This window comes from Oxyura jamaicensis, chromosome 7 (assembly GCF_011077185.1).
Source record: "Oxyura jamaicensis isolate SHBP4307 breed ruddy duck chromosome 7, BPBGC_Ojam_1.0, whole genome shotgun sequence".
Classification (NCBI taxonomy): Eukaryota; Metazoa; Chordata; class Aves; order Anseriformes; family Anatidae; genus Oxyura; species Oxyura jamaicensis.
This window is the reverse complement of record NC_048899.1, coordinates 10996851-11068939: the sequence shown is the minus strand read 5'-3', so window position 1 is coordinate 11068939 and position 72089 is coordinate 10996851. Positions and strand designations below refer to the sequence as shown.

At 39.9% G+C, this 72089-nt stretch overlaps 2 long non-coding RNA genes across 2 annotated transcripts; both read left to right on the top strand.

The window, feature by feature from the left end:
- The first annotated feature begins 29160 nt into the window (after nt 1-29160).
- LOC118169511 lies at nt 29161-38441 on the top strand. The gene is made up of 4 exons (XR_004752172.1): nt 29161-32380; nt 34715-34878; nt 35364-36129; nt 37182-38441. It is a non-coding gene; the product is annotated as an uncharacterized LOC118169511 (long non-coding RNA).
- A 17966-nt stretch (nt 38442-56407) lies between these two features.
- LOC118170175 lies at nt 56408-69660 on the top strand. Its single transcript, XR_004752553.1, has 3 exons — nt 56408-56568; nt 57138-57249; nt 69527-69660. It is a non-coding gene; the product is annotated as an uncharacterized LOC118170175 (long non-coding RNA).
- The last annotated feature ends 2429 nt before the right edge of the window (nt 69661-72089 follow it).

Here is a 72089-nt window from a genome sequence, read left to right as displayed (position 1 = left end):
TATCTATGCATGAAATAGCTCCGTTCTCTGAATCCTTCTTTGATCCCAGTTGTATAACATTTGTATTTCTCATTTTCTGAATGTCTCACCACTGTGACCAAAATATCACTAAGAATTTTATCAGAGCCTTTCCATAATTTTGAAAACTTCTTTTAGGTCATATCTTTGCCTGTTATTTTCCAGGGAGAATAACTCAACTCCCTTAACTTTTTCTTACAACTTAGATTTTGGAGACCTGATATTATCTTTGTTGCCCTATGGTACATCCTTTTGCAAGGCAGTGCTGTGCTTTCTGCATTGCAGTGCCCAGCCCTGCAGAGAGGTCTAGGTAGGGTCCAAACAGGTTATAGCTATTAACGATCTTCTCACACAGAAGTGTATCACTGCTTGTTTACTGCTCTGTCCCCTTGCTAATACCACTCCATGTCTTGCCTCCCTCCCTCTCTGTTTCTGTGCACTAGGTAAATGGTTTCAATGATTTTTCTACAATAATTCCCTAAAGCCATCGACTATGGTAGGGTGCCTCACCTAGGAAAGGGCTTGGCCATTTCAGCACCAGGGAATTTATGCTGGGTGGTCCTGGGGAATAAGGAAACCATATTAGTCAAAATGTTTTGAGACTATGTTGCTGTTCATGAAAACAATCACTGCAGAGTGTGTAATGATTCTGGACTGCAGAATGATATCTGGGGCCAAGGAATAAAAATACCTCAAGTTAGTGATTCATTTTGACAAAAACAAAACAAAACAAACAAACAAAAAAAACACACAGATTTTCCATTATTGTTGGTTGTCTTTGTAGAGCTGTTAACAAGCAGCAAGATCATCAGCAGAGAGCACAGCTTCTTTATTAGAGGTGCAGTTCAGAGGGATGTGATTTTGAGGTTCGCATAAGGTGAGCAGCCAAGACAGCAGAGAGCGGTCTTTGGTCTGTTAAATTGCAGAGATTTCAGATAACTAGACAGTCAGCAAATTCTGGGCCTGTGATTAATTTACTGAGAGTTTGGACAGGATTATTCTTTCTTAAATTACCGTTGAAGGCCAGAAATAAGCTGGGGGTTTATAAGCATGTTACGTGTTTGTTTGGGGGGCATGGGGGTTCCTCCTTGATTTCATGATGTGTATTGGAAAACAAAAAACAATCATTTTTTAGCCTGGTTAAGTATATTTATCTAATTATTGGAGTTCAAAGGGTTCACTGCCATCATACACAGATTGCACCACAGCACCTGCAGTCCAGGTCCAAGTCTGGATGACTCCGTCATCTGGGAGCTGACCCAATTCCCCTCTCCACCTTTGATTGTAAAACAAACATGAAAAAGAGGGCAAAACAGTTTTTAGCACAGTAACAGAAAACGTGATTGAGATGGAGTAAAGTTTAGGGAGGTGAAGAAGAAATGATCAAGGTCCAGTCAAGGCCAGGCTGGATGGGGCCTTGGCCAACCTGATCTGGTGGGAGGCATCCATGCCTATGGCAGGGGTGCTGGAGTTAGATGATCTTTAAAATTCCTTCTAATCCCAAACCATTCTATGATTCTATATGTTTCTATGAGAGCCCAGGTAATTTTAGTGTTAGAATTGATGCTCTGAGGCTACTCCCTTTCTCCTCATACTGCAGAAGTTACCTGTGTAGCACTGAGCAATACTGTTGACCTTGATTCCTTAAGTCGTCAGAGGAAGGAAAGCATATCTGTTTCCTAGGCTATTGGGCGACTTTGGTGGTACAGAGAGCTAAACACTTTGAATGACTTTTAAAATCTTGGCAAAATCAAGAAGTTTTGCCCAAGCCAGGTAAAAGGGAGAAGAAATTACTTGAACAAAGAAAGGGGAGAGCTGTAATTACTGTATTTATGTCACATAATTGTCACATGTGAGGGTGAAGCCCAGCACTCAGACGCTGATCTGAGGCAGTATCCCTCAATGTGCATGTCAGCTAGTGATGTGCACTCAGGACACTGCTTGGGATCCCCTTTGGCTTGCTGTCTTTGCTGTAGATAAGGTGCAGTTTCCTGCACGACCTGAAGTACTGTCCCTGAACAATCAACAGATGTGTATTAAGCCATACTGTGCAATGACAAAGCTAATGACAAATTTTAAGTTCTGTATCAATAAAGACATTAAGGAGGTGATGGAAAACAAGAAAGGCAGGAGCCCTTCTGTCTATCCCCTGACCCAAGACTGCTGTGGCATCGATGGGTGCTGCTGTGTTTCACCATTGTGCCCACACCCTCTGTGTGCTGGGATGCAGAGATGTTGTCAATCCTGAACAAAGTATTAGCCAGTTAATTAGAAAACAATTATTCCCAGCCAGCATATTTCTGCAGGGTAAGCTATTCTTTATTACAATTGGGCTTCTCGGGCAGAGTGAAACCGCTGGGTCTCTTCTAAACCTTTTGTGGGCATCTCAGCCTGCCCCAGCACCCTGTCTCTCATGGTTTCACAAAGTGTAGGGTATTTCTTGAGGAAAAGCTAATGAGATATAAAGCACAGGTAGTTTTCAGGATTCCCTCCTGTCTGAGATTTGTTTGCAAAATCATGAAAAAAAAAAAACAACACAAGATGCCTGGACATAAATGGGTTGAGAGATATGTTTTTGTAATTCCTTTTGGCCTTTATATTATTTAAAGGGTTTAGAGAACACCTTGTTAACAATGAGACTTGCTGGTGTTCTGTCAAATTTCACATTCTCATGGTGCAATACAAAAATCTAACAATGAGTGTTCTTCCATCTGCTGAAGCCATTGGAAATATTACCAACAACAGAACTTCCCTGCAGATGACCCAAAACAAAAAATATTTGTTTATAGTGGTAGTTTGTTGTGTGTTTTTTGTTTTTTGTTTTTGTTTTTGTTTTTTTCCTGCATTGTGCTGGCAGGTAGGAAAGCCTCTCAGCTGGTGGCAAATAATTTCTCTCCTGTTCCTATGTTCAAATTCCAGGAGTCTGACCGAGGCCTATGTAGCATTGCTGCTTTCCCTATATTTTTACATAAAAGACTACTAGAGAAAATACCATTGCTCTGGGTAAACTACAAATATAGATTGATGCAAATTATAAATGTGATAACAGTAGAGTAAATGTGGGTTTTAGTGATAATTTCCTAAGAAATGCATGTATGAATAGTTTATTTGAGTTTTGGTTAATTTAATTAATTGATTAGTTAATTAGATGTCCACAGGAAGCTTTCATTCAAAAAAAAAAATCAAGTTTACTGCAATCCTACTTTTTTCAAATGTTTTTCATTGCCATCAAATAAAGAACATGTCTGTGTTTGTTTCCTCTGTTTAAATTCTGCTTCCTCCCTGTGAAACTGTTAATATGGTAGAGCCCTGCTCTGAAATTGCCTACAAACTCTTAAAAACATAGTTAATTACAGATTGCCCAATTTAAAGTTTACAGCATTCTTGATACATGCAGAATATATGGAAGGTTGTTTATGCTACCCAGCAAGAAGAAATACATCCTACTGCTTCTGTGCACTCAGATCATGCAAGAAGGGCTCCTTCTGCTGACAGCAGCAGTGACGCTCACTAAATTCAACCAGGAAGAAAAACTTTAAAAAATTATGGTGATAATATGGATGAAATCTATTCAACTGCTGCACAGTGCAGAGTGGGGTCTTGCAGGGCTTACAATTGCAGAAAGTCCTGGATAAAGCAATTACAAGCAACTCTGTAAGCATGTCATATCATATTCCAACAGGGTCTGCAAGTAACCTGCACCTACAGATGTTTGTTGGTTTTGTTTGTTTGCATATTGCTTCAGAAATGTTCTGGGAAGCTGTTAATTCTATTAACAATGTAAAATTACTTAGCCTGAAAACTTTTTTTTTTCTTTTAATTGTAATGTAATGTAATTTCTATGTAATGTCTATGATGTAATTTCTATGACTCTTCCCAAGACTTGCCAGAACGGTAAAATGTGGCCCTGCCAAACCAACCCAACGTAGGCACTGTCAAGAAAAGAGGAGAACAAGGCCTCCTGAAGTTCTGCAGTGCACGTGGACATGGATAATTTTCCAGAAGTGCATAGGTACCCCTCAGAGCGGGGTGACCTATGATGGAGAATGACTTTTTCATTGGGTCCATCGTGTCGAATATGGGGATGGTTGCTCCTGGGTGTATGGGTTGTGCGCAGCAAGGAGGTGCTCTCTGCTCCTTACCATTCTGACCCTGGTCCCCAGTCTCTTTTTTTTTTTTTTTTTCCTCATTTTTGTGGGAAGGATAGGGAGGCTTGCTCCATCCCCATGTGTCTGTCCCCAGATGCAAGTCCCCAAGCTGCCAGGTCCTTCTGCTCTGTCCCAGCTCCTTGTGCCACAGAGGTCCTGCAGACATGCGCAGAGCTCCATGTGGCATTCAGATAACCCTGAGATGCTGGAGAAGTGCTGGGGCACACCAAAGATGCCACTCAACAATAAACATGCAAGGTAAGAGAGGCTAGGGTGTCCTGAGCAAACAGGGACCGAGGCTATAGCTATCTGTAGGGACATAAAATGGGAAGTTGAGCAAGTGGTGTTTGCTCTTCCAAGTAAAAAATAATTTTGGAGAGAGATGCGTCTTGGTAGGGTCACCTGACATTTTCTCCAGACCTCTCAGAAGGGGAAGCGAAATGTAAAACATCCCTATCTTGTTGTATGTCATTTTTTAAGTGGCAGCTGATTACATTTTAGGGATGTTTTCTCATTTTCTGAATTAAATCAGTTTGGCATTCTGTAGCAGATAGTACTCATTAACCTTTTAAGGACTGCCAAACTGGTTTGAAGCATTCAGTGGAAGGAGAAAAAAAAAAAAAAAAGATAAAAGTTAAACATCATAGTCATAATATGGTGCTTTTTGAAGCCACAGGCAGCAAAGACCACATCTTGCAGTAATTTATTGGACGTGACTCTGGTTTATGCTACCCTTGAGCAGGTTTGACGAGGGTACTAACTATGAACCAAACTCATGACATTTGGTATGAATATTATCTTAACAATGTTTAATGTTTAGAATGATACTGTTTTTTTGTAAGCAATAATTCCATACTTACTTTTCCAGACCATTGGAAAGTTGTCTTCCTGAGCCTCAGTAAGCACACATGGCAGAAACCAGGAGGAAAAGAATTACTTGATAGTAAATCACTACTGCTGACAAATTTGGGAATATGTAAGTAAGAACTAAGTGGGAAATTTAATGTTATTCTGCATATTTCATTATGACTTCCGTTATCTCTCCCAGCCCTAAAAATACATTGTGGAGAGGAACTGGATGATATTCAAGCTATAACTATTCTTAAAAAGTACATACTGGTTTTGGTGAGGGAGGGAAAATACTTATGATCTGAGTGTGTGTCTGACCATTGTCTGCGATTTTTATGGCCTCAGAGAGTCCACCCACCATAACCATTAGTCCTTGATACTTCAGTACCTTAAAGACCTTATAAAAATCCCATCTAAGTGATGAAAAACTCAGGCTAAATATGAAGCTAGGTCTACACAGAATAAACTGTTATTCAGTTTATATCTTATACAACAGTCCTGCAAGCAGAAAAGGTCTATAACAGCCTTTCCTGGTAATGTTTCTCTTCCATGTAGGGTACCTACCCCATCACAGAACAGTGCCAGTGCTTTATTTTTGTGTGTGGGTGGTGGTTTTAAAGAAAAATAGAAAAATTTCTGACACAACCCTTCACTCAAGAGAGAAGAATGGCTCGTGCCCTTTACCTGGGGGCAGATCATATCCTATAGCAGGTTTATGTCCAGGAACTCCCCAGATCTGGACTTGGGCTTCTCCCAGATCCACTGCTGGTGGTGGCTTTGCCACCTCATAATGCAAAGACAGCCCACCGCTTGGCTCAGGGGGAGCCAAGTGCTTAAAAATACATGTGGTGGAGCTTTGATACCAGCCATCTGGTCATGATAAAACCAGCACAGGGACAGGGTGTTTCTTACCTCTGTTGCAGCTCACTTTTCTCACAGTATGGGCACCAATAGCCTGTCATGCCTGATGTGCATTGGTTTTAGACCAGATATTTCTGAAGGAAAACCTGGGGCCCCTGCCCCTCCTACCTGCATATTGCATGCCCAGTCAGCATGAGGGAAGGTGGGGAAGCTGAGGAGCAGCTTCCTTTAGTTCATTTCACTGCCCTACAGCACAAGATGTGCTGGAATAACTTGAAGATCCTGTCAGGCGATGACTTTTCCCGAGCTCGGGTGGAGTTTTCAGGCTACCAGAACATGTCAGCTAATTAGCACTTAAACCTCCGTGTAGCAAAGGCTATACATGTATGACTATTTTATTTTATTCTTAAATTATTGCATGCATTTTTAACTCTTGAAAGTGCATTTTTAGTGTCCTATTTCTAGAATTTCCAGAGTCTAGAGATAAGTTTTACTTAAATATATACACACAGCAGGAATATGTGTGTTTGAATTTCTCTCCTTGCCTTAAAAAAGAAACACAAATGAATGACAAATTCAGGAAGCCTAGGGTATCAGGATGGTAAAAGCAATGAGTGATTCAGATTATTTTGAAGCAGAGGAGCAGAACTGACCCTGGAAGCTGCAGGAGAAGAACTGAAACCCTGTGGGCTGCCCATGCTCTTGCTGCTTCATCCCAGTGGCTGCACTCGTACACCCTGACAAGGACATGGCCAGAGCTTGCCTCAACTTCCAGAAGACAAGCCCACCGATTTATCTAGGGTACGTTTAAGAAACCAAACTATCCTCTTGCCTCATTCCCTAATTTGTTCAATCCTGGAGCTAATTTGTACCAACTGAGGTACACTGGGCTGCCCTCCCCGGTGCCTCCTCACCAGATTGGGATAGCATGGTAAGGAAGGTGAACCTGGAGAAGCTTTAAAGAAGATGGTATCAATTTCTTAACTGTGTTTCACCTTTCCTCATGTGTGGGACTTTGTAACTGGCAGCCTTTGGATTTTGTTGGTGCTTGCAGCACACCTGCGCCTGTCCGCACGTTAAACCTTGACTGCAGGACTCTCGTCACAAATGAACTGTCAAATCATTACTACGTTTGATGCAGCATAATCTGTCTTGAAATTAGAATTGGTCCATCCAGGCTCAAATTTCACTTGCTACTGAGGCTAATGCACTGTTTTGAATATGCATTCATGGAGATTCACATCCACTGGGATCCGGTGGGAGTACAAGTTAAGAGCAGATTTTCTGAATTAGCATGTCGAGAGGGAAGGGTCTTTCATTTAGACTGCTGCAGATGCCTCTCCCTCTTGTTCATTACAATTGCATTTCATCAGCTTTATGATGTCCACATGTCAATTGAGTGTGAGGATTTTGCACACAAAAGAGCCTCAGGGAAAACGACTTCACTAGCTAATCAGCTGATTATCATACCTCAAATGGGCTGCAGTATGCTGCTCCAAATACTATATCAGCGAGAGTGGAATTGAAGATTAAGACAGCAAAAAGAAAGCTCTACAGCCCAGTTTAAAGAAATCAAACAGGAATTTGTCAGGGATAGAAAGAAGCAAATATAGTTGGGACAAGAGCCTTTGAAATATCCTGAGGCTGATAAAAAAAAATAACAAACGCCTTTCTTCAAAAGGTGTTGGGGGGTGAAAGGTTAATTAACTGTATTATCTGCCTGTTTATGCCCAGCTGTGTAAAGCTCAATAACACAAGCTCCCACCCTGGTTTTAACATTGCATCCAAGAATCCAGACCAGTTGCAAGAACAGCCTCTCCTAATAATTGAATTAGCCTCTGAGCATGCTGGAGGTACACAGCAAACAGACTGGCTCTCATGTTGCTTCGCGCTCTGTACGTACCTCCTGTTTGGATGGGAATCTCTAATGTGTGTTTTTTAGGAACCACTTTGAGTAAATGATCAAAATAATAATAGAGGGTCCTATGGAGAGTCTCACACAATAGCTGGTGGTAGCTCGTACGTGTGCATTCCCCCCAGCCTAGGAATGCAGATCTCTAAGAAGTAACATTTAATGGCTAGTGTGGGCTTTTTCTTTTTGTCTGAAATTTACCAAAGTTTTATCCCAGCTCCCTGGAGCCTTCCCCAAGTCTATCTAAAATGCAGTTAGAGCAGAGGCTGTCTTTTGCTTCACAGAGCGTCTGCCTTATGCTTTCATCAGAGTAGTCTAACTCACACAGATGCACTATTTAACAATGCCATCCCCGGCTTTCATCAGAAGGGGGAAGGTTGCAGAGCTGAGCCCTGAAGAATAAGGGGGGCAGGTCCCCTGTGATCGGCGAAAGCTGAACATCGGTGCCAGTTTCCATCTGTCATGATAGCCTATCTCCGAACCTTCAATCTGTCAAAAGCTTGCTGCCTAGCTGAAGGCTCCAGGAGATTTGGTGCACTAAACACATTTGACAACAGCATTATCACTGCAAGGAGCCCAGCAAAATGCCATCAATGTGTTAATTGTAGCCGGCTATGTAAAATGTCACTTCCCATATCATTTTACAGCAGCTTTGCCTATTTTGCAGCTCCTAATTTTCCACACTTTATAAATACGTGGATCGTTCATATAGAAATGTGGTCAGCTTTTCATGTCACCTATATTTTTGTTGTTGTTGTTTGTTTGTTGCTTTTTTTTTTTTTCTTCTTAATGGAGGTTTAATTTGGGTTTAATGCTTTGCTCTAAGAAAGCAGTAGCATCTACAGAAAAATAAATAAATAAGACATACTTGTGGAAATGAATTGTCCATACATTGCTGTTCTAATTTTATATCTCATTGGAGATTTATTCCTGGGTTTGTACATTCTTTAATGTATAAATGATTCATTTTGCTGCTGCTGCTGCTGCAAACTACCTTTTCAAGTGCATGGTATTTTTACATTCCTGAGAGTTTTCCTCCATCATGATGTAAGAACACTTTTGTAATGATAAACATGAGAGTACAGCATAAATAAATGAAAAATCCCCCTTGAAGATATGAATGTGCTTTTTAGCACCCAAGTAGCTAATATTCAATTTCTGGTACAACCAGTGCCAGGTGTTAAATTTCTCTAGTTACTGTCACTAATGCAAATTAGATTCTTTTTGTGCTCATAAAAAATCAAATCCACATTAGAAATTAGCTATAAAATGTAATGACTTAAATGCTATAGTGTTTTACAAATCTCCCTGCGTTTCTGTAGCAGATAATGCTATAAAACTAGGAAAGGATAATAAAATATTGTAGAAAGTTGAGTTATTTAAAGGTCTTTTGTGACTGCTTACTCAGGGATTTGATGTATTATTTTGCTTTCTTTCCTTGTTGGTTGAAATAAGCATGCTTATGATTTCATTTCTTTACCAGATTAGATGTAATCAAAGTCTCCTTTGAATTTCATGCTACCCTTGCTGCAAAGGCTGTTTGTATTATTGGAAAATATCATGTGGTGAAGTTTATATCTGCAACTTTTAATCATCGGAATTGTAAATGTGTCTGACAGCTCTTAAGAAAGTTGCAGTGATCTTGTTACTGGCTGTAGTACTGATATATATATAGGGATCTGTGAAAATTTTCCAGACTGTTTTATTATTATCATTTTTGCCCCTTTCAAAGCAAACAGGGAAAAAATGAATGCTCTGAACATAACCAGTAAAATGTTCATTGAAAAGGATCTTTCATATATAAGAAAAAAAAGTCTTCAAAATTGATGAATTGCAAAAGCTGTTTTTGTCAATATTTATGTCATAGCAAACATTACATACTTGGGCAAAATGGTCATCTTTGTCATCTTCAGCCAAGTACTTAATTTAAGGTATTAAAGCAAAATTTCAAGACCGAGGTAATCAGCATGTTTCCTACATACTAAAGGGAGTTTTGATTAAAATTAACATTTCTGAACTCTTCCATTATTTTGGAACAAATTTGTACTCTGTGGTTCACATTCTGCATCTTTTCCACAGGAAGCATTGAAGAAATTCCACACAACTCGGCTACAGCCACTGTCATGGGACGTGACCAGGGCACAGCGCTTCTGCAGAGCTCAGACTCCCTCTCATTTTGAAAACATTTTCTCTATTTTCTGTGTTCCTGTAAACAAAAGTTGCTGGAGACATTGAGTGCTTTGGTTACACGTACAACCTGCCGTGCATCCCAGTCCCCATTTCAACTCAGCCTTCAGTGACCACGGTACAAGAATTAGATCCATTATCTGCAAGTGGACACAAGGTAGGAGGGAAGGAAGTTGATATGAGCAGCTCATTTGGTGTGTGTTTTTTAGAGAAAGAGGCGGTTCAAGATTGAGACTACTGAAAAAAATGTTGCCTTAACGTCACTGACTGTGAAATAATGCAACAATAATGGTCTGTTGTGTTTGAAATCTGGATCACACTGTTCCTTCTCTTCAGGTCTAGGTTTTTAGAAGTGACTAGCAAGAAGGATTAATGAGGTGTTGATGAGTCTTGCAGGTGCTGAAGCACTTTGAAGTGCTTCAGGTAGAAGAAAGGAAAACATGTTGTCTCTTGAAAATCTTGGCTCAAGGATTCATCAGGAAAATACTGTCAGAGCAGAGACCATGTGCTCCTTGGATACCTGGCTGGTGAGTCTATCAAGCACTTCTTCCCCAGTCCTGGAGGTGTGGAATTTAACAATCAAATCCATCTTAAAAAAATAAGCAGCAATTTAAAGAAAAAGACAGAGGCACTGAAATGTGAGGGGTGGTACCTGCTATGGAAGTATCTCAGCTCCACCTCTCCATTGTCACATGTGTGACCAAGAGTGGACACATTCTGCAGCTCAGTTATGTGAGGAAATCAATGTTTTAGACCATGGGTATTCCTCATTTAAATGTTTGAACCTCTCAATGAGTTGAATAAAATACAAGTGCTTTTTTTTGTTGTTGTTTTGGTTTGGTTTTTGGGATTTAAATATTGTCAGAAGATTTCTAGAAAAACTTTCACATTTTCAGATGCAGACTCTGCATTTCCACATCAGGACACTGTCAGCCAATGTCTCACTCCTACCTGTTGAGTTCAAGGACAGCTTCCAAGACTGGGGTCCATCTCACAGGCTCCTATATGAGGTATGTGTGACCCCAGATTAAGTAATCAGTCATGGTACTAGGTAATCTGACTCTTCAAAAGGCAATGGGAAGCTTGGAGCTGAAATCCACAAAACATAAGTAAACAAATATCATTAGTATTATACATTTTCTGTTTTTTTCTCTGTTCTCAGTATCACCCAGTTCTGTTCAGTTATCTGATATCAGAGCAAATATCAGAATTAATCTGTTTCTGACTACTCAACTTGGAAAAAGTGCTTGAGAAAGAGTCTGTATTTCTAGCAGAGAGAACTTTAATTTTTGTTATTTCCCTGATAGTTTTCATTTATATACTCATCCCCTCTGAGTATCTTCAATATATTGATATGAGGCACATTTAAAATTAAACTAGTAGAAAAATCTCTTGCATCATCTTCATCGTGGGCCTCTGACTTAATTATGAGATATTTCAAAGCCTTTTTTTGCACATAGACTAGTTCTATACAGAAACTAAGTTAGACCCAAACCAATAGCTGAAAGAAATGAGTATGCTGTAGACAACATGTGCACCTCCAGGCTGCCAATGCTAAATCTGGTCTTAAGTTACTTGGGGATGAAGGTGTCTCCACAGCTGGTTGCCTCTAGACCACTCACCTACCAGCACAGCTGCCCCTAGGCAGGCAGACGCTGGAGCCACTTGTGAAGCTGCTGAAGGCAGCTCTTGGTTTGCCAAGATGGTACACATGCATGGATGTACTGTGTAGTCCTTTGCAGTACTTAGGATTTAGTTCATGCTGCAAGAACTGGAAATTTAATTTTCCTCCCAGCTGCATCTGAGCCTCCAGAAACTTGAACAGTGGGGTCAGAAGAGATGTTTCAGTTTTGCTATATATTTAATGTGGTGTCTTTCCTTTTGGAGCATCAGAACTATGCACAATGTTATTTCCCATGATTGTATTTGGTTAGTCCTGCAAGGACTCGTATTGAATTAGTTTTTTCTTGATTTTATAGGTTTTTAGCAGATTGACAAATAGACATACTTCTGCATGAATGAAAGGTAAGTACATTTTAATTGAGTCTAAAAAAATATTTTTGAAATTTAAGTAATAGTAGCAGAACTCTAATTGTAAAAACTATTCCATCATAATATGAAATGTAAAAACCAGCATGTGGCCTTTTACCCAAATAAGATGAACGAATAAGCCTTGTATTTTAAACAGCAAACATTCTGCATGTCATTTTTTCATGTATAGATAAGTTTTAGTGAATGACTTCACATAAAATATACCTGCAAAATTTATAAGCTCTTTGAAGAACTGGCCAAACAAGGAAAAGACAACATGTGCTGTGTATTTAATGCACTGAGGTTCCTTTTTTTTCTGTACTGATATCACTAAGGCAATATCAAGCAGATGCATGGAAGTCACCAAATCCTAGTTTGGTATCTGGACTGAATTAACTGTTCCCCACTGCAGAAAGTACTGGGGTGGCACCTTCCTGTTCAGTGTGCCTGGCACATAGGGCTGAACTGGAAGGTTTTAGTAAATCCTTCCTGTGCTAAATTCACTGAGACTTTCATCAGTGACTTCATTGGGAGCAGCAGCCATTGTGGTTCTTGGATAATTTCTGAATTATGTGAAACTCAGGGAGAAACGGGTGACCTGCTTTTCCAGGCTGGACCTAGGCTAAGTCATGGAGAGAGAAAGAGAGAGAAACAGTAGAAATGAGAGATTTGCTGTAATTTTCCAGTGGTGTTGTCATTAAGAGCTTGTCTGCCTGCTGAGCAAGCCCAGCTTACCCCTAGCCGGGCAGCCAGCGCACCAAGTCCCTCTTTCTGCAGCCCCTCCATGTGAGCTGGGTCACATGGCACTTCTCTTGTAAACTTCTGACATTTCATTTAACACCATGAAAAATGTCTGAGTTGGCCTGAATAGCAGTTAGTCAGTAATATGGCCTCACGTGTTAGGTAGGATGGGAAGGCTGCTTTCTGGCATGCAAGAAAAGTCCTGGATAGTACAGAATAGCTTTGCAAGTCTTGCAATTAGGATGAGAGTGGCACTCCGGTGGTCTTGGGCAGGATGTGGCGAACTAATGTGCTCCTTGTAACAGGCTTAATTATTCTCATCTGCTCTCTTGGGAACACCTCATCTTTATTGAAATGAGATTTTTGTATCCTATCTTCCTTCACAACTTTTCTTAATGTATTTCTACCTTGCAGAAAATGTATTTTTCAAAAAACACTAATTGATAATGTGAGAAAAAGGAGATTTCTGCTTTCAAACCTACTTATAGGTGGTTATATGATATAGACATATACATATTAAACATCACTGCCCATGCTGCTCTTTGTTATCTGCTAAGCAGAACAAGTTCTTTTTCCTGCAACGTGTAAAGCAGGCAAATGGCTGCTCATCATCTTTTTCTTTTTCTTTTTTTTCTCCAAGAATGTTGTACATACAATTCTCTCCTGGCTAATAGCTCCTTCTATTGTCCATGGTTTATCATTGTCAGGATTCTTTACATTTTCCTCTTTACCCATTTTGCTGGAAATCTGTCCTTTTTAAAAGGAAAGCTTGGGTTTCTTTTGCCTACACAGCATATTCTAATGTAGGTTAAAGCATATGTTGTTTTGGAACAGGTAAGGTATAACTTTTCACTGACACAATTTTACTCCAATACTTTCTCTCTTTCTTTCCATTTAAAAAAAAAAAAAAAAAAAAAAAAAAAAAAAAAACTCTTCTAAACCATTGTAAAGCAAGTATCAAAGGTATCCTGGGTAATTAGCCATTACAGTACTGTCACAGAGGCTTCTGCAGTCAATACAGAGATAATTTGGGCAATGGTGAATGACAGCGTTGTCCAGACTTTTGGGATAATCAAGGACATATCCAGCTGTACCAGACATCTGTCAGACCCATGAATCATTTCAAGTAGCTTAGCAATAGCCAGGCAACTCGAGCAAAGATAAACACTCCGGCAGCACACAGCCACGGGAAAAATACTGCCCTGACCAGAAAACATTTACCCACTCAGCGCTGTGTGCCCATAGCTCAAAGCAGAACAGGGCTTTCTCACATCTTTGATTTTGGAGGGAGCACACCTTTGTAACATTTTCTTCTCTCGTAGGACAATGCCTGAAATGCACTACGCACACACCTTCATCAGAATTAGTGAGGCAAAAGGAGAGTGAGGCAAAAAGTTAGGCAAAAAACAAAGACAGAGATAATCTTGCTGAATGCACTGTGACCTCTTTTAAGAAAGGGTATTTGTATTGTTTGTTGAACTGAAGTTACAAGTCGTATGTTTTGTAGAGTTTGCATACACGGTGAGCATGTTGTTTGCTCTAAACGTGCATCAGGATTAGCAAGGAGCTAGAGAGCTCCCCTGTAAGTTCCTGTTGCTCTCGCCTCATGCATGTCCTTGTGCTGGAGAGCTGAAAGGAAACAAGCCCCGGGCTGCACTTTAACATCCTGGGGAACACCTGCGGGCTATGTCTGGAGCTGTGGCTTTGCTGTGCCACTGCCACCTGTGTGGCTGTGGGCAGGCTTCCTCCAGCATGTGATCTCGGTTCCCCTTCCCATTAGGCAGCCACAGACTGACATCTGTCTGTTGGGTTAAGCTCCTGCGCAGGTGGGTGGGGACTGCTACTTTGTCTAGCACGTTGGTTTGCAAAGATAAATGAAAATGACAGGAAAACTTCAGGCAGAATGAGGTGAGACAGTTTCCCCTCCCTGTCTGAGGTGACCACAGACCATGGAAGGGAGCAAGGAGGAGGCCAGCTCGTGTTCGGACAGCCTGGGCAGGCAGCAAAACCATATGGAATTGCTTCCAATAACTACATAAAGATGCTATTATTATACTGCACAGTGGTGAAGAAGATTTCTGAGCAACTGTAAGATATCTGTCGTACAAATACCTGCCAATATTCTTTGAAATGTCATTCTTCACCTGGGTTTTGAAGTAGTTCAGGTGTTCCTTTGTATCATTTGGATCACAGTGGATGGAAGAGAGAATTGTAGCTCCTGGAAAGCTTTGTTAAGCTCCAGAGCCCAAGGGCAAAGCAGCACTGGCAGGAACCCCTGAATGTTGTCACCAGGGAGCAGAGGGGTGGCATGGGAGGAGGAGCTGGGCTGGGGGGCGCTTAAAGCAGTTGGTGAGTCTCACAGAGCAGAGATTGATTTGCTGCAAGTGGTGTGAATGCAGCAATTGCTTTTGGAAAGCGAGAGGAAGAATTACTGGTGAGACATCAGAGGTTGTGACTGACAGATTGGTAGCTTTCCAATGACAAACTAAGGGTCATTGAAGTATTTGGGGAGAACGAGTGAGCCCACCACAGAGAAAATGCCATGTGTTGAGGTTGCTTCTCATTATGAAGATGAAGAATTGCATCTTGAGAAGTTGACAGAGATGTTGACAAACTGTTGCTGCATCCTCTAAACTTACATTTGCCTTTGTCCCCTGCTTTGACCTTTTTATCTCCTACCATTCCTAGCTGCTGCTGCAGCTGCAGTTCAGTCCCACTGTTACTTAACTCGGAAGCTTGGCTGATTTAGGAGCCTGTGCTCCTTTCTGAGTAACGAAGGTCTTCCTCTCATATTCATAAATGGAATATTTTTTGTTGTGGTACTGTAGTAGATTGCCAGCTTCTATACAGTCTTGTTTATAGAAAATATTCAGAGTAATCAGGTACACTGTAATAAAAGAGTGTGCTTGCTTGAGCCTGTGTACTCTCATTTGATTTCTGAGTTCTCTTGGCGTCGATTTTCGGCAGTTCTGTACTGAGCTACAGTGTATGTAACTCTGATTCCTAATCTATAATGCATTGCTCGCTTTCTTTTGATATAACATTGATTCTTTTGTAAGTTTTTGCCTCAGTGATTAAATTCTTGAACTACACACAGGAAAACCTCAGATCCAGTTTTCATTTTGTGGCCTGATGCGTTCTCAGGTTTGCAATTGTATGTTCCAGTGGAAAGCAACATTGCTGTTAGCCATCTCCGCATCCCTCCGGTTGTGTTGGTTCCTTAATGTCACCATTTGCATTGCTAAATAATCTGATCACTGATAAGAGGGAGTAGTTATTGACTGGAATAGGCAGCACTAACACCCCTCCCCCTTACATCTATTTGATTTGTAGGTTATTTCTACTATTTAAATTTCCAGAGTTTGCTTAGAAAAACATTGAGTCCAAATATCCAGTTGAAGATTTGATTTATTGTAAAGCTCTTTTTAACATCTTGTAGTGATCTCTTGTTGCCTACCCTGTCACTCTCAAGCTTACTTTCAGTATCTTTATGGAATTGCTCAGACCTTTTTTTGCTTTAAAATAATCGCTAGCTGGTTAATTGCAATTCATTTTCCCTGTGATATTCTTCAGGCGTTTGCAGCATGTGCAGACCTCCAGAACCAGAATTTTCCCTGCGGCCAAGAGCCCTCAGCATGTTCATTATTTCTGTGCTGAAAGCACTTCACTAATTTTGCTGTGTTGCAGCAGGGAACCTTTAACTTTATTTGCTTTTATATGTGGCTTTGCACAGTCGTATCCATTCATAAATGTGAAAACTCACTTCTCTTACTTCCTTAAAGTGTACGTATAATTCTTCCACTGGAAACCATTTGCAAACTGCCTGGTTATTTTTAGCTCTTTATGCAAAATTACCTCCTTTAAATACATTCCTGTTGTATGATAGGTTCACTACGGCTGTTACTGTTCTCTGTTCTTGTGGTTTGATTTCCAGCAAGTTCACTTCAAGTCAGGGGGTCAGATTCTTTGGACTGGCTGAGCACTGTCAAGTACAAATAGCAAAGGTCCTGAAGAATTCATCACCACGGTATATCCTGGAGGCCAAAATTATAAATGAGTTTTAAAAATGATTAGACAAATTCATAGATATTTGAGCAATTTGGTAGATATTAAATGCAGTGATCCAGAAAAATATTCAATACAGCAAGTCCATAACCAGCTGGTTACTAGGAAGTAGGTTAATATATCTGAAGAAAAATGATTCTGCATGTATCTTATACTCTTTTCCTAATGAATGAGAGCTGTTGGAGAGAAAGTACTGACTTAAGTGGATATCTGTCCTAACCTACTTTGTACCTTCAGGCAATGCTTGTAGCTTTCAGATTCTTCTAAGGTGATTTTCAGAAAAGGCTAAACAAGGGCACATTAAATCTAACCCAAAGTATCCTAAAAAAATCAGAAGAGTTGCTACGACAATGTGTCTTGTCTCAGCATGGACAGTTGCATCTGCAGGAACAAAGGAGTCTCAATAGCCTAAACCCCCTCTCAGTCATTACAGTAACCTTCCATCATGAACAGATTCAAAGATCTCTAGGAAAAAAGAAAAAAAGAATATGCCTCATTAGAGCTATCGTCTCTAACCCTTGAGTATACACAAAGAATCTGGCCCTGCATCTTTAGCTTGTTTAAATCACATAAAGACTTAACTATCTGTTATTGCTTTTTCATAATCCACTTTAATTGTCATTGATTTGTATGTTCAGAAAGTGCCCTGAGCTGACCGAAGCATTTTGTGCGTGTTTGTGTCTGACCACCTGCTCTGTAGTCCCCGAACCACTCTGTTCAGGGTCCTTGCTGAAAGCCTTTCCTGGGCAGGATCTCCATGGTTTCCAGGCAGGATTTTGCTCGCAGTGCAAGGATTACACCGGGTAGATCCCTTCTGTATGCATGTTCAGCTGTCACGTTGTAACCCTCCTCCTGGCTTGCATCCTCCAAGGTCATCTACACTTAGGAAAAGAACGAATGTATTTTACCAACATGAACTAGCAAAGGGTTATTTAATCAATTATGCAGGAGCAGATTTATTGCTGAGAACAATCTGGATAACTACATCACACAAAAATCACGTTTAACCAAAAGGACATATAACTTACTGTTATGGAGAGAGAAATAGTGTTTAATTGCTTGAACTCTGTGAGGAGACTACTCCAGTGGAGACTCCAACAAGATCAAGAAACCCTTTAACGCATGCAAATATATTTCATGTTCTGTGCTTTCCAAAAGCTTGAGACCTTTCATTTTAATGTACAGTTAAGCTGCTGGGTATTTGAATAATACACTATTTGGTGTTTAAAATTAAATTTCCCGAATTTGTATGTTAAAATAATAGAATACACAATAATATTTAAAAGTAAGATAACTGGACAAAATTTCCATTCAAATGGAGGGTGGATCAAAAGGACAGCAAAATTACTTTCTTCTAAATGTCACATGCTAGGGTGACCAGGTTGAGCTTTATCACACGCTGGCCTGATGGAGCATGCCTTCACCACAGTAGTTTTAAAATAAAAGTTATTGCCCTTGCTAAACTTCAGCAAGGATGAGGCCTCGCATAGCACAGGACAAGAAGCTGGGTACCAGCTGAATTTTAGAAAGCTAGGAGCACAGGGGCTGACTTGTTCAGGATGCTGGACAATTGGGTCTCTTGTCCTAATGAATTTCAGGTGGTGATATGAGTGTGTTTTCACTGTTCCTACACAGATTTGGAAATTTTCTCTCCTTGGTAAAATTCTTGTTAATCTTCAAAGGTTTCTCATGTAGCTACCAATGCTTCTTGTGAGACATTGAAGCCCTTTCTTTGTTCAAAATGTTTCTGCTTCATCTACTGTGGTGAAAGAAAGTCACAGGTCTCAACCTCCTTCAGGGGTGTAAATCCCTCCAGAGAAAGCTGCGTTTTCATTGCTGTGATTGCTAAGCCAGGAAATCCTTCCTCTTGGCCATGTCTGGAGCATGTGCCCTACACTGCAGGCTGTCAAAATTTACAGCCTGTTTTAGTTGTGTGAAATGGCTAGGATTCAATTTACGCCTCGTCTGAGTATGCTGAGGAGCAGTGGGGCATTTTGATGAGACTGGCTCGTGGTGATTATGTGCAGATGCCCAGTGCCACTCCTTTGGTTTGGCCAAAGGCAGTTAGGAAGAGGATGGCTCACTTATGTCTCCAGGTGCAGAGCCTGGCCTGAAACATGAGTTGGATGCTCAGGAGCAAATAGCAGATACATCAGTGAGTGGGACTGAAGGTAATGCACATCTCAAGGAGTGAGACGGGGAAGAGCTGCAGACACCTAGCACTGAAAAATACAGCCAGGACAGCTCATGTGCCTGAATGCCAGATTCTGCAGTAGCAGAAAAATCTCAGTAGATAGTCCAAATCACGTGAGCCCACTAAAAACATTAATTAATGTGTTTTGATCTTATATCTGTCAAAAATAAGAAATGAAGGGAAACACTAAGAACAGAGAAAACACAATTAAATTTCTTGAGTACTGTCTCTCTTGATAAATGATATAGTTACTCTTATGACAAAGAAATCAGAAGCGCAAGTACAGAATAAATAATACTAATTTATTTAGTATTATTGAAAAATGCCATTTTATATTGCTATTATTTTTAATATTAATAATACTACTCTATATGGATTAAATATAAAAATGTATTTTATTTGTGCAAAAGAAGTTTAAATATTAGGAAAAATAGACATTGTCTTGATAGACAGCTGCCTGAGAACTGGAAAATGTTGGTTAAAACTACTGCTTTCTTGTCTGAGGATGCAATCAATATTTTTAATCTCTTACTAGTGATTTACTGGGCCTAAGGGGAAAAAAAAAAAAGCAAATTACTTTTCAGAGCATTTTCCTTAATTATTTAATAAAGGCAATGCTGTGGCTATGGTGTAAGCCCAGAAATAATTACAATGGATGGATGTTGTCATTTTTACATATTTTCTAAGGACAGGTATCTCGGGCTTCCTTAGGAAATCTGAATTTAGCTCTTCACTTGATGTAGTGTCATTTCATTAAAAAATAATAAATCCATGTTCTCAACATGTACTTAATATATACTGTCTATTCATTGACCTCGGTATGAACTAAGGAGTCACAGCTAATCCTCAGTTTGTAAGGCATTTGGGGGAGGAAAAAAAAAAAAAAAAAAAAAAAAGTGCCTATATCTATCTTTTATTCTCTCCTTTTTTTTTTTTTATTTTAATGACTTTATTTTGACAATATAAATAGTGTCATCTCTACAGGCCAAACTGAACATGTTACCCAAAGTTATTTCATTTGCTTTAATTAAAAATAAATGGTGTTTATTTAATTAAGGCACAACAGGAGCTGAATGTAAACATCCAAGGGCAGAATTTGGATTGTAACCTGTATTTGTCCATCAGCAGGGCATGGACAGTACAGAACATTCATTTACTTTGAAGGACTTACTGATAGGCTGCTTGGCATGCATTTTCATAACCCTTTGTTCCCAATGCACCCCATCCTGTGAAGGTTGCTGATAACATCCAAAACCAGACCGCATTTCTCTGAAATGCAATTGAGTTTTTGAATTCCCAAACATTTGTAGCACACAGAACTCTCTCAGTGAGTTCTCTAGGACATCATGTTCAAAACAGCAGTAGCCTTTCTTCTGTCCAGAAAAGCCTGTTGGCTTCTACAGAATGCTATTGAGTGGGATACAGAGCAGTTAAAACAAATTATTTTGTGAACACACAGCTAATCAAGAGCTATTTCTCTATGTTGCAGGTCACTCCAGAAGATGGTTGTTTGTTTACAGATAACTCACAAACTGAAAAAGAGTTAAACCATAGCTTTGTTAAGAAATATTAAGTGTTACGGCTTTGCTGTGGAATAGCAGTGTTTTGAGCAACATTTGGTTGTAAAAAAATATATAAACAATATATTCTAAATTCTGTAGGCAAATTATGTATCACGGAAAACATGTTAATGTCACGTACAAAGCAATAGGACTAACCCCTCCCTGGTTTCTATGTTGTAAGGCTCTTAGCTTGGTCTGTTGAGGACCAAGCTAAGAAAAGATGCTGGAGAAGACCCACCCCATGGGAAAGGTCTCACATCTTCAGGTTACAGGTCTGTAAGCAGGGGCCTGACACTTTCAACAGAGCCCTCTTCTCTCTCTTGGTGAGACTGTTTCTAAGTTGGTCTGCTAAGTCCCTCAGTCAAAGCAAGGCTGGATCTTTCTTTCACGGAAATCATAAATAAGCCTGCTTTTTACAGAGGCATCTTTCCTGAAATTCATGTATGTACGTCCCTGATTTACCAGTAAAGAATGTGTTCACTTGTACGCATGCAGTTGTACATTTGCATTTGTAAAAATCTGCCTCTAGTTTTCACTTCGAGTGGTGACTATTTTAAGCTATAAGTGTGTAATTAATCTGCCATGGAAATTAGTTGTTTATTTATTATGTAAGTATGCCTTTTATTAAAACTGCTTTGTGAAAATCTAATTGCCACTATAGTAATATAGTATAACAGTCCCTCACATAAATACATGATTATTATGTACAGTCACTTATCTGCGAACGAGCTCTGCTACTACTTTCCTTAATTAAGAATACAAAGGGCTCCTTCATCTTTGCATATTCCCTTGCTAGGACATTGATACTCATTATTTCCTAAGTCCAAACACTGAAACTGTGTCAAGAATGCATCTATCACTAGACGGGTACTTATAGTCAGCGGAATTTTCAACTGCGTCAGCAAATTCAGCAATTTGCAATTTCTGTATGTCTGACGTGTTTTTATTGGTGAAGATCACTTTCAAATACCAAGATCATGAGAATGATTCCGTGGTTAGTCTCCTCAGCAGTTGAATATAATGACAGTAATTAACAGCCTGTGATTAGCAGCCACTCCAGAAAGTCTTTGAATGTTAATTTGCTTCAACTAATATGCAGCACTTCTGTGTAATGAGATCTATGCTATAGGTTCACAGTGAAAGCAAATTATTTTCCAGCATTTAATCATACAAATGATTCTCAGTTAATCACTTGAACAGTAAACCTCAGTGTTCTAATAAGTGACATTTGTTTTTCTGTCATTTGATTTATTACAAATATAGGCGATGGTATGGTATATCAAGCACTGTTTCTTCAAAAAAGGTCATGAACACAGATGATGTTTCTGTGGATCTCATTGTAACCAAGGTGATACCATTTTATCTTTTCAAAGCAAGCTATCTTCAGCCTCCTCTTTGTCCTCCTCTTTTTGGTTCTCTACCCTCTAGTTTCCTTTGGGGGTACCTTTCAGTACAGTATCCAAAGTATTACTTACCCCCAGACTGTTGCCCCCCTTTTGGGCTGTAGGTTTATAGGAAAACCAAACCAATATCAATTCTAGATTTTCTCTCGATGTGATTGAAGAGTGTTGAAAATAAGAGAGAGAAAATTAATTTATATTGCCTGGGAATAGGAGAGACCATGAAGAAATCACAGTGCTACATTCCTTTTTGTCTCACACGTGCTAAGGATAACTATACTCTGCTGTTAAGAATGACCAAACTATGTCCTACATGGAGGAGTCCAACATGATAGAAAAAAGTGTTTACTACGAGGGTATAAACTTGAGAGCAAATGTTTTCTGGGTTCTTCCAGCTGCTTGGTCAAGTATTCATTGTGGGCAGTGATACTAAAAATCGTTTTTCTCCAAGGCTATGTTCAGAAATCCACGAGAAGTATTTCACAGCAAGACGGCACACCCTACCCTTCCTGCTGTCTTGAGATGAACACTAAAACTGTAGACAGCCAAGTGCCACAGGAGATACCTGCATCCCTCAGAGAGTCAGAGGGAAGGTGGTGTCATGCATACGTGGTGGCAATGGCCATTTGATTTGGTGGTATCAGCTCAGGGCTGCTAATGGGCTGCTTGCTTTCTTCTTCTTGAGCCCTCTGCATCAGCATAGTCTCTTTGTGGGCCCTTGGGCAACCCCCTCCTTAGTAGGAGAGTAGAAAATGATAAGTATTGTTTTTTTGTTTTATACCTACTTTTAAAAATTCAAGTTTTTATATGCAACTGAGTGCAGATTTGTCTATACCCATTCATGATACTGTCTATCAGTACAACCTTGCTCCACACTTCCTCTTATCCAGCTCTTTGTCATGACAGTAACACCAGCGGCTTCACTTTGAAATACTGAGTCTTGGTGTGAGTATAACACCACCCTTAGGTGGAGTCAAAGCATATGCTAGCCCTAAATGTCTTAAGAAATCTGTACAATTTATTATAATTTGGCTATTTGACTGAATTTCCCTCTTGGAACCAAGATCTAAAAGCAAAGCATATGGTAGCAACCTAGTCTCTTTTATTACTTCAGACATCCTTGGCACTGTGCAGGCAACTTTGCCTGACACTTTGTGCAGAGCCTGGTTCCTTGTTTGGGGAAGGGGTGAGCGGGGAGCATGGGTCTGATTCTGCAAACTGGCACCTGCCAATAGGGACAAGTTTGTAGCTTTTTTTAGCATCGGCCAGCCAGCAGAAGAACAAGAGGATTTTGAAAGTCAGCATTCCTGCGGATAGGTAAAATGAAGGGGAATGGATTCTAATCTAATTGTAAATGCCCTGTTTTTAAAACACTTCTTGTCAATAAATCCTTCCATTAACAGACATGCTGACAGCCCAAAGTATGGTCAGATCAGAAGTCTGGCTGCAGTTGTGATATGTTTTCATCTTTCAACATTTGTAGAAAGTAATAGATTGAAGTGGCTGATTTTAAAACGTGTTCAGTCTTGAAGAGCTCATTTTGGTAGAAATACATAGAATTTCCTAGACTATGGCATATTTTCTGCCTTTTAGGTTGAGCATAACACCTAAAAAAGATCCTATCCAGAAGCCTATCTGGAGGTTGAGCAAAGGATTGAGACTGAGACCTTGAGCCAAAATTATGCTTTTTTGATCTGGGTTACGTTACCAGCAAATTTTAACTTGTATTTCTGATTACTGCTCTATTTATTTCAAACTGCTGCTAGTCATATGCAGGTAGGGAACTTTCTTAGTTTGTATTACTTTACTGCCTTTCCAACCCTGAATCTCCTTCCATTTTTCTAATTATGGCCCTATACAGGCCACTGTGTCCTCTCTGGATATTGAAAATGGGTACCACATATTGCTTAATTTCTTTTTTAAGCTAAGGTTTAAATAAATCTCCTGGGCCCATGTTGAGGTTAATCAAGATTAAATCTAACTTTTTTTTTTTTAAATTCAAAACAAAACAACAAAAAATAGCTTTTGAAATATTCTCGCTCCTGGTACACTTTCCTCTTGTTTCTTCTTTTCATTTATTTCTTCTGTTTGTAAACTATATATTACAAGCATGCAGCTCCATCCACTTGTAGCAGCATTCCTCCAATGCTATCATGAGATTCACTAGTGATGTTCTGTAAATGCCAGCCAAAATCTATCTGCAAGAACATCTGCTCAACAGTGCAAAACTGATGTAATTACCAACCATCATCTTTTATCCTCCTGCTGGGGCAACTGCTCCAAAGCATGACTTTTTGCCCTGAGCTAACAAGATCCAGAAACTTGCTGTTATGTACAAATCTTATTGCAGAAAGCTAACACGGCTGATGCACAAATTCTCACAGGATCTTTCAGCTGTAAGGGGTAACAATACCCAAGTGCCATGGGTCTCATGGAAATATTTGATTTTTTTTGTTTAAGATTTCTGTGTTTCTGCTGCTTTTGATTCACACATTTTTACTCCATGGGATTAGCTTTAATGCTTGGCAATGACTGTACTAAAGAATTATTTTCAAAAAAATATAAATATAGTAACTGAAAGGATATCATAGATGCTCCAATTTGACTAATTAAATTATAAACGGTTGTCATCTACATGTGTGTGTAAACAGATGTCAGACACTAGAAGCTGGACATACGGTCATTAACGACTCACTGTTTTTCCTATAAGCAAATGCACCACTTATGGCTCTGTTTGTGGATGTGATATGTTTCAGAAAGCTGCAATTGATACCCTTTACCTTTCAGCAACTTTTGTCTATCTACGTACTAACGTCTTACTCTCTAGGAATTGCTTCCAACATTTCAAACCACCAAAGCCTTTCAGTTAATTACCATTTTGTCTCTTACAGAAGCTGATAGAGAAATGCTTTGACTTTCCTCATGCTATTGAGCTGACTTCCAGAGGAGACACCTGCTCTTGTGGCAGGTTTCATATTCAGTGTCTCTGGATGACTCTTCAGTCATCAAAAGTGTAACATATACCCCAAGTTTAAAACCCTGAGCACCTAAGGGCAGCAGAGTTTATAATTGCAGAGTCATACATTTCTCAAATTACACTGGTTTCACATCATTTCTGGTGCAGGGATCTCTCTTCCTTGAGCTGGACAAGTTCTACCTCAACGTTACATTGGGAAGGAGATGGGATTTTGACTGTACCTGCATAACCTAGTACTTAAGCACAGGAAAGATCACCTAACCTACAATTTTCAGTCATATTGCTTAAAAAAAAAGAGAGATCTGGATTGCTGAAATCAAATCAAAACTACAAAAAAGCTATGCAGGAATTGATAATATTTGATGTGGAAATGCAACACATTGAGGATGAGTTTTCTGTTGTATTTGTACATAAATATATTTACAAACCATAGCTAAACTTCTGATGGAGAAACCTGGTGGCATTGCCTGCCTACAAATGCATACCTATGGGACTGAAGGAAGGAGTCCAGCAGCCTCTCTGCTTCTGCATGCCCATGACATCCATCCCAGAGATTTTGATCCTACCTCAGATTTGCAGTGGGACAATTTCTGCCTAGCTGAAGAAGATAGGGCTGTGCTGGAAGGGGCTGTTTTCACAGTCAGGTGTAGCAGGGTCCCAGACGTGCAGATATGGAGCCCCTCTCGAAAGTAGTACAGGCAGCTGAATACTGGTACAAAGCAGCACTTCCTTTGATGTACATAGATTTCCAAGCAGAATGGTGGGTTTTGCATGCTCTCTGCTATAGTCTCACCTCGAGTTATTCATAATCAGCACATATTCTCAGCATTAATGTCAGTAGGGCTATGCTGTGCTGCACCAGCAAAGAGATTCAGCAAGGCTTGGTGACTTAAAGAAATACTTCCAAGAGCACTTACCTCTTCACTCCATTGCCCCAGACTTTCTGTTAAACCTGTTGATATTTTTATTTCTTTGGACAGCCTTCCTATCTCTACATGTCTGCACTTCATCATCTGAGGAAAGATGCAATTGCAATGACAGAACTAGACCTTGTTATGCTATGAGTAATATTACACACAGTCCGGCACTTCTGGAGGGAATCTTGAGCTCTGGTGCTTTATATACATGATAAACAAGGGGAATTTGGTTTGCATTTGAGGTAATTTATTGTATACGGCATTTCATGTGTAGCTGCTGCTGTGCTGTTCTTTTATGCCAAGATTCATTACATATAATGGCTTAGCTAACATCTCTGGGACTTCTAAGAAGATGTGTTAAAGAGTCCTAAAAGAAAAGTATGCAGATTATAGCCTCCCATGTTTTTTGTAAATGTTTTAAACATTTGGAATGTGTCATTAAAATTTTAAGAGAAGGAACAGAAGGAAATCACAGTAGTGAGTATTTGCTTCTTTCCGCTCATTTTTGGGTAGTGAATTTTCTGCTTATCGTAGCATATTTTGTCGTTCTTTGTCTGTTGACTAGCAGAGGGCTCAGTTATCATGTCTGTCAGTAAAAGCAGTGTTGTGTACCACTCAATATTCTAGGTAGTCCTGACTCTAAAATCTTTCTGCTTTGTGTTTGTTACAGAGAGCAGAAGTAAAATGGAGATAAAAGTCCATCGGCTCAGAACAGTGTGCCTCTAGATCCTCTGAGCACTTCCTTTGCAGAGAGGTAAGTGATGAGGAAGGGTGAGCTGGGAGAATCACACTGTAGAGACCAGTGCTTACATTAGACAACTTAGAGTCTGGTTATAAAAGGGAGCTAAATTCCCAGGTGCTGTGCAGATACAGGTCTAAGATACATCACTGGTGCGAGTTGCCTAAGGGATTGAGGAGCAGCTTTAGCACTGAACATTGATAACCTTTCAGGGCTAGGGGACCAAACCACTTGCCCCCACACTGGACGCAGAGCTTCATTTTTGAGACATGTACGGTAGGGACACCGAACCTGGCTCCTTTCTACCCATGTTCACACAACACTGAATAAATATTGTTGTGATACTTTAAGCCTGAAGCTTAGACTCTCAGACAGGCTTGCAGTCTATCATTTGCACGTTGTGGCTACGGTCTGCTGGGGAAGCTCTGCTGCAGGCTCCATTACCAGGACAGACGGGTCATTCTGAGGTACCTCTGTGCAGCATCTCTTGAATCAGGCCTGTTCTCGTTTCTCTGGGCTCTTGGTGTCCCCACCACCCTGCTGGCCCCATGCATGGTTACTTGCAACTTCCAAATCCAGTTTGTGTCAGGTGAGTCTATCAGTCATGATCACCTGAACTCACTGTGTATGCAATGCTACTGCTGGTAGTCCCTCTGGTGTTCCCAGCTCCCTGTGTTTTATTTCGGTTTAGAGCTAGTGATCCTTAATTTTCAGAGTGAGCCTCTGAGGCTCTGCTACACAGTTCCTAATACAGAATTCAGTACTTATATTTTATTTAAAACTCAGGGCTTGTTACTACAGTGCTTTTAACATTCTAATATACACATAAAATTTTTATGGCTCACTCTCTTCCTGAGAAGTCTCAGATATAAAACAAATTTTCAAGGAAAAAAAAAAAAAAAGCATATAACAGACATGCTTTGCTTTAATTTTGGGCCCACAAAGGCATCTTGCTATGTGTGATTGATATCAATGAAAGCAGAAAATACATCTCCAAGAATAAAGCATGAGGGTATTTTAAAAAGGAGTTTATTTCCCTGCTGGCCTCAGACTGCTGGTCCCTTGCAAGTCATGGGCACGATGGAGAGTGCCTTGGTCAGGACCTGGCAAAGATGTGAGAGAGAGAGAAGCCTGGCTCTCCTTACAGTGCTGCTGGTGTTCCTGCTCAGGCAAAGCAAGCAGGAAGCCACCAGAGCTGTCACAGCTCCTGTTCCTGCCTAGTTAGTTTTGGCAGCAAGTGTGATGGCTACAATATATGTACAAATGGGAATTTTACCTGGGAAATGGAGCTGTCTAATGTTCTGGTGAACATCAAAAGCCTAAACATGCACCTAGCCAGGTGGTTGTCTTCATGGGTCAACCTGCATTCAGCTGAGGTTAGCCACAAGTCAAAGCGAACCTTGGCTGAAAGTGAATCAAACAAGACCAAAGCTTCTTTTAATGTTCAAAAGAGTTTGATCATCTGTTTGTTGTTATATTAAGATGTTTCAGACAATTCTTCAGTGTTTATTTATCCACGTTTTTCATCCACTTCAACAAAATACAATAGTAAAAATGCTAATTATTATCATTCTTACTAGTTTGATCTGGAAGAGTAAATAGCATGGGAAAGCTGCTTATAGCATATTTCCACATGGCTGAAATCAGGAATTACTGGAAATCTCACATGAAGTTCAGCTCTTATGGGATTTCCAGCCCAAAGATATTTAGACACATTAAATTGCAACTTACAGATTTTTATATTAACTAAACTAGGTTGGCTGAATTTTCCAAGATTTGTTCTTCACTAGAAGAACATTGGTACAGCTCAAAATTAATTATATATGCTTATAAATATGTGGGTGAACACCTTACAAATCTATATACAGATTAGATTTATAGAGTACAATTCAATACTATTTTACAAAGCAATAAAAGCATTTGCCAATTCTCAGGAAAACCAACAATATCTTTGAATTGTAATAATGCAAATGTTTAATAAATAAGGCCCAGATATCTGCTTCATGGATAGCACAACACAAAATGTTTTCTCACGTCTGAATGTATTATCTTTATTTTTACAGCCTTCTCAATTCACTTTTAATAGTTCTCCAGTTTTTGTCGTTGTTTTGACAGTAGACCTTGGATAATTGCTTTACTTTTCTTACTTTGGATTTCAGGGTCTGTGGAAAGGCTATTTGTTTTTGTGAGGACGTCTGGCAAGGAAATGGGTGTTATACGGTTCAGTCAATTTGCATGTAGTATGACATTATTTATTATTATTTCTTGATTGAAATAAAACCTTGTGATCTACTGTCTTGGAAAGCTGTTACAGTGGGTATTTTCCTATATTTACTCTGGAAAAGCAAAGCCAAATTTCAGCTTGATATAAACAGATGTAAAATAATCCAGTTTATTTTGCTAGATGCTTTCATACTAGACTAGAAGCTTTCACCTGCTACTTAACATCAAATTAGGGTTTTTTTCTTCCATATGAGATGACGTAGGGTGTAACAGCTCTAGAAGCAGGTATCGCTGATTCTAGCTACTTCATATGTGAAGTTCAAATTAACACACAAAATATATATATAAATAATATATATTCCCCTCTGCTAGAATTCTCTCATCCTTTGACAGAATTCTTTCAAATTGCATTCCCAATTCCTCCAAGCTCCAATGAGGAGCTCATAATTCAGCAGTGACCAGACTTCTGTATGTGCTTATCTCAGGGCAAAGCACTTGCAGCAAGCATTGCAGTGTGTGATTCTTGGTGGATTTTAAAATGCATCCGGGCTTTGGAGCTGACCTGGGAGGTGAGTTACTGCCAGCTTGGCCACATGTTGGCAGGACCCTCTGACCTCTGCTTGTGGCAGTGGCAGCAGTCCCTTTTGTAAGTAAGAATTGTGTTCTTTGAAGTTTGTTGTTGTTGTCTTGGTGCTGTGTTTGGGAGCATGGATTAAGCTAAATATCTTACTGGTTTGGAGCTGATGCCACTCTGCCTCACCAGAGCCAGAAGGACAAGTGGACAGGTCGTTTTCTGCTTTGTTAAGAGATCTGAAGGTCAGAGCATCAAAATGGTAATTTCAATCAGAGCCAGCCTAGCTGCTCTGCAGTCTAACAGAGCTACTGTAGGCTGTAGGTCTTAATGCATGCAGAGACTGTGATCTAATTCTAAGTGCTGCTTGTTGGGTCAGATCTGGTTGAGTCAAACCTTGATGTTTCATCCCATCAGGTCATTCCTGAGAGGCTGCCTCCCTGCAGCAAACAAAATACATAGAAGGACAGAAATGGAGACCTTGCTTTGCTGTACAAGAACAAAATTTCTTGTTAAGGATTACCATTTAGAAAATAATCCACAGTTGCTTTTAGTGTAATCTCAGCAGACATACTTTATTCACTATGGAAGCTTTTGCATTACTATCAAGTACCACACAAAGCCAATCCTTGCAAAAATTGATAGGGGTAAAAACTGGGGATTGGAAGGAAGAGGATGGATTAATTTATTCTTGTCATTCGATTAAGTCCAGTAATGCTAAGCAGCATGATGTTGACTACAACGGGAGGGAGGCACTGTTGTGAAATCAGTTTTATCCTCAAACAAGAGAGGAATTCACCATGGCTTGATTTCACATATAAATACAAGAACTTACTGTGACTGTATAATAACTAATAGGGGTTTGTAGGCACTTGAAAGAACAATAGTATATTTAAAGTAAATATACAGAGGCGTTTAGAACCTTAATATAACCCTCCCCTGCTGCACAAGTGTGTGCCCAGCCCCAGCTCACTATCAGCAACAGCATTTATATAGCAACAATGAGTAACATTTTTCAAGATACCATAGGTACTGTATTAGAAGAAAAACAAACAAACAAATTAGCAAAATGAAAGCAGAGCACAGCACTTAATCACGTAGTTGTCTCATTTAAATCAGTGGGTTGACTCATTTTCCTATAATCATGCATGTTTTTAAGATACGGTTGGTATGTCACGTGTGTGTAATCTGATAATCGTGTCTATCCATTTCCCTTGTGTTTGTCCTACCTTCAGGGAAAGGACTGTTCTTTTGTTACCTGTTGTAGGGGCCAGCATAGGTAGGTGCAAGACAAGAGCTTGTAAGCACTACAATAGGATGCACAGTAACAGAGCCTTAGCTAAAAACAAGTTAATTGATGCTGAAGGGATGGCAAAGGGCAGAAGTTGCCTTATCACAGCTATATGTGGCAACCTTGCAGTGAAAAGTGATGGGGTAGCAGGGTAAACAGCCTCTGCCACCTTCAGTGAAACCAGTGGCAGCCAGGCCAGGTAGGCACTATTACAAGTAGGGAGCTCTGGCAGAGAGGGGGAGTGCAGGTGGTGGGGAACAGTAGTAAAATGATGTGGTTTATGTTACTGGTGTCCTGTCTTTTATTTACTTTAGTCTGCTGGCAGGATGTTTCTCTGTAAACATTACCACAAAACACTTAAACGGGAATAAAAGTAACTTTTATTGAAGGAATTTAAAAGTAGTCTCTGGAAAACATGCAAGAAACGCCATGTGGACTCCACATCTTCTTCAAAGTAGACGGAACACAGCAGGAATCTACCACTGTCACCAAAAACAAATTCAAACTGCACCTTTTAATATTTATATAATTGAAAGTACAAATCAAGATTGCTGCCTGAAAGCACTCACATTTAAAGACAGTAAAAGGGTCCAAGTCGCCTTTTCAAACTTGTAATAGAACATGTAACACCAAATTAAGCCCGTAGTTCTGGCATAAACCAGCAACATCAGGACAATAGCGCTTACCACATATTGCAAAATATAACTTTCCATTCTTTGGACTAATTAGAGAGGCAGCCAGTAGCACCAGTATGGTTCTGTCAGCATTTCCACAATAAAACCCCCTTTTCAGGGCTTTATAACTCGGCTGTAAAAAATTAGCTTCAGGCTGCAGCTTGGCATGCCTTGGTTCAGCCCAGCAGCACGTCGAGTTGTACATGTGGTTATGTGTGTGGTTTGTTGATTGTTTCCTAAATACAAATTTTCATTGAAATTAGTTTTGCTACTTCTTGGAAGACAGTAATAAAAGTCACCAATGTTTAAATGAGTGCAGTTATATTCTTTGGCAGTCTCTCGCAGCGAGTTAATTGTTAATAGTATGAATGTTTGAGGTGAGAAGCATACAGCCTTGTGACACTTTTTTATTTTAAATTAAACCATCTCAAGGAAAGTTTAAAAGAAGGTTTCTGCACTTGCACGTTGATCTTGTTCCACAGGGCGTGATCCTGACTCCAAGAGAGACATCATGCAGCAGCTTTGATGGAAAGGGCCCCACAAGAGCAGCTCAAATGAGGGCACAGGTATTCAGGGAGTCCCTGGAACAGCTGTGCCCCAGCGAGGGCTGGTGTACCCCTGGGCTGCAGGGGTGTCGAAGCCATGAAATGTGCAGGTGGGGAAGTCATTGACATTTTCCTCCCCGGTACACACAGCAGTGACAAAGTCAGCCTCTCCAAGGCTCGTACCATGGGAGGTACTGAGGGATCTCTTACACTCGTGGGTCATCAGCCAACGTTCATTAAATGTCTGTGTTACGGACCAACACAGTGCACTGGTTAAAAGTGTGGGATACCCCATCCATGCCCACGAACTTTGAAGTGAATTGGGTAGCATCAATAATCTCATGACAAATTCTTCTGTTTCAGTCTCACTGTGGTCTGTAGAAATGCCCCAAAGTCAGGATGCCTGCTACCATGCAGCTGGAAATGCTGCGGCATGGAGAGAAAAGTGGAAGTGGAAAGGAAATCAGAAAGGCTGGTAAGATGGCCATAGCTGGCTTATTTTTCTTCAGGTGTATCTTCCTCATTTTCATGTGGTTTAACTTTTTTTTTTTTTTTTAGCATTTTTATAACAGTTGGTTATTTAAAAAGACTATGTAAAAAATACTAGCCACAGAAGCCAGCTTCACTTCTTCCAGGGCATCAAATAAGAAAAATACTGTAAAAACACATAGGAGATGGAAAATGTCATCAGTATGCACTAACATATTCTCCAAATCATTCTTCAATGTAGTGTCACGAAGAAAACTAACAATCCACATCCAGTATTCTTCAATCAATGAACGGTTGAAGATGAAAATTAATATTATAGAGTAGAATAACCAATTATAAGCCAATTCAAAAATCTATTAATCATAGACTCATTTTTGCAAGGGGTGGATGAGATTTGAAAGGGAGGGAAAGAGAGCAAGTAAGCAGCCCTGAGCCAGCTCAGCAGCTTCCCGAGCACAGAGGTTTGCCACCCCAAAAAGAGAGCCGATGGCTAGTGAACAAGTGGGATATCTGGGCTCAGCTCACTTCTCTGAGTGCAAGGAGCCAGCTGCGAGAGCTGGCTCTCACACAGAGATCTCTCATGCTCAGGCTCTCCATCAGGTCAGCAGAATTTCGTTCCAGCTTTAATTTTCTCCAAGAGTAGCAAGCCTCTTTCCCTGCCAGGATATCCTTGAACACATAAACCTAATTAAGCCAAGGTAAACTGATCATTAGGCTTTCAAGTATGTGTCTGCTGATGTTTTATAAGGCTAGAGTCTACTTAAAGTTTCACCTCCTGCAGCCACCCAAAGTTGACCCTGGGAGTCCACTGAAACAACAGCCAAAGGCTCCCGGGTTTCTGTGAGAGCCTCTGAGCGTCTTGCAATTACTGAAGCTGCCCAGACCACTGTAGCCGATGTGAGGATTATACCCAAATTTATTTTTACCCCTTCTGGCTCTGAGGGAGCCCATGCTCTGAATAGCTGCTGTGACTTTGACCTACAGTCGTGGGCACCCTAACAGTGTGCCAGTGAGAAAAAAAGTGAAGGGGCACAGGAGACACAAGATGCTGATTTAGGCACAAACTGAATTACATTTATGACCTTGAGGACCTGTTTAAATTTTTCTGGGTTTTCCCCACTTGCAATAACTATCACACCCTGGCTGTGATCACGCAGTTGCTCATCAGGTGCTAGCACTGAGTGGAAAGCAAACAAAATCTAGTGCTCTCTGCCCCCCTGCTCTCCCCTCCCGTACACACCTCCCCAGCCCAGTCCCAGCACACACACACAGCTCGCCCTTATGCAAACAGCTCCAGTCCTTCAGGAGGAACCAATGGCCCCGTGACCAGACACTTTTTAAAATAAACAAACTGAATGCATTGAGTAGAGAGGGTATGCACTGCTCCCTAACCCACTGCTTTCCCGCTGACCCTGCACAGCCAGCTTTGGGACCACACGGTCTGAAGCTGACTTCTCCACTCCAAGTTAAGGCAAAACATTGGCATTGCTCATCCCAGCTTCAGCTCCTTGCAAGTTTAGTTCATGCCTAAATGTGATGCAGCACTAGGCAGGCAGATGCATGAGAAAACACCTGGAGGCATTACAGATGGCCATGACTAGTCTCTGTCCATCCTCATGCTTGCTTTCCCCTTTCTTGTTAGAGACCTGGTGAGCAAGAAGACAGGTGTCTCCTGCTTTGAATGCTGCATGCATTTCTTTATGCTTTAGCTGATCTTGTGTGATAGCAAATATCTCATGTACCATTTCGCTTGAAGAGGTATTTGCTCCCATTGTGCTTTGCTCCCACAGTACTTCCAGCAATACTCAACAGCCTGTCGGCTCTGGCCCTGCTTTCTTAAATTTTGGGATGTGCTGACTAAACTACAGGACCAACTACATGCAGTCAGGGACATGTGGCCCAGCTCTTTGTGGTAGAAAGTCAGAAAATGAAAGGAAAAGAATGTGAAAGCTTTATCACCGTATCCTGCTTGAAAAAGATTTTAAAATGCAACAATTGATGTATTATAATTCAGGACTATAATTTATGGAAGTCTTTTGTGGATCAGTAGGCTTTCAGGACATCAATATCCATGCTATTATGATGTTACTTCCCAGGACTGTATGGCCTCCATAGCTTCGTGCACTGAATAAGCACTTCCAAATATTTCAAGATTTCCTTTGTCTGTTTGGAGTCCATTTTATCTATTTTATCTGAAAGATGCTGTCTGACTTTCTTTTTCCCTTCTCTTGCCCTGCTCATGTTTTAATGAATCAAAAACTGCAGACAGCAGTTTTGATTTCAGTACTTCAGCAAGAGTCTCCTCTATGATTTCTGCAAGGTTGCACACAACCTGACTGAACAGGAACCCAAAGTCTGCTGTCAGTGGCTTTGCTGAGATCACAGGAGTAATGGAAGACAAAAATCAAGCTACATCCTGGCTGCACAGAGCTGGCTATTTGAGGAAATGCATGCATCCGGCTGGAATCAGACGTGGCACAAAAGGTAAGTCAGGGCTTGTACCTGTGTCATAAACTGGTCTGAATTCAGCGATCAAAACTGAAGATGGAGTCTGAAGAGGGAAACATAGCAAAGAATAGGACAAAATATTTTCCTTATATATTCTTCAGCTTCAAATTGTTATTAAACATGTAACTTGGGCTGAACATGACCGAGCCTGACATAGGCTGGACAGGGACACCACAGCTTCAGCACGGCTGTGACTGGCCTCACAACAGCAGGGCTTGAGAAAGCTGGAAAGGAGAGCAGGGAGTTTTTAAAATGTATATATTGGTATTTAAAAATCTCATAATATTCTTCATCAGAACTGAATCATTCAAGCTAGCAAGTATGCAGATGTATGTGTATATCCATATCTACAAACAATGTGAATGTAGTTAATAATAATGCTTCCCGTGCTACCCTTGCCCATTACTTCCTCGGCATATTTTAAACTAAAGACAACTCGGTGATTTGTACTGTTCTGATAGCCAGCAGTAGAAAACACCACATCGTGGTATTAGCAATCTTGCCTGCCCGTGCTGAAGTTTTGCAGGCTTGTGCTGCACCGACTCCATTGCCCCATGGCCACTGCCCACTCCCTGCATCAGCTTGTTGCCTCCAACTGCTCCCCGGTCATCCTGGTGGAAAACAGGGACCCTGGGGAAGTCATAGCACTGTGCTAGCTGTGGGTTTGGTCCTCTGTAAAAAGAGGCCGGCATCCCTCCTTTCCCTCTCTTTCTCTCTGTCAAGAAATTTCCATCTAAAATGCAGCTACTCATACAACTCTCTTCATCTTTTTTATCTGAAGCTCTCAGTCTCCTGATGATGAGCAAAAGCTAAATTATACAAACTAACAGAAAGAGGATGCCAGTTATGATTAGGCTAAATTTAATGCACTCTCCCATGTATTTTAATGCTTTATGTATAGCTATGCGTGCAGGTAAAGGGACAGATTGAAAATAGTCAGGAAAATGGAAGGAAATGAAGTTCGTAGCAAAAGCTGTGTTTCACCAAATGGAAAGCATTTAAAGACTGGGAATTGCCTCTTTCTTTCACCCATGTTTCCCTCCAAACTCTATCAGCCAACTTTCTGCTAACCCTCCCTCTGCTTTTAGTTATCAACTTGCTTTTTTTTTTATCCCATTCATAGGAAAAGAAAGCAAGCAGACAAGAATGAAAAACAGAATTAGATAAATATCTGGCAGTGTTTCATGAGAAGCATATCCTAGAGAGAGCAACAACAATCTCAATAAGGTTCAACTTTTCTTTTTGCTTGTTTTAAGGACAGTTGCTTGGCAGTTCCATGTTTCCCATGTGTGCTTTGCAGTTTATATATAAATGTAAACTTCCTCCCCTGAGAATCACCCCACAAAGAAACAATAATGGGGAAAAGTTTGGGGGAGATATTTGTAAATGATAAAAATCTTATGCATCTGTAGTAACATGTTTTGTATAAAGATTTTAAAAGCAACCTTTTTATCCTCATATATATGAAATTTAAAACATTAGATTACTTTTCTCGTAACCAGTAAACATACAGATAGGCATGCAGGGATGAGGAGGGACAAACAAACCTAAAGATGACAGATCTGCACCGAACGTTGTTAGTATGCCAGATCTTATTACAGAGCAGTAGGAGGCCTTGTACACTACGTACCAGCTCTATGGGGACCTCCATATTTAAAACAAGATGAAAAAAATGTGATTTGAAAAACCCCTCATGGGCAGCCTTCAAAGGCACAGACAGGTTCTGACTGGATTAACATTTATTGACTGTTTAAGCCTGCTTTTTTGCTTCAGGACAGAGATACACGAGTTTAATTGCAGAGGCTGTTCTGCCAACTGATCACCAGAGTGGCAACCAAAGCTTTACTAATCGGTCCTTCATTAAAGAAAAGTCTCTATTACAAAACAAATTAAGCATGCTCTGATCCTAACCTGCAGGTCCAATGGCATTACAGCAAAGTTTAAGCTGTTAGAGCACTGAAAAACTTATTAAGGTTTAGCGCTGAGATAGCACTTTTGTATTGATTTTACAATACACAGGTATTATGATTTATGGAGTGCTAGTGTCACTCTAACAAGCTGAAGGACACACAATATCATCTCCAACATCATTAAAATTCAGAAGCCTCTAGAACTAACTCATCAACCACTGTACATTGTCACAGACTATAGAGCTGTATTCCACTTGTAAATGCCTTAAGCTTTCTGGACAGTTGTCTTCCTGAATCATTTAATTAAAAAACAGAGAGCACCCGAACTCCACATGCACTTTAAAAATTAACTGCAACCGCTTCACGCAGGTAACAGAACGGTGCTATTATTTACTATCACCTCTAACAAAATGAGTTTTTCTGCCTTCTGTCGCTTGAATACTCGGTGAGTACCAGGCCGCTTGGAAATACCTGGCTGATCTGAGCTGAACCTGGAAGGCTTTGACGCGCTAGCAGAAACCACGCGTCGTTTTGCCTCATCCTGTAACAGGCATCTTTTATTTTGCTGAACTTCGGGTACCCAGGCTCAGACCAAAGACGGCCCTTCCTCCCAGGTGCCTACCCAGAAAAAAATAAATAAATAAAAAGGAAAAACACCCGCAGTCCCGGCCCCGTCCTCCGTGGGACCCCCCGTGCAGCCGCATGGGGCTGGGACCCAGCGCTGCGGCCGCGGCCCCGGCCCCGCTCGGCCCGGCCCGGCCCCGGTGCGCGGCGGTTCCGCGGTGCGCTGGAGACCCCTGTCGGCGCCTCGCCGCAAGGCCGGCCTCTAGGAGCCGTCCGCCAGAGCGAACTTGGTGCTTTTACGGCCGGCGAGGGAAGGTGCCGAGCGCAGGCACAACTTTGTGGTTCTTCTGGGGAGGCTTGACCACAGGAAGCCCTCCGTGCTCGGCTTGTTGGACGCGCACAGACAGTAATATCTGTAACACTGAAATGCCTCTGGTCTGGCTGAAGAAATTTGTTTTGGCGAAATTGGTGTTGGCAAAATCCTGGTTTGTCAACCCGAGCTGCGCTAAGTAGTTGCTGTTTGTAATTATATCGATGGGAATCCTCACGCTGCTTCTCTCCTGTGGCATAATTCATGCAGCCCATGTGTGGTCACTTAATGCCCGCATGACCAAATCGCTCAAAACGAGGAATGTAGAGCTGACTGCACGACCCAGCTGAGTACCAAACCCATTTGTTTTTAATAACACAGTGTGAGATGCCCGGTGTTATATAATATGCATTCCCACTCTTTTCTTTTGCATGGTGATCGCTGGTAGCTGTTATTTCTCACCTCAGGTCATGAAAAGTATTTTATCGTTACTCTATTTGCTATACAAATATAAACAAATATAGAAGCACGCGTTCTGCTGCTGATCTTTTGTGCACGCAGCTCCCCTTACAAGCTGGGGGAATGTTTCATGTGAAAGGACTTCCAAGTCAGGCGATTTGGACGCTAAGCTTATTAGAAAGCAGCGTTATCTGATGAGCTGCAGCGCGTCCTAAATTGACAGAGCCTTGTTGTGGGCACAATGCTCCTGCTTAGCATATATGTATTCATTTTCCCCCAGAATCTGGAAATATCTAAACATTTTTTAGATCTGAGTACCCTTGACACTATCGCTCAAAAAAAAAAAAACCTCCCTAAATTATTTTCTAAATAAAGTTCAACTCTAGCTTATTGATTACTTTTATCTTAAATGACCCTAAAGCTCCCCAGCTTTACCTCTTACACTGATGTACGTCTTAATGCAAGCAGAACTGTCTCCTGATCACAACTTGCACTACTGCACAGTAGAAGTACAGTCAGTGTAAACAAGGTCAGCGTAAGTCCATGATATGTGAATAACACTTGGAAGTCCCTGAATGATAACCACCACAGAAGTATAAATTAGCTTTTCCGTCTGCTGAGCATTGCAGTGCCCTCCTTTCTGGATCTCTTACAAATCTACTAAATATCCTGCAGGACTCAAATGGTCCTGCAAAATGCTGCTCCACTGTGCATGGCAGAGTAAAATCTAAGAGAATAAATTATTTTAAGTCATCTTAAAATAATTACAACATATATATCAAAAATATTATATGTTTTCCAAATCAGTACAAATATGTATCAGTCAATGGCTTCCTAGAGCAGCTGGAGTGGTTTATATTTTGTTGCTTATATTTTTAATAGCACCTTATTTAAAAGAAAGGAGCAAAGGGCTTTCCTTCCCAACATTGCCAAAGACGCCTGATTGCAAAATCCAATCAATCCTAAAATTAAAATTAGGAGACAGGATCAGCATGAAAGCAATTGCATTATAAGGCAGCGTTAAGATGTTATTGATAGAAAAGCTAATGCAATACATTTTCCTCTGTCACACGTTTCTGGCCGAAAGCAATTTGCCAACTAGCTAACCACCTCAGCATAAACACCGGGGAGCCCCTGCTGGGTCCTGGAAATCCCGCTTGTCTGCAAGTGCACAATGTACAAGGAAAATCTCCATAAAGCGCAGTGCCACAGTTGAATACAAACACTCCTCAGGTCCTGCTGTGACTTGGCGTACCCCATTGGACAGCTGGAAACTGAGAGGAAAGGAGCTGCTGCCAATAACGTGTTACAAGGGATTTTCAGCGCAAAGTTTCCTGGAAACAGGCAGCGAGTGACATTATTATTTTTCTGGAGGGTATTGATGTGATATATCAGATATATACAATGATATGTGGTTGCATTTGTTATATATTCGACATGATATATGGTAAAGCATAGAGTTGTTCTGATACGGTTTGTGTGCTTGGGCTAAGAATTAAAACCTGGAAAAAAAAAATAGAATTTGTCCCAACCTTTCATTTTACCTAGTATAATTCTGGAAATCAGATATTGCCCTAAATGACATTTTATTATGTGTATCAAAAAGATTTAGCTTGCTAAGGGTCATGAATGTGTATCTAACACCTTTGCAGCTGCAGTTTACTGTAGATAGATTGCATACAGTAACTCTTTCATTTTTTCTTGGAACCACTTGCAATGAAGTGCTACCGGCGATCATTAAAAAAAGATTGCTCTTTTTATGTAGCTTGAATATATAAAATGGTACTTATCTGCATACCAGTGTAAAGAATGCTTGAAAGACAATTCAAAGATATAAATGAAACAGCTAAATTAGGGCTTGGCATACTCTGTCATAATTAGTCTAATGTAACATTATTTTTAATGTAAAGAAGCTACATTTTTTAACTTGGCCTAAAAGCCCAGCATTCTCCGTGTGTTATAATAAATTAATGCAATAAAAACAGGTACACTTATCCCATAAAGCAGCTTATTAACCGGACTGCTAGTGCTGCAAAATTCGACATACAGTAAACAATACTTTTTTTGTTAGAATAATGACATACAGTTTATTCTTTTATACTGTGCAGCACTCAGGGACCACATCCATTTACCAAAATAATACCAAATTAGTACTGCAAATATTGAAATCAGACCTTTCAGAGTAACCAGTGGCCTAATTTTCTCTTCAATCTGCTCTTAATCTCAATTCATCAATAACACTGCCTTATTATAGGACTTTGACAGCGAGCTAGGGCTTTTGATAAATTATACATCTCAAGCCAGATTTAAAATTTGAAGCTCAAGTGCTAATTATCTGTACAGGCCTAGTTAATAACGAGATTTCTTGTTAAGTATCTGATCACAGCATGGGCATCATTTGTCAAGAACCTCAAGTCTACCTTGGAGACTAGCTCTTCGAATTCTCCCTTGCCTACCATATGTAAAATTGGGATCTTTGTTTCTATAATAACCTTTTATTAGGAAGCTGACATAATGATTAAGTTCGCTGTAGACACATACAATGAGTTAGACAATTACCCTTGCTGCTTTAAACTACTCAGGCTCCTAGCAAGACAAAATAATTAATATTGAATTTTAATTTGATGTGTTCCACATTTAAACCCCAATTTGCAAAGTACACCTGGAAGGCTGCCGCTGTTTCCTTGCAGTTTGTGCTGATGAAATAAAGGCTCCTGCAGTTTGAATGTAAAAGCACAGAAGGCATGATGCACCACAATCACTTCTCAGTGGAGCAAAGAATTTTCTAGCATTAATGGGAAAGGTAATTACCTAGGTCTAACTTTATAGCCTTTTCTCTAATGAAACTATAATCTCCCAGGCCTACATGGTTTAAGCATTTACATGATTTTAACGATTTCACTGCCATAACAGTTGTCACACGTGGTAATGTAAAAACTCAGTGCCTTAAAACAAAGATGCTAATTATATTTCTATATTTTTATTATTGAAATAAAAGTGGACTGTGTGAAGTGACAGAGCCATAATAAAAACAACCATGCGCTGCGTTGCCTAAGTGGAAGGGGGGGGTCATACTTGTTTGCAGGAAAAAAAGGCACCCGGGAGCTTTCCTGACTGTACCTGTTAACCAGGCCGAGGGGCCTAATTCCTCTGAGCTTTGTCAGCAGGGCGAGGCGTGAGATACGCTCTGAGCGTCTTTAGTCACTCCAACAGCAGGCAAAGCTCTCCTCGTGCCAATGTGTAGTCATTCCTTGATGAAAATACAAGTGGCTTTCAGCCGTCACGCCCTAGGCGCATCGGGCGCACGTGCGGTATTGGCGTTGCTGCTGCGAGGCACTGCGCGGACCTCACCGCCCTTCCGACAGCACGGCCTCTGCCACAGCTGGCAACAGCCTCCCACGTGTGGATGGATTCAGGCGTTGAATATTTGGGGAAATGGGCTTGGGGAAATGGGCTTCCTGCCTGGAGGGCTGGACGGAGCAGCGATTTGCAGGGTGTAACCTGGAGCTTTTCAGGGAAGGGCCGTGTGTCTGCTGGGGCGGGATTCCCACCCAGCACACGTCATCTGCTGGTCTCAGCTTGTGCTGTGTTTCCCTGCTAGCCTCTGCTTTCACTGTACTAGATGGCTTGGCCACATGTAATGCCATCTGTAAAATCTGCCTTCCCGATGAGCTCAGGTCCGGGGCTGGGCCCTCAGCAGGCACGCTGCCTTGGATCAGACCTGGTAGGGATGGATGACTGACTTCAGCCTTGGCTGGTGTCTATACCTGAGTGCCTCCCTTCTCCAAGTGAGCTGAAGTCATCACTGCTACAATATCCAGGATAATCTAATTCAATGCTCCTCGTCACAATACAGCTTTATTTGCCAAAACCTGCTCACATCTGCTAACCACAGGCAAAGTTTGGATCCATATCAAAACAGATTTCCCAAAAAGGCAGGTGTGCTCATGCTTAATGCAGATACCTCCTAATTATTATCAGCTTGTAAGTGACATGAAATTATACCTTTAAACAGAAAAATCAGAAGCCACCCTCCTAATAGGAGAGTGAGGCTCCTATTGAAATGTCAGCGGGGAGCCAGAATTTCTATTCTGTGGAAAAGTCAGACATTTACTCTTTACTGAAATGAAAAGACAGGGAAAATAAATAAAAAGTATAAAAATTATTTTTCTGGCAGAGTTGCTCCTACTTATTTCCTTTCTTCTGCTTATTATACTGACATATTTTTCAATTATTTTTCCTTTGATGTAATATATTGTGAATAATTACTTTGATAATTTTAAAAAGTTTGAGGGACATGCACTAGAACAGTGCATTCAAAATGACATATTTTCACAGTCGTCTATCAAAGATTTTTGTGGGGGTGAAAATGACACACATAAAATTTGTGCCGGGCTTCTTTCATAGTTACACACCAGAAAAAAATGCAAATGTGAAGTATGAGTCAGTTTATCTAGATAGCGGTTCCTCTGCCCAAACCTCTTCTACCTGTGTCCCAAAGCCCATAAGAGAGGTAAGGATCAGCCATAGGGCTTCCTGGAGCCACAGGCAGAACCTACATCCAGGAGCCAAGTTGACTGCCTAAAGCATGCTTCTAGGGTGGTCTGAAGAAACAATTCAAGACTATCTAGTCTCTTTTGGGTCACAAATTCAAGTGAAAGACACTGTAAGAGATCTGGTAGAACAATCTCAGAGGGGTGTAACAGCCCTGAAGGATGAGGCCATGAACAAAGAGGTATCACCACTTAATGTGGTGGCTACAAGTGGATTTCTACTTTTGTCCCTGTAACTACCATTTCCCTCTGTTAATGTTCTTTGTATCAATATAAGACCAGACAAGACACTTGGTTGAAACTATCAATCAATTTCCTCCCCGGGATGGGGAGGAAAATATTATTGGTTAACCTTGCACCAAACCAAGAAGCAAAGGAGAAGGTAAGCTGCAGAGGAGCGAGGAGTGCAGGGGCTGGTTGTGGGTACCTGTGTGTTTCATCTCTTAGGAAAAGCAAGAATTAAAATCACCTTCTCTGTCTCATCTCAAGAGGGACACTGCAGACCAGAAGGAGATAATGTGCCATAACAGCATGTGATGATGGGAGGTAAAAGTCTCTTTCATCAAAAACTTAAACTTCTCAGTATCCACAGATCAGCATTTACCATTACATATAAATTCAGAAAGATAATTTTCTATCCTTTAGGGATTTGAAATCCAAAGGGCCTCTCTGATCTACCTACAAGGAAAAACCCTTTTTTAACACTTTAATGGTGACTTTTTCAGCATGTTCTGTGTTACAGCTGCTTTTGTTTTGTTTGCATCAGCAACAAAGTGGTATGGGGTGGGTAAGGCAGTCAGCTGCCTATGTTTTAGTTGGCACTAGCCCATTAAGGAAGGTCATTTACTCATATGCTTTGACTAATGGGCAAGTTACTTGGAGCTACCTTGCATTTACAATGGAGAAAGAGTACAGTGAAGAAGGCAGGAGAAATTGGTGGATTGTCACCAGAGAAACCCTGTGGTGTCCTGATCCCAAGGCAGCTGGGAGGTGCTTTAGCACTGCAAGGACACATCTGTGGATCTGCACAGAGGAGCATTTCTCGCACCATGTATTACCAGGTGTGCATCCCCACAGAAAACTCACAGGCACACAGCCATTTTCAGTTACCTTATCTGCCACCATGCACCCTCTCCTAACCCCCTTCAGGTGTGCCCACAGCATTTATGCATTTCTGGAAATAAATAAATAAATAAAAAATAGAGAGAGCCTTAAACTGGGCTATATAATTTAGGGGGAAAGACCTATTTGTCTCCTTCTCTCTTAGCACTAAGAAGGGATACCCCAGGATGCTAGATATTAAAGAGAGAAGCCCTGTACCCCAGTTGTAAGTATGTCTGCACTGGGGAGGAAAGAAAATAAATCAATTTTATCATTAGAAGAGATTTTATGTTATGGGATTTGTTGGTTGTGGGTTTTTGTTTGTTTTTTTTTTTTTGTTTGTTTTGTTTTGTTTTTTTCATTTTAAAACACAGATTTACAATAATGGAGAGATGTTAGAGAAGATGCATTATTAAGATGGTAAGCAATGACAAGCATCTTCCTTAGCTATTCTAGTATAGGCTTGCACTAGAGATGCTGCCTAATTAGACTCCACCACTCACCCCAGGGAGGGGAAGCTCTGAGTGCTGCCACTTTCCTGCTCCTCCTCTTCAAGACATCAACTAAAAGCAGCCAAAGCAGCTGCTCTGAGCACTGGTTCCTTCAAAGCAAGGGACTGAATGAACTCTTTCTACTGCTTACCTTTGATTTATAAATAATATAACTTTTATTATGTTATATATATGTATAATTTTCTCCCTATTCTCTAAAACATCTGAATTACCATTGCTAATGAATACTGAAAGTAGTAGATTCCTGCCTTTTGAAGATGCTTTGGAAACCTTATGCATCACGGCGTGAGAAATATGAAAACTTCTTAGTAGATTCATGGCTGTCTTTGCATAGGTTTTATAGAAAGAAAAAAAAAATGCTAATAGTGGAATTCAGAAAGGGTTATTTAGATTAGGAAATTCCTAACAAAAATAATTTGGTAGTTTTAGAAGGGGTTCCTTATAAAGGGTTCCCATTACAATTAAAAGTTTATTCTGAAAGTCATAACCAATGTCTGTTGGCACATAAATGAGGTAATACTCATGCTTATAAAGTTAACGTAGAAAAACACTAGGGTAAAGTCTGTTTTAACTATATGAAAAAAATAGTAGAATTTCAACAATATGAATCAATACATGAAATTCACAAATGTTTACTAATGTACACAAGCAACACAAATCAAAGATCTGTGTTTTTCTTCAGACATGCATTGGGTTTTTCAGACATAATATTACCGTGCAATAAAAAAGGCCTAAATCACTTATCAAAAACACTGTCAATGAAAAAACAGGATTGCCACTTTGCTGGTGGTCTTAGCAGATAAAGCAAAATTGCCACTATACATCATCCTTAAAAGAAAGACAATACCGAAGGGGAAGCTGCCAGAAGATGCCATTTTCAGATGTCAAGATAAGGGATGGACGTCTGAATTAATGCAAGACTTGTTGCATGTTGTCTGTAACAGGCAACCTGGTGCCCTGCTAAAGCAGACAGCAACGCTTGTGCTTGGATGTGTTTCTAGGATGTATAACTGAAGGAACTTAAAATAAACTTTAGAAAACAAGTACTGGTCTTCACAATATTCCTGGAAAAAACTGCTGTGGGTTCTTGATGGTGCTGTAAGCAGGTGCTGAAGCTATAGGTTGAAATAATGTAGAGAGTGGATCCTGGAACAGTTATTGGAAAATCCCATTAACCCTAAGAAGCCACTTATGGCCTTCCTGGGATAAGGGAGCCTAGGAATAAATCAGTGGTGTCTTTGTGGTGAAAAGACTGTGTAAGGACTCTACTTCAGGTACCAAAGGTGGGAATGTTGATGCCACTGTGCAGGAGGACATGGTCAGTGGGCACTGCAAGAAACAATGACAAAATTAACAGGAATGCTAAGAAGTATGGTTGGTGATCATAGATCAGTTATTCGTGTGCAAAACAAGTGCCCACCAGGGCTTGGCAGGTGTCAGCATATAACATTGCACAGTTGTGTTGTATATATATTAAGTGCCAAGATTGCAAGTGGTTGTCTACAAAGCTGGCTGTGCTCTTGGGAGCAAGGAAATGACCACTGAGGAAGCTGCGATGCAGACTTAAGCTGTGTGCAGCCTGGGCTAGCACATAGCATCACCTGAACCTTCCTGTTTGTGGCTAGTGCTTGGGTTTGCTGGACTTAAATACATGAACAAAGGTTGTCTTAAACCTGAGTTGTATTTAGAGGTAGACTTGTTCCTATTGTGGACCTCAGAAAAGGGATGGGAATTAATAGATTTAGATTCCCACACGTAAATATGCTTGGCTCAGTGTCTGATAAATTAAAATTGGTATTCCTCTAGTCACTAGCTTGTCAAAGTTACTCTCCAGTGATCAAACTAAAGCTTCTTGGACATATCTTTCAAGTGGAAGAGTGTGTCTATACTGCTTTCCTCCCTGAAGTCTCTACCTTGTTAGGTGTGCCTCCTTGTTGCACAGCCACCATAATGTGGAGTACCTTTAAGCTCACTCTGTACTTGTCCTATTTAAACACCTACAGGGTCTGGAGCAGAGGTGACAACTGAAAGCAGAAATTCAATGTCAGTCATACTGCTTCACCTGAAACCTGACCAGGTTTTACAACCTAGAGGTGATTGTGAGAAAAAGTGTTGTAGTGCTAAATACATTTAACTGTTAAATGTTTAACTTATTTTTCACTGGTCATATACAAAGCCCAAGTAATACCCGAGTTACATTTCTCCTGACTCACACTCTTCACAAATGAAAGCAGGTGAGATGACTTGCTAACTGGTGCAGTAATTAATCTTCAAGAGGGTAGGAGATACAGCATTAAATTGGAGCTCAGGTTACAGAGATGAAATCAAGTGAACAAGTTCAGTGTCTCTAATATCTTACCACTTACTCCACAAGCTGTCTAAGTACATCAAGAGATTTAATTAATTCTGAGATCCCCCGATCAGCTGCAGAAAAAAGACAAAACATAGTGTATGGCAAAAGAGCCCTAATCAGAGTGACCTGCTATGTGGTACCAGAATTATCGGTGTACCGTACGTGCGCGCTGTCGATGACAGACTGTCTCTGTGCCAGGCTGTGCAGGAGCTCGGGACTGAACTGCAAGTTCCCGTGCTCAGAAGGGCATCTGAAGGAACACGAGGAGGGCTTAACTGATCAATTTGTCAAGGAAAAAAAAAAAAAAATTACCATTACACTTCAAATATGAAAAGAGTTTCTCACAAAATGCAAAGATCTTCCAGCATGTACAAGCTGTTTTTTTTCAGTTAACTGAGGTCTCTGTGCTGGCCACCCACTTCCCCAACACCTCTCAAGGACAAGCCCTACAGCTTAGGGCCAGGTGGAGGAGTGTGCAAAGCTGGAAACCGCGCCAGGTCGGGCAGGAGGGCCTTCTCCCCTTTGCGGCATTTGGCCAGAGGAGGGGTTTGCAGAGCAGTGCCACAAGGCTCCCTGCCCCAGGCAAAGCTGCCCAAGCACTGCGGGTACAGCAGAATCAGGCCTGGTGGAGCAGCACCTTGGGGTTCTGGCTTAATTACCTGTGTTCATGGCTTCTGTGAAAGAAGGGAAGGGTTTTTTGAAAGATGTTGTTTTCTGAGAGAAATCACCATGTACTGGAGAGTCTAAGTGGGGCAGGGTTTATTTAATTCTCTCTTCACTGTGAAGCAGCTGGGCTCGCTATCCTAACTAATTTAGGTAGGAAGCTGGTTTTTATTCCATTAACTTGCAGCATGAATGTCACCAGCCATAGCTGATAGCAGTGGCCACTGCCAGGAAGTCATCAACGCTCCTGTGCTTGCAGATTCACAGCACTCCTTATTATGCCTGCAGCCCACATAGCAGTGGATCCACACAATTTATTCTGGAGTGGGAGGCACTTAATGCTCCGCTGTGTTAAAAAGGCAAAAGTGGAAAAAACTGACCCTGCCTCCGCAGTTCCGGCAGCAGCTGTCGCTGGAGAAGGACGAATTCAGAGCCTGTGGTCGTGCTTTCTGCCGAGCTGCTGGCGCATGAGAGGCTTCCCGAGCTTGCAGGGGAGCAGCACACCTCCAGCACATCAGCACACCTCTCAGTCAGCCTGTGTGCACGGCGAGGTGCGAGGATCGTGCATCACTGCTCCTGGGGACTCTGTCTTTGCTGCCAGGCCGCCGAGAGAGCGTGGCATCTCTGAGGCCTGCACGAGGCAGCAGGATCCTACGCGCTGAACGATGTTCGGTATGCTTTTCACGTGCTTGGTTTTGCAAAGAGAAGATGGCAAGGTCTTGATCTAAATTCTCATTGATCTTCTGATTTTAGAAGAGCTGTGGTAGCTGAGAATTTGTCCAGTTTTCTACATCAGGTTAGTTGTTTAAGGACCAGGCAGAATACTGTTTTTTTCTTTAGAGGTTGATAAGTTCAATCCTCTGAAGAAGCTGTTGACTACCATTAGTAGTGGGTTCATTTGTTCTCTGCTGGACACTGTCAGCCAGCAGGGGTTTAGGCTGTTGTGCAGCTCCCAGCTCAATTATTTCTCAGGGCTCTTTGTTTAATATAATGGGGTCAAATTCAGACTGTAGGTGGCTGATGATTTCTGGTCCAATTTAGAATAGACTGTCTGTGAGCCCACCTTGAATCCAGTTAATCTCTTTTGTGAAATAAAGTGAAAACTCTGCAAAGTATTTGGTGTTTCAATCCAATATTTAGTTTTTATAATGTGAGCTGATTAACAATTTTTCTGCTCAGGTCTCTGACCATATATTTATGAAGTTGTGATGATAGAGAAACTATTTTTATATCCTATATTGTAATGCACTGCAATGGGAAGTCTTTCTGCTGAAAGAGGAAATTCAGAAATTAAAACTCCAGTATCTACCACTACCTATTTTATGAAACTAAAGTTTACAGCTAACCAAATGATCCTGATCACTGTTAGGAGCACGATTTATTCTTTCAGAAGCCACAGTACTCAGTGGTTTGGCAACGTATAGGCATTGTAGCTGACCGACTGGCTTTTTAGAGCATGTATTAAATTGCCACCTTGGCTGACTCCCAACCACTGGACTGCACCATGAGCTATCACCACTCCAGCTCAGCCCAGGTCTTACTGGCTGAAGGACACAACGACTTCAGGGTGCTTGTGGCAGGGAGGTGTGTGGCCCTCATCCTTGGGGACCACGCAGAAAGCTCTGGGGATTCCAGAACTTTTGCAGAATAAATCGTTCCATTTATTTTCGTGTTTTATGGGATGGCTGAAACAAAAGTCCTCAATCTTACTTGGTCTAAACAGAGTTGTGATGGGACTGCTTCTCTTCTTCTGTATTAAGGCTCTAATCCAGACTGTAACTCAGTGCACACAGATCCAGGGAACAGTTGACATTTCATGATTTTTATACTCAGACAAACAGATGAGACATTAGGAGAGCTTCAGTACTGGTGATACAATACGTGGGATGTGATCCCATAGAAAGCTACTTCTATTAGGACAAAGTAATACCTTCTGACCTGGCATAGTGTGTTTATGATATCCTGATACAAATCTTAGTTTTGCTAAAACAGCAGAATCTGAGTATGGAGACAATTTATGACAGATTTAGTAAATAGACTTAGTGGTATACATAGCCACCTGCTTGTGAAGGAGGAGGAGGAAGGCTTTGCAGTTTTCAGTAGCATCTTTTACTTTAAATCAGTGTTTTTGTCCCTATAGCATTCAAAACAGCAGAGACAACACTGTACCACAGAGACATCTCTGTTTAATCTGAAATGTGTCATGCTACACTTCGTTTTGTATCTACTTCAACCTGTACATGTTTGTTTCATCAGCATACATGCCGATCTCTGAGCACTTGCATGAGACTGCTGGACATTCACTGGCTGTTTGTTGTGGGGCAGGAGAAAATGGCTGACGTTTTGCTGAAATTACAATTACCTGTTTTTAGTTGCTTACAAATAGAGAGGCTTCATTTTAAAAGTTATATCAGGAACTTTGTGATTTAGAGATACTGTCAGATATAAAATACAAAAACTGTTACCAGAGTAAGTCAGTTTAAAAGCAAAGTAATATAAGTAAACAATTCTAAATATATTTGAATCTGTGTTAAAATGAAGTTCCATTTGCTGACTCCACAATTGATGGAAAAGGATAGAGAGTATTTCCTTTTTATTCCACTTTGTAGGCATAGATATAACATTGATCCTTTGCTCATGAGATAAACATTTGTAGTGGCAGTAACTGATGCAACTTGCAACCAGGAGAAGCAGTAAGTAGGAAAAAAAAATACAAAGCTTACTATTCAGAAGGAAAGTGATATTTTATCTTTGAAAGTTATCTCCCTACTGAGTAAATAAGATGTCAAAACTCACCATAGTTCTGTGTTGGTTTCTGCTCAGTTCTTTCTCAAGAAAATTGAATAAAAAGTTAAAACTGAGGAAAGACTATGAGGACGTGAGCAGTTTGTTTAAGCTATCAGAGGGCAGCAAGCTTGGAAAAACACTCAAGAAGTTTCTAGGTGACCCTATTTTTAATATTTATATTTTATGTTTTCTCATTTCTTATCTTAATTCTTATCCCTATTCCCACAGTTCTACCTTGAGCATTCATTTTTGAGTTGGGCTCTAAAAGCATAATTTCAGAATTTTGAAGAAACAATAAAAACTTTCTTCCTTTCACTTCACTTTTTTATTTTTTATTTTTTTTGTCAGATAAGTCTGTATCTGTTGTCCTCTCACTCTTCTCTGCCATATTAACTAAAAATGTAATATTGAAATTTAAACCAGGACTTTTGTGCAATCATTCACCTTTGCACCTAAAGCCTTTGAAAAAGACCCACCAAATTACACAGACAGACAAGGACATTTTCTGAGCTGGAAATGCTGTTACACAAATTGGGCAGAAGTTCTATTTCTCTTATGGCTATGAGATAAAGATTTTACAACTTGTTCTTCTATGCATCACCTTTAAGGATTAGAGATTGTGGTGTTTTTTTGTGTGTGTGTGTGTCTGCAGAGACAACTGCGAGCTTTGTTCCTGGTGAAAGCACAGAACTCAGCTCCTGGGCAATGCAATAGTTCCTGCTATGCAAACACAGGCAGGTGTCAGTACTGAAAATGAAGTGGAGCTTGTTAGAGTTTTGCTGGCTGCTTTTTGTGAAGGCTCGTGAGAAAAAAAATAAAGCCAGAGAAGATACTAAGGAACTGGAGGCAAGCAGAAATTCCAGTAAGTGATACTCAAGAAGTACATCATACCCTTAAGGGAAGGTGAGAAAGCTGAAGGTAAAAAGCCTGAAAAGTCAACTGTGGGACTTTGAATAAAATGTATGGAACTGGCAGCTGAGTTAAGGTTTTGGTAAGGTGTCTTAAGTAAACATTTGTTAATATTGCATTGGCAAAAGAATGATCAGATGAGCAAGAAACTGGCTAAATAATAATAATCAGATAATTAGCTGAGCTGAATGGGAAAGTTATTGGAAGAATGGTTCTAGTTCAAAGACTGACAAAATCTAGAGTTGAAAGAATGTTTTCATGATGACTTTGCCACAAAACAGATGGGTTAATGAACTCTGCAGCTGATGCAAATTTGGAAGGTTGTTTTGGAACAAGACTGGAATATTATATAGACAGAATTGGGGTGGGGGAGCAAGCTTTAAATTAAAGTTAATGCAACACTAAAAAATATTCTGGGTACTATTTGGCACTTCATCAGAAACAAAAGATCATGTGAAATTCATCCTGTAATCAGCTACTGTATACAGCCCCAGCCACCAGTGCACTAGATCTGGTAAGAATGTGAACGTTTGATGCCCTCTCTAGATTTCTGTATCTTATTGTATTTCAGAATATAGGTATGCTCCAGGTGTACAAGGCTTGGCTAACTTAGTAATAATAAAGCTGATGAGGATACATGATACTGGCTTTGCATACAGCAAAGACATAGAAGAAAAAGAAGAGCCATTCCATTTAAAGATTGATGCTAATAGAAAGAGATTACTTCAGGCCTAGTTAAAATTCAAATAGGAGGTTAGAAGAACGTCCATGCAATTCACTAGAAATCTGAGTTTTTAAACAACATTCTGCAAAGGGAAGAAGAAAGAATATGGGGAACATGCACAATTTTCAGATGGATCAGTTACAATGACGTGATTATTTCTGATATTACAGAACTGGCTTCAAAGCACTCTCAGTGAAATTTCTTTTCATTTAGCAGTTTGGCTAAATAGCAGAAACACCTTTTGCTTAGGTGCTGTCTTCAGTTCCTATCAGAAATAAAAACTGACCACTAAAAAGTATCCAAAAAGGATTGTAAAAAATCTTCCACCTGTGCACTGACCAGTATTAACTTTCTGGAGACTCTCAGTCTGCCTTGTCTCATAAATGCAGTTCTTGAGTTATTAGTTTTACCTTTTGGATCCTCTACTTTTCTGCCTTTAAGGCAGGGAGAATAGGGCTTTCTTGACTTCTAGACCTCAGTGTACTTTTTGAGAATGCTTAGGCAAACTATTTGTATTGCTGTTTTGCTGTTTTTATTGATAGATACTCATGAGCTGCCAGACCTGTACTGCCTGGAGCTGTTCTTGGCAGGCACCTGAGAATGTCTCTTGCTGTACATCATGGCTCTAGGGTAGAAAACATTCCCCTGGAATTTCAAATTTTTTTCATTGTTTTCTTTCTAGATGTTTGAAGTGGCGACGCAAAATAGCCAAAGAAATTATTGATTCTGCAGGACTAGTGTGGAGATAGTAGGCTACACAAGATGCCTTCAGCTTGGTAACACCTTCCTGTCATTTAACTAATGGATATCCCCTTAGAGGAATGAGCATAGAAAGATGATATAGAATCTTTTTTTTATTGCTTTTATTTTTATTTTTATTTTTTTATTGCCAGCCACTTTAAAAAATAAACAAACAAAAACCACCTGTCATTCATATGAATCACTGAGTCACCCTTCAGGCACTTAGTGGAGATAAACTTCTCAACTGTCAGAAAAACTGCTGGACCTTTTGGTAGAGAAGATCATCCTCTTAAGGATACTTAATGGCTGGGTAGCAGTCTCCTGTGTGAATGTATCCAAGTAATTATAGCTTAAAGTTATACTAATCACTCCTAATGGAGATGGACTGTTCCTCCTGCTGTGTCCCTCACTGCTCCCAGATGAGAACTATCCCAACAATTTGGGATTAGCAAAAACACTTGTTATACTATTAGCTTCATAACTTTATTAATCTTTGATTATAGAACAGATGGATGAATCTTAATCATTCTATAACGGAAGATTAAATAGCTTAAATTATATCAGTCATATTTAAGTCTTTACTTAATAAAACAATAATTTAAGTTGGGTCATCAGTAGGGCTTGAACCCAGGGCCTTCAGATTAGCAGCCAAGACTTCCCCCATTAAAAGAGTAAACCCATTAACTGCTTGCAGTTGTACGCTTGTATATGTACACTGGCCATTAAAATATATGACACACGCTGTGCCAGTGGATTACACATTGAATTTTGGGATTAAGAATTCCTAGGTTGCATTTGTGCCTCTCAGAAGGAGTTTTGTCCCTGATATATAGTAGACAATGGGAAATGGGTCAGCTGGTGATAGCATTTAGCTATATATTTACATAAATCTTCAGTAAGAGTTTTTGTTTCAAGAGACATTATAAAAATGATTGATTCCGGTATCTTTGGTTTAAAGACATAAAAGAGCCTAGCACTTGGATTTGGTGTATGTACTTTGTGATCCAGAAGAAAAAGAGTTATAGACTCCCATCCTGTCATTAGGGGCTCAAGATAACTATGGGAATACAGTAAAAACTGGAGGGATTGATCAGAGTATAATATATATATATTTTTTTTTCCATCTATTTCAAGTTTACTGCAAGCAAAAGATTTTAGAGATTTTAGACTTTTTTTTCTCTGCATCATTTTTGTTGTGCTACCTAAACCTCAGGTAACCTCAGATACTGTTCATGACCTTGGGGTCAACACTGATTTGTACTGACCCAGAATCCTAACTGCAGCTTGTCAATGCCCTTTATCTGACACCTTATCAGCTGCCTTATCAGAGACAACACAAAACTTTACTGAGGGTGGCAAATGATATCACTGACTGCACAGAAGATGTGTTATTCTCTGATTATTTGATGAAAGATCCAGTAGAGAAATGCTCAAAAAATTTCATGTGAAAAAGAGATCTACAGCCTTAACTAAATTTGAACGCAATATGTTTATGATGCCAGCATTCAGCAAGCTTTACCTCAGTGACTGCGTGCACAGAATGCATTTGTTCATTTTTGTAAACTGTGTTGGACTAACAGAAAATGCATGGCTGTTGCTTGGCACTGTCAACATAGAGCTGCAACTCCAAGACTGAAGGTGAAGCATGGTAAATTAAAGACCATCCACTGATAGGGCCTTTCAGAATATCACCTCCACAAGCAAAAATCCCAAGAACACCCTAAGGAATGTGTTTGACCCTAGCTTAGTGGGACAGAAACTACTAATTCCTCATCAAAAACACTCCCTGTCACATCATTTGGCTTCCTTGTGGCGCCTAAAGGCGGGTCAAGCTCTAGTTAACTCGGGAAAAGTTACAACAAAAGGTACAATTGCACAGTAGCTCCATAGCTGTATATTAAGTGCTCTAATTCTGCAAACTTTGCAACTTTACCTATCAGTCTTCCTCAAAACTTTACCTACATACTTAAGATTAAAATTTTATTTGGAGATGTCATTTTATTTTGCTGTGAATCAGTACATCAGCTCTTCTACATGTGCACTCAGTTGCTCCCTGAAGAGAGAGAAACTTAGCAGTGGTGTTTATATTTCCTGCTCATTACACTGTAAAAACCCTTGGAGGACTGATATATTGATTAGCACAAGTCAGAAGTGCATCTTTGACTTGATCAATACATTTGTGTGTTGCGGACTGGCTAATGGCAAGTGTCAGAGTGCCCACCTGTTTGAAATAATTGCAGGATAGAAGCATTAACCTATTGAAAGAGTGCATTTATTGGGCTCAAAGAAAAATTTATGATCTTCTACTATACAGTCTGTGCAATAACACTGACTGCCAAGTAGAGAAGAGATAGTTCAGCTATATTAAAATAGCAGGTAAATCTGGAGTCTGGGGTTTGCTCCAGGTATTTAAAGACCTGAGCAGAGCATAATGAAGGAACAGATGTACCACTTCAAGCCAGTATGGTACATGAGTAGCCTCAAAGGAGCGCTGGAACACAAAATGAAAAAGGTACAACTGTGATCAAAAATATATATCCAAATGTTCAGGAAAATACACATGCCTGCTTACAAGCACCCTCTGTATAGCATCTCCAACACTTGATATAGATGAGCCATAGATTTATTCAATGTCACTCACACAGGATAGGGTCCATTTTTATGGCCTTGTAAATTATTTTATTTTTAAAATAGCTTTTCCAGTTGACCTTAAACACTTTGTGGATTGTTTTTAAATATTCTTATACTTCTGACTGGCCATGTTTTTCATTTTGAGGTCACAAAATGGAGGAGGAACGCTTTTTTTTTTTCTTTTTTTTTTTTCTTTCTTTTTTTTTTTAATCCTATAGACCAGTAGCTAAAATTCTCACTTGAGATTAGGTTACATTCCCTTACTGGCACTCAGGAATGAAATGTTTTCCAGGAAAGCACCTAACAACTACTGTAAGGTTATTCTGAGATGAACTGTTTTCTGCTGCTGCTATTCTATTCCAAATTGAGTATTTATATTCTCTAAAGGAGATAACTATTGTCTGGTGGTTTGACATTGCATTTGTAGAGGTAATGTCTAATTTCTGGTACTCACTCCAAGGAACAAATGCATATGACCTTCAAAGCAGAACAAAAAATGCTCAGAGCAGGAAAGCTGCACAGAGCCCTGAGGTACTTGGCCCACCAGGCCTCCTGGACCAGACCTGCCCACTGGCTTTACATGGAGGGAATGAGATGTCCAAATGTTTCCTGCCACACAGAGATGGAAAGGGAATGACTTCCAGCAACAGCTAGCCTATGTTGGACTGAGCTACTGTAGATATTACACCTTGGTTTTAGGGCTGAGTCCTGAAATTCTAGAGCTGCCAAAGCTATATCACTACGGCCTAGGAAACACAAATTGCAGGAAACTAGTCACCTCAGGGAAGTATACGGTTCGGTGCTTGCACCATGAGTGGGTGTCCTAACTTCCTTCAGAGGGGTCTGACCCATAAATGTTGAGCTGTTTGATCTGAAATCAACTCCATTTGCATTGCTGCAAGAGGATCTCTTTCCATGTTGGAGCATCTAAACTAATCTTTTTCCATAGTCTGTTCAAGACTTGACTCAGAGGCCATAATGTTGTGACTTTCTTCTGGCCTAGTCAGCTGGATCACCGTACCAGTACAGGACAGAATAGGCCTTGAGCAACTACTTCCATTTTCAGTTTGATTATCAACAGAATTTAGCTCATAATTTTGTCACGTGCCTTTGAATAGGTGACAGACATGAGTATTTAAGGTCATTCTCTGGAACCTGATGAACTGAGGTTTTGTACTGGTTCCATGGAGATGGAGATGGAGGTAAAACGTGGTCTTGGTAGGAGTCATCTTAGAGGGTAAATGCTGCCACCTGACTTCAGACACAGCACCTTTCCATTTACACCTTGAAATAAGTGAAGAAGTAACAGGGAGTTTTTCCTGCTTGGTTTGTGCTGTGTTGAGTTGATAGAAGACATGTACTTCTCAGAAGCTCTGGGAAGTGCTTTTAAATGTCTCTAACATGCCTGGAAGAGTCTGAAGGCATTTTATTTATTGAGGACTAAGATTGGTAAGGGTGTTTTTGTTGTTGTTTTTTAATTCCACAAGTTATTTTCTTTCCTATCCTTTTTAAAATTTCTTACAGTCTTGCTGAAGCTAGCTGTATAAATAAGATAAACTTACCCTAACACTATCTTTTAAAAGAATGTTAAAGGAAAAGATGCCATTACTGTAACACAGAAAATCAACATAGGGCTATTATTAACAGCATGTAGTGCTCCTGCAACCCACAAAGGTTAAGGAAAAAAAAAAAAAAAAAGAGCGCCTTCAAACCATGATTAAAGGAGAGCACTAAACTGATAAAGCAACAAAGTGATTTTTTCCTCCTTAGTTTTGTTGCTTATGTGAGAAACCTCTTAAATACTAGTGTTAATCTCGCTCTCTTTTCACTAGCTGTAGGCTGATGCATTCATTATTAAGCAAAAGCCATCCCTTTTGCAGTGCTGTGGCAAGGGCCCCTATTAATTGAAAAGTGCCCTTTGGGACTCGCTCTCAGTACAACACCAACTGGTTGCCCTCGGTAAAAAGGAGAGCTCCAGGTTTTGACATTGCCTTTAATTAAGTGTAAAAACATTTCAGGAAGGTGGTGTTAAGTGGCCAAAAGCAACTACGTCCTGGGCTTCACCACTGAGCTAGATCTGCCCATACATGCTGGAAGGGCTTCTTGTGCATTCAGGAAGAGCAGTGTAAGGTAAGACACTGGGTCCGGTGAAGTGTTCATCTTTTGTCTTCATAGTAGCATATCTAATGCATAAGTTGTAATACTGACTTAGGATACCGTTGCTTCTATGAAGTTCAGTACTTTTTGGATGTTGTGCGTTATGGTAATAACTTCAGATGGGAGCTATGTTGTACCAGCAGCTGTAGAATTTGCGGTGCATTTCCTGTGTCTCAGTGGTTTTCACAAACTTAATAAAAACTGACAATGATTACAGAGATAGAAAGCTCTGAGTCTAGAATGTGGAATTTTAGGTGTGGTTCTTAATTAGAATGTGCCCATTCTTTTCCTCAGATAAGAGGAGCTGGCTTTCAGTTTGTCACATATGCACCCTTTGATTGTGTTTCTTTGGTTGCCTCTGCAGTTTGGTATGTGCACACTGGCATCTGGTGAAGACCCTCACAGTCCATGTTGGAAAGCAGTAAAGTGTACAGGGAGTTGTAGCTTAAAAGCTAAGTTTGGAAAAAGCATGGTGTAAAACACTGAAATGCCCATTTTATTGGTGACCATGGGTAATATCAGTCCAAGGTTTTGTCAGCGCATGGACACAGCCCCTAGAGCTTGTGGGAAGAAGGTGGAAAGGGTAGTTGAAAGCTCTTCTCCGAGAAACAGGAAGACGTTACCAGTTTGATGAACACTGGCTACGGAAAGGTGAATTACACGTGATGAAACTCCTATGTAGATATCTATGCTCTACATATTTAGAGTGTTTGCCTATAGCACTTAGCTGTTCACATAGTCCTGAAGTTAGTGTCTGCAGTTGGAAGTTGGTGATGTACGTATGGTAAACTTGACCCTTTCTCAGCCTGTGCCATGTAGTAGAACCTTATACTGTAACATTTCATGATGTTTTCTTACATATGCCTTGTGTGAATCCCTAATATCACTGGATGGATGGTTCTGAGGAACCAAGATGAAGGTTCAGTGTCACTTCTATCTTTGCGATTTGTTGTGTGAGCAATTGTCAGTCTGCATGGTATGCACCTCCTGAACTGAATATGGAATCGTTGTCATAGGGATTTTAGAGAATTACAACTTATTACTGCTAATATATTCATATTGTAAATCTGACCCTTTGGGGGCATGTCCTATATAATAGAATCTTTCCCTACATTGTCTCACATAACTTTTACGCAGAACCCCAATCCTACTGGGTAGATGTTTCCCAAGAACTGGGGCAAGTGCTTATGAAGGAAACATCGCTATAGGAGTTTTATAGAGTTACAGCTTGTTACGGTTGTTAATGTGTTCAGCTTCAAAATTGCCTTTACACTGTACATGTGGATAGGCTAAAAAAGGGAGATTAAATCTGAATTAATTTTTGAACACTTCAGAAATGTCATTCTCAGGAAATGTAGAGTACTCTCTAAGCAAACCTTTGGAAAGACTTAGACTCTTTAAAGTACTGCTGGAGCATCAATTATTTAAGCTGCAAGATACTTCCGAAGTACATGTTCGTGACGATTATTTTTTTCAGTTTATGCATGAGAGTTCAAAGAAAACGTGAAGTGACTTATTGAGAAGAATACAATAAACACATAGCAAAAGCTCAAATTTAAACTCAAGACTTCCTATTCCTGGCACTTCCTGCCCTTCTTGCAAATCTTTTGGCTCCAACTGTACATATATCTAACACCTTTGGAATCTGCATGGTTTCTGACCTGGAAAAATTGAAAAGTGATGAACAGAAATTTTTGTTTACTTGTGGAAAACTTTTTCAATGAGTCATTTGTATTGTTGCTGAGATAACCATCAAACTGAGATGGAGTATGTCATATGCAACTGTATGAACTGCGAGACCATGCTCTTCAATATTTCTGTAGAAAACTTAATCCAGGTTTTGTAGGGAATCAGATATTCTCTAGATGTTGTCTACTGCACAGTTCTACAGAGATGTCCTAGCATAGGTCATGTTTGTAAGAATTAATGTATATACAACTTATTTTTTTTTTTAAGATGGACTCAAACAATATTTCATGTTTTTTTCTCTCTTAAATTAAGCGGCAAAGGGACTGCTTGAGCCAGATGTTCCTCTGATCAAAACATATACTGTAAGATTCAAAAAAAAAAATGGTGCTATAAATGAGACTATTTCTGCACACATTAGAGAAATAGATACATCATGTACAAACAATTTCTCTTTCCTGATTTCCACATTTTTTTTAGCTTCTGAGCTAAAAAATTGACCAGACTGAACATGAGGCATGCACTTTTGGTCAGGCTTCTAGATCCAAGGAGGAATTGAACAGTTGAAAGTCTAGAGTGACAAGTAGATGCTTTACCCCTTCCCACTCAGCAAAAGCTACTCGTGTTTTGTAGAATATGCTGCATGGGCCACAGCAGATCTGGAGACAGTGGAAGCTTAAAATAAAGGGCCCATGGATGTCTGTGCCCTATCTTTCACCAGGTGAGCTGCTCTGCCAGGGTTAACTTGAAGCTTTTAGCATGGATGAGGACAACCCACCTCAAAGCTGTAGAATAAAGGGGGTGGGTGGATTGTTGTATTTTTTTAGTTGTGTGGTGTGTGTGTGTGTGTGTGTGTGTGTGTGTATGTATATATATATATATATATATACAGTAGTTGCGGGAGCCTACTTGTTAATAATTGTCCAGCTATCAATATAACCCACAGGAGCCTTAGAGGGGCAAATGCAGGTACCCATCAGTCTGGTTTCACAGGCTTACTGGAAGAGCTTGGTCCCGTTCTCAGGATAACTGTATGCTAAGGTGACACCATTCCTTAGGAAAATTTCTTTTTCAGGCAAAGACTCCTTTTAGGTCTGCCACCCTGGTTTGATTTTGTTTCTTTTTCACCCAAGGCCATTTTCAGCCTAACCATAGCAACTCCAAAGTAAGCTGCTTGGAAAATAGATGATGGCAAATGTTCTCCTGGATAACCTTGGTCAGAGATACAAATTGGCAGTGCTGTTCTTGTTGGCAGCACTTCCAGTTGGTGCTAGCTATCACTGGGAATTTTCCTCTCTGCTGTGCTCCAGTGTTACATTCTGTGCAGTGGTAGGGCTATCAGTCGCAATACTATTTCCATTTCTCCCCAGCATGAGAGAAACAACCAGAATCCTAGCTTGCAATCTGTCTCACTAATGCTTAAGCTGGTGTTCGCAGCCCTAAGGGCTTGTAGGTGATTTAATTACATTCATTTCATAATTTCAAGTGATGGTATTTTGTAAACATTTTTAATGCATCATCATTAATATGCTAAGGAAAGAAATCTATTTCTGCCAGGAAAGAGGAAATAAATCTTCACTATCTCTTTGGTCCACTAGTTTACATTTAGAATAGAACACCTTTTCTGAAAAGCTGTTGGAGACATATGCTCCCATTATTATCTCACAGTGATTTATCACTAACTCTAAAATAAACATTATATCCAAGTTACCTGCTTGCTACTGCCCTTCCTATGCTGTTTCAGAATATCTTAAAGGACTGGCATATATACACTGATGTGGGTTTCTTGTGTTTTTTCCTTTTTTTTTTTTTTTTTTTTTGGTCTGCACTCAATTTTTGTATTGCTGCCACTCTTTTTTTCAGCAAATTGTATGAAGTAAGACAGAGGGAAACAAAATTGCTAACTGCAATCCTAGGTAGAGAAGGTGAAGTGCTGCATAGAAAACATTTCTGAAATGTCCTGATTAGAAGGAGGCTGAGCCAAAAAAAAACAACAAACTTTTATGCTGCAGGGGAAAGAAAAAACTCACTGAAATATAAGGTGTAGTACGCTGTTAAGGCTGAGGATCTTTTTGTCTGCATATTTGGAGCTGGGTGAGTTGGTGCAGCTCTCAATAGCTTGGAAAAGGCACAGACCATGGTCTAAACTGTAATTCTGCTGTAAACTGCCCAGAATCTCTGTTTGTGATCTGGGGCTTCCAGTTCCTGCTTCCCAGCCACTTGTGCAAGTAGTAAATAGCACCGTTTCCAGTGGAGTTGAGAAGACAGCATTTTCTTATAGCTGGAAGACTTTTTTGGGGTTAAGGAAGACAGAGCAACAACAAGTGTGAGGTTGGAGAACTTATACAATTGTGTGGTCACCTTTTAAAAGGAGATGACCTCTTGAGTGCTCCCTGAAGACTGAATCTTTTTTTTTTTTTTTTTCTAGTTTTGTTTTAACAAGTTCCAAATGGCAAATCTTCCAGTTCTTGCACCTTGTCCACAATTAGAGCTCAGCTGAGGAATTTGGTCACAATATGCAGCATTGTTCCAACCTGAAAAATGAGGGGAAGGAGGCAGAAAGGCCACTACTCAGCCCTTCATTACTGTCCTGTTTGCTCCTTTGTTTCTGGTGACCACTACTGCAGTAAAATTTGTTAATAGCTACATGAGGGAAGCTAGCCAAGCCAAGGCATCTCTGCTCTTTCACTAAAACCTTCATCCAGTGTCAGTCAGTAACTTTCCCTTTAAGCCCTTTTGTTAAATGTCTTAGGCAGTGGATTAATCCTGAACATTTAAGCTAAGTGTCTTCCTTTTGGAAAGGCTGACTTAGAATCACAAATATTTGTCTCTGCATGAAACTACTAAATCCTGTTATGTTCTGTGCCTCCTGTGGTTATTTGGAGATTGTGCAGTGGCAAAACTGTACTGAAATTCTGATTGAAATAAATCATCAGGTATAAAATGTTCATTGACTACAATGGAGACTACTGCTTTAGAACTATGGAGTAGCACTTCTTGGTCTTATAACATAAAGGATTGCCTTTTGTTTTTTTACCTTGTCTATAAACTGATGTATGCATGAATTCAAAGTGAATGAATGAAGAATTGCTTAGATATTTGCAAAATACAGTGTCATGAATGTTATGTGGTCTGAGAACAATGTTGTGTCTTATTCATGGAAGTAAGCCTTCTGTTGCATATATATATATTCTCCAAATTTTATATTTTTCAATATCTCTTTAGTTATTTTATCTGTTAACTTCTTAATATAAAATACAAATACCCAGTGCAGAATACTGCAGTGTTTTTTCCTGGCAAAAACACATGTATCATGCTAGAAGAGATGAGCTGAGGTTAAAAATAGTTAGCATGTGGCAGTGCGAGATGGGGGTTTGGGGCTCTAAGATCCACTCTAATTATTCACTAGGCCAGTATGCTTCTGTCATCTTCACCAATTCAGAATATCACTTGGAAAAAACAAGTGACCCTCACTATCATACATAATGTGGCAGCTTAATTGGCAAGAAGGGGTGAAAAGTAGGCTAGGGAAACCCTTTGAGACTGATGGAGCATATTTCAGTGGCTTCATCAAGGTAATGTTCCCCAGGTGATTGGAGGCAGCAGATATTTCATGAGGAAAAATATAAAGGTGCTTCAACTACAGAACACAAAACACAGTATTACAAACATAGTTTTTAAGAGATCTTCACATGCCAAGTATCTAGAGGGGGGAAAAAATATTAATTTTAATAACCATAATGATGATGTTAGTGTACCTAAAATAACTTGCTTGCAGTGGGAGTTAACTAAAATAGGCTTCCAGTTGTAAAACACATTTGATCTCATCAAAGGAGAGAGGCATTCAATATGCGTTTTCTTGTGCATGTTAGCACATAGCATGCATGCTGTTTTGCACGTGTCTAAACCAGAAACAATACTGACATACCTTTAATTTCATGGTCACAGAGCCTATTGAGATCCATCTGGCTCACAAAAGCTCTTTTTCAACATTCAATTTACAGTTAAATTCTATATACGCTTTAAGTGAAAAACAATGTAGTTGCCATAGGAAGAATGTCAAAAAAAAAAAAAAAAAAGTATCTTAAATTGAATGAAGACATCTTTATTTTCTGTTACGTCTGGCTTTCTGGATAGCATACTAAAACTACAGAGAAAGGAGCTTCTAGAGTTTCCAGGACAAGTATTTTAATTCTTTAATGTAAAAGCACTAAAACAAAGAACAATTAAATAGTCAAAGCTTTACTCTAAATCAGGTGTCCTTGTGTATGCTCTAAGCAGAGGCAGCTCAGTAGCTGAATGGGCATGGCCAGAATATTGTTTGTTTTTTAGGATGGGACTATGGAAGATCTGAACATGGGTAATGTCTATGCGACTGGAAAAAAGAGGAATTTGATCACACATCCATGGAGGAAAAAAAAAAATAAACTAGAAGTTTTAGCTAATATTTAATGATTAGTGGGCTCCATACTGATGTATCAGAAATATTCTATGACTGGTTGTCATATTTTGCTTTCTTTCTGGCCGAAGCTTTAGGTATTTAATAGTCTCATTACAGTGGGCCATGCAAAATCAGAGGTCTCTTCCTAGGGTTTCTCTTCCTAGGGTTTGTCTCCCTAGAGTTTGTTCTTCTAGTAGTTTTCAATACTGATAATTTTTGTTCCTGAATCCAATAAATAAAAAGTACGAGGGGATGTTTCAATTATACAGGTCTGTCAGCCTCTACAAAGAACAGAACATTTCTTAAACTGACTGCTGTGCTATATGTTAATTACTTATCACCAGAGAATGAAAGGCTCCATTAGCATCATCTTATGTGCACCTGCCTGCTAAAGGAATATATATGCACAGGTTCTTGAGTCTAACCATTTATTTGCAATCTGTTACTGAGCTGGAATTTAGTTAAACATTTTGAAGATGTACGAAATAGCTTGTAGAGGAGGCGCTGGTTCTTAAGTAATTGGCAGCAGCTCTAGCTCATTAGAATAGCCTCTCGTCTGACATGCCAAATGTGCCCTGTGTTGAGCTGTTCAATAATCAACAACCAATCGTTTCTCTTTGCACATCACTCAGCATGACAAATCAGTGATATTAACCACATGGGTTAAGGCCAATGCCAGTCAGTGTTTACATCTCAGGTTAGCCAATTCTCTTTCAATCAATACAATGTCTCTAAAAATACAATACAAATAGACTGGTGTTGTAGTCTTCATAAAAATCACATGACTTCCCCACATCTTAAATAGAAAATGCAAATGGTGATATGAAAGCAGTTATATTTAACTTGAAGAATGGCGGGGAGGAGATTGGGTTGCTGAAAGGAAGCAGTTTTCTGATACCCCACTTACAGGAGATGCCAAAACCTAGAGTTTCAGAGGACTGTGTGGTTAAGAGGCCCATGTGGAGGAAGTCCCCTAGCTTTTAGCACACAAAGTCAGCTTGTCGTTCACTAAGTGACGGGTGTTAAATAGCAAGATGCTCAAAGAACTGTTCTACATCCTTTGCTTCCCACTGGTCAGCACTGAATGTAGTCTGCTGTTGTGTATCTCCTATTCAGTTAGTTAGGTTCCTGTCAACCTCATAGTCTTCTCTGGTCTTTAATAAGCTGCATAAGTTAGTCATTTTATCACCTCAGTGTTTGCCTGTGTTCAGAGATCACTGAGAAGTATGGTAGGTGACACGATAGTCTTCAGGCAGTACTGTTTGCTGCCTTACTGTGCCACCATTAGCTGTGAGAGCAAACATCTGCTTGCTCCTACCCACAGCATACTCCTCATCATCCCTCAGTTTTGATGTAGAACAACTGTCCTTTTTTGTTCTTTCGCTTCCTAACTTCAGCAAAAGCATCTTGTAAAAATGCAGAAATGAATCAGAGAAATACTTATCAGAGGCCACTCAAATCCCTCATTCTCCTTATCTTATTGCTACTTTTGTAAGCAGTACTGATGGAAATCCAGAAAGAACTGTGACTATCACAAATGTAAAATGCTTGCTGGTGATACACTTGTATATGCTAAGCATACCAAACACTGCTGATTCTGTTTGGAGAGAGCTGTAGGCTGAGTGGAGCAGGGTGATGTGCTCTGAAGGTGGCTAGAAGGACTTGAGTTACTTTTTTGAAGAGGGAGGGTGGAGAAAAATATAAGGAAAAGTAGCTGGTAATGTTAGGAATGACTTGATTGTTCTGTTCCTAAGCAATGCATAAAGCCTGACAAAGAGGTGTTTCTCTTGTTCTATGTGGGATTACCTGGTCAATCAGCAGGAACCCCTCATTGCAGCTTAGGGTCCCTTTTTTCCCTCTTCCCTCCCTTCCTCCCTCTGTGTTTTGTATAGGCATAGGAACATCATTTCAGAAGTTTTGGTAGCATCATGCTTTGTCTGAATTTTGACTTTATCTCCTGCTTCATTTGTGGTATGAAAAGGTTTCATTACACTGGTTTTGGTCACTTTATTTTATTTTATTTAATACAGAAGATGGTAAAGGTCTACACATGATATTCAAATTGTATATATTTCTATAGTATAGACACTAGATAAATTAAAGGGCAGACCACGGGACACTCACAAGATTTAGTAAATATGCTTAGTGTCTGTCATTAAATATATATTTATCCAGACTCCCTCTGGTCTATCTAGGCATAGCTCGAGGCTGTCTTGTGCAGTACACACCGTACTGCTCTAGGCCAACACAGTGGGGGTGAAGTTATTCACTTATTATCGGAATTGCAAAATATAGCTATCCTGACCATCTCAGTATATATTTTCCCGTGCCTTGGCAAGCTTGGTCATTTAAATGTCTAACCATTTTTTTTCTCTTAATGGCTCATTTTACATACAGTACATCATTGTACCACTGACCTTTTCTGTTCTGACTTGCGCTGATGACATCACAAAAATGACAAGATTACCAATAGCAATGGAAATAGGCGCTTATTATTGTACAAATTAGCAAAGAGCTGGCAGCAACTGGAACAACATGATAGGCAACTGTCTGCTCTAGTACACACAAGGAGACTGCATCCCAGCCATTGAAAACTGGCAGTCGGAATTCAGTGACAAAAGGCTGTTTGCCCAAGAGCCACCCTCGCTGTGGAAGCATCTAGATGAATACGTCTGATTATCATCTATTAAAACATGGAGTTAAAGCTATTAAATAGCCAATACTTACCAACTTCAGTAGATAAACAGCATGTTTGTGACAAATACCTCCTGTTTTAAATGTCTAAATTCATGTTTTCTAGATTGAACTTCAGTCCTGACTTCCAAATAAAAAACCTTTCCACCCATTTTAATTCCTTTATTTAATTTTTATATTTGTAGTAGGTTCTGACACGCTCTAACTGTATTTCATAATGGTTTTTAACTTCTAATAAGATTATAGGGGTTTTGTACTTTTAATTGAAATACATTGGTATTCCTGAGACTTTAATGTTGACTTGCTATAGTAATCTGATTAGGCCTGTAGCAGAGTTTTAGTATATACACACTCCTTTTTAAAGTTAAGCATATTCTTAGTACCATACTGAATTGCGGTTTTGGACCCATAACTATCCTGCTTTACCGGGACAGAGCTGTACAGTGACTAAAATAGTTAAATGGATGTCAGGTTAGAGATATGAAAGCTCACAGAAATGAGTAACTGTGTAATCATGCTCTGTGGTGAGAATGAAAAAGATAAAGTTGCTACTCACATAACTATTACTACAAAATATATACCTGTGATGGTATCTGTGACTACCTTTCTGTCAAGTTGACATGTCCATTTCTATCCACTTTTTTTTTTTTTTTTTTTTTTTTTATCCTAATGGAGTGGATGGAACACAGTAACCTTAAACATGACTCAGAAATACGCAGACTTGGTGATGGCCTTCACACCAGTGTGCCATGCCATGTTTCTCCTACTGCTTCTGGGTCTCTGAAGATAGCAGAGGTATCTATCAGTATCTACAGTCACCCTGCCTGGGTTGGTATTTCCTTGAGAGACGTCTGTACAGCTGCTCAAATGCATGTATTATGTGTCAGTGACATATGCAAGATGGAAGAAAGCAAGGGGTTTTTGGAGAGAGACCAGCTTTAATGTAGACAGATTCATCTTTTCTCTAGTCAGTGAAAATGGAGAGTTATCTTCCATGTTTAGTTCCTATTTCTCAAGCTGTTAAGTGAATATTTCAGGAGTCTCAATTCTCCCTGAGTTTCCCATTATTTTTTCTTAGCCTTCAGATAAAAATTGGCTGTGACTATGCAAGAGACAATGAATATTATCAGTCCTATTGCTAACAAGACTGGTAAGACCAAACAGGGAATTGCTATGAATCATCAGAGCTAAATGCAAGGTAACCCCCAAATTTCTGAAAGCTAGTAACTTCCAGAATACGAGTCCAGTCTCCACACCTGTCTTTCTGAACTCAGTCAGAGTTGCACTCCGTTAAAATACTTAAAATAGCATGTGTGGAAATATTTTAATGCCAAGTACTTCAGCCTTTCATTCTATATCTAACAAGAGATATTTGTGGCAGTGTTTCTCCAATGTGCTCTTTCTAGGCAGCCTGAACAGGCTCGTTTCTCAGGCTAGCACTAGGCTTGGAGATCCCTCATTGTATTTATGTCTTGTGAAAATCCTATTGCGCTGTCAGCACTTAACACCACATAATAATTCTGGAGCCAGGCACTCCCATCATGGGCCAGAAGTCACCTCTATTGATTTCAAATACAGTGCTTTTATCTTCACTCCATTCAGGAAAGAGTGTGGTTGGGTCACCCTCACTATGTATATCATTTGCGTTATACAGGGAAAGTAACATCCTGGAGGAAGCTCTTGTGCATAGGGAACATTGCTTTGCTTTATATTCTTAGAGCGGTGCACGTAAAAATAAGAATCTTTTTCCCTTTGGAAATGAAATAATAGTCCCATTGAAATGATAGAGATATTGTCACTACCTTAAATGTGGGTGGGAGGTGATACATTTTCCTACTCAACTTGTAAGTTGTTTGAGCAGCTGGTTAATAGATACCAGCTTTCATTAATGGCAACTAGCTAATAATTAAGTCTTAACCCTAAATTAACCATATACAAAGTAAGCAAACAAGTTCAGTGACGAAGACAGTCTCTATCAAGTCTAGTTTGACCAGGTAGAGTTAGCAACAGATTCCACACCATGAGTCAATCAGGCTATTGAAGAGAGCAGATATTAGACATTGCACCTAGCTTGCTTTTCAACCAATCTGCCTGAAGTACTTGACTAGATTAAAGAGGGGAGGTGTTATTAAAATAAATTAATTAAAACAAAAGGAAATATATTAATGTAGCAGTAGACCCTGAAGTCGCAGGCAGGCATTAGGCATGGCTGCTCATATCAGGACCCAGATGCCAAACTAGAAGATAGACAGTGATTCCCACAGCAGCATCTGGCTTTTTGGCAGCCTGCGCACAGGGGCATCAATGACTATGGATTTGCTTCTTAGTCTTTCAAACTGTTGGACCGCGGTGGCCCTTGGCAAAACTGTAGAGCCCTTTCCTCCATAGCACACTTCACATAGCATTTCCCTTTTCCCAAATAAACTCCTCACTGCTACATAAGCAAAAAGAACACTGCCTAGTCCATTAATACAAAAAATAATTCAGTGCTGTAAAAAGGAGGACCTTAAATGCTTGCTGCTGTCCTGTCTCTTTGTGCGTGTTGCAGATCAGCCACTGATCATGACTGTTTAGAATGACTTGGGAAATATCCAGTGCAAGTATGCCCTGCCTGTAAATGAGAAAAGGGCTCAAAGTGCATACATATTCTTGCATTTACTTAATGGATTTAAGCTAGTAGTATGTCAAAGGAAAATACATTATGCTGATATATAATGAAGCTCTCTCCTAAAGCAAGTTACAGTAAAGGAGGGAATCACTATATTTTCATTCTATACCTTTCACCAAAGGCTTTTACAATGATATTAAATATTAACTCTGTATAGGTTTAATCCCAAGCCGCAGCAGCAGCCTTAAGGTTAATAGTCCTTTTAATTAAAGGATAAGTCAGTTATTGAACACAGAAGCTAATCACGAAAGGATTACCACTGAAAATGAACATAGTCTGTGCAATTAGTCTGATAATTAAGACTTAAGTACTGGACAGAGATCAAAGTGCTTGTAATCTGCAATAAAGTTCCTAGAGTTGTAAGGATTTTCAAAATGTTAGCTTGTGCTTTATTGCACCTTCCATTTATTGTGTACCCATGATAGCAGCAAACACATTTTCCCAATGGATATCAGCATGTATAACTGCAACAGCTGTTACTACATAAGCCTGGTGTTTCTCACAATATGATTACTCTGTCAACGACTACCATAAAAGGTGGCATCTGTATTCATCAAACAGAGTTATCAATAAATGTAAAGCCATACAACAATTAGAGATCTCCAAGGAAGAACAAATCCAACCCCCCAAAAAAATGTCAACTACACTATTTAATTACTAAGATTGTTAATCAATAAAACGCCTTCATAACTTTTAATTAAATTTTTATTCGAACGGGATGTTTAGAGAATCTGATTCTTTGTTTTCGTTTCATTTAACAGTTGCGCTACTAAAGTCCTGGTGGCATCTGCGAGCAACCGGCCTCGGGGGGACACTACACGTCTGTAATTGCATTTTGTCACCTACAGAGGGTGTTAAGAATCTTGTTAAAAATAAAGGAAATAGTTAAGAGACATCTCACTGTAGCCATTATTATAGTGCAAATTACCAGGTAGAGCAATCCAGAAGCTGTCAGGAAAGGTTAGTAAGAAAGAGTGTCAGGAAATCAACCATTCAGCAATTCATCATGGCCTAATGCTAGCTCTAAAATGAAAGCTTTAAAACAGCATTGTTTTATGAAGGAAGGGACATTATCTTTTTTTTTTTTTTTTTTTTCTTTACAGCAGTGAATAAAGATAACAAGGAGAGTGGTTCTCTTATGAAAGATATAAGGACATAATGATGAAAAATGACGATTATTTTATCACACAAATTTGCAGGCAAGGTAAAAATGAGAGAAGTTGTTACAACTGAAGGAGGCCATTGCTGTATATTATGCCTCTTTTATTTTTATTTTAATTTTCTAATATGAACCTGATTTTGCAGCCTTTGTTAAGGCAAAAACTGGCAGGCTTTCCAGGTCACTAGTCTGGTCTCTGAAGGCTCTGTAAGATGTCACAAAAAACAAAACAAAAAAAAATGCTTTTCAGAAAATTTTAAAATCATAGTATTGATACTGGTTGTAACACAGATTACCTTTGTTAGGGGATACTGGAAGAGTTTGCTAGCACGTGTCTCACTAGCAAATAAATGTCATCTCCCTCTTCCTTTGACTTCAGGACCTAGCTAGTCAGTAAACGTCTTTTGATGTTGACTATTGAAGTTGTGGACTGCTCCACCATAGCCTCCTGCATACCCCTCAACATGGGCAGAGGGGCTAATCCCCAGCAGGCCTACTCATGTACCTACCTTCTGATCGTAGCTGGAGGCACTAACTCCTGTTGTGTGTTGGAGGAGATAGTGCCAGTAAAGCTGGAAATCAGACAACGTATCCATGTTTCTCAGCAGTAAAAAAAAGAAAAAAAAAAAAAAAAGGCTACCTAGATGTTATTTCTACCTCTCCCCAAAGCTTCCATGATCCCAGTAGGAATGTGATGATGAAGGGAAAGATAATACTGAGACATCAAGTGTTTCAACCACAGGTCACTAGAGCTGAAATCAGGACAGTGCAAGAGTCCCTACTGCTTCATGCCCAATCAATGGCCCTGCGTGAAATGATTTCATGCTGTAACCACTGTAGTGCTAGGATTGTGGATATTCAGTCAACATGTTGAATTGCACAAATTAAAATAATTTATCCCCTGATTTAAGATTAAATAATTTTGAAGTACTCCTAAAATAATATATACATAAGCATACATGTATCTTGATACTTTGGGGAAACCTGTGTTGAGGATCTCTAACTATGCTGACACTAGAATATCTATGGGATGCTTTATGGATTTTTCTTAATTTACCATGATGTGAAATAAGGCAAAATTGAATATGTGATTTATAATCTAGTTTTATTGTTTCTGTGAAACAAAGGGCATCGACTTAAAGATATTAAACCTCAATCCCCTTACTATGGATTCCTACTCCTTTTCAGTGGTGGAAGGTTAGGCTCTTTGTCAACAATTCTGTTTTGATATCGTGGCCTAATCAGTTTGCCACTAACTTTGATGGCAGTGTTTTTATTGACATCTATGGGAACAGAAGTTTAGGCTAAATGCTAGCATTCACTAATAGCCATACCTAAAGCCTCCTTTTGCTAAGAGAAAAAGCAGAGAGGCATATTCAGTGACCTGGTCACTTGCCAGCATTCATGTAGCTCTAAAATAACTTTTTAATACATAACTTTAGAAGCAGAAATCCTGCAGGTGATCAAAAGTGTCCTTGTTTTCCATATGAAAATGTCACAAGAACTGCCAGCAGAAAGGCACTTCATTGGACTTCAACAATAAGTGATTTACTTTAATTTATTAATTGTCTCAGATTGAGGGCATCCCATAACTTTAAGTGGTAGATGGAAGGTGCATGAAAATGATAAACAAAAATACTAACAAGCAGAAGATGGTATGAGATGGCATGCTGAGGCAATGTGCACTTGAATGAAGTCTCTGAAAGCTTTTGGTGTGCTACATTGTCCTATGCAAAATGATGTGGAAGAACAATGTAATTATCACTTAAGTTTTTTAAATGGAGATGATTGCCTGATGTTTAAATGGCAGAAGATTTAATTACAAGCACAAACTCACAGCAAGTTTGCACTGATGAAAAAGGGTTGTGTTTATATGCTGCCTTAATGCATTACCAAGAGCTAGTATTCATTTGTAATGCTAGTGATATTCACTGAAGACTTGTCAGAATCAAGCACTCACTTCTCATAGATATAAAAATATCCTTAAGAACAGATAATAGCATCAATCACTTTTAGTATTTGGATGTCAGATATGTATGAAAACCCTGCTAACTACCTTCAATAAAGAATTTTTTAAATTACTCCTCAAAATATATATACATGTATTTTAATTCACAGGAGGACAGATTAAAAGAATGCTCTTTCCATGACACATTGGATGAGAA